Source organism: Euleptes europaea, chromosome 8 (assembly GCF_029931775.1).
Source record: "Euleptes europaea isolate rEulEur1 chromosome 8, rEulEur1.hap1, whole genome shotgun sequence".
NCBI classification, from domain to species: domain Eukaryota; kingdom Metazoa; phylum Chordata; class Lepidosauria; order Squamata; family Sphaerodactylidae; genus Euleptes; species Euleptes europaea.
In genome coordinates, this window is record NC_079319.1 from 21,800,592 (window position 1) to 21,872,680 (window position 72,089).

The 72,089-nt window shown below is 43.2% G+C and overlaps 1 protein-coding gene across 1 annotated transcript; it reads left to right on the forward strand.

The window, feature by feature from the left end:
* The first annotated feature begins 5,545 nt into the window (after positions 1-5,545).
* Positions 5,546-57,526, forward strand: LOC130481913 (nardilysin-like). Its single transcript, XM_056854699.1, has 31 exons — positions 5,546-5,748; positions 8,693-9,038; positions 10,178-10,259; positions 11,184-11,337; positions 12,184-12,257; positions 15,463-15,558; positions 17,342-17,464; positions 18,874-18,931; positions 21,147-21,220; positions 22,588-22,657; positions 24,057-24,134; positions 25,077-25,197; positions 27,027-27,085; positions 29,096-29,150; positions 30,286-30,390; positions 30,790-30,913; positions 31,302-31,388; positions 32,951-33,070; positions 36,250-36,301; positions 37,986-38,136; positions 41,439-41,566; positions 42,127-42,289; positions 42,469-42,500; positions 44,231-44,369; positions 45,963-46,010; positions 47,486-47,538; positions 49,474-49,557; positions 51,921-52,011; positions 53,708-53,824; positions 55,816-55,905; positions 57,350-57,526. Exons 1-31 carry the CDS (start codon positions 5,546-5,548, stop codon positions 57,524-57,526), a joined length of 3,354 nt encoding a protein of 1,117 aa, XP_056710677.1.
* The last annotated feature ends 14,563 nt before the right edge of the window (positions 57,527-72,089 follow it).

Sequence of the window (72,089 nt, forward strand, 5' to 3'; positions counted from 1 at the left end):
GCTTGGCTTCCTGCCCTGAAAAACCTCCAGACAAAGACAACATTCAACAATAGCCATACAGATTAGTTTTGGATTACACACATTAACAGATCACTTCAGGATACAATGGTTCCATATTAACATACCATACCCTCAGTAGCACATTATCTTGATACTTACAGGACAATACTTTTGCAGGACAATACTCAGCTCAAACCCAACCCCTTTCTGACTATATATTACTCTTCCTACACCCTTGACACTGAGAGACACTGTCCTTCAGTGTTACTACTCTGAAGATGCCTGCCACAGTTGCTGGCGAAACGTCAGGAAAGAAAATTCCAAGACCACGGTTACACAGCCCGGATAACCTACAAGAACCAATGAACTCTGACCGTGAAAGCCTTCGACAATATCAAGAAAAACAGTCTCCCATAGGAAAGGTATTCTTGCCATTTATTAAAGGAGTCACTGATAGGATGGAGAAACTTTTGAAAAAACATAACCTACAAACAGTGTTTAAACCCACCAAGAAAATACAACAAATGCTACGATCAGCAAAAGACAAAAGAGACCCCCTCACCTCTGCAGGAGTATATCGTATACCTTGCAGCTGTGGAGAAGTTTACATCGGGACCACAAAACGCAGCATACAAACAAGGATAAAAGAACATGAAAGATACTGCAGACTTGGCCAACCTGAGAAATCAGCAGTGGCTGAACATGGACTGACACAAACAGGACACAGGGTCTTATTCCAAGACACTGAAAGACTGGACAATTCTACCAACTATTTTGTCAGATTGCACAGAGAAGCCATTGAAATTCATAAACATCAGCACAACTTTAACAGAAAAGAGGAGAGTTTAAGAATGAATAAGGCTTGGCTTCCTGCCCTGAAAAACCTCCAGACAAAGACAACATTCAACAATAGCCATACAGATTAGCTTTGGATTACACACATTAACAGATCACTTCAGGATACAATGGTTCCATATTAACATACCATACCCTCATTAGCACATTATCTTGATACTTACAGGACAATACTTTTGCAGGACAATACTCAGCTCAAACCCAACCCCTTTCTGACTATATATTACTCTTCCTACACCCTTGACACTGAGAGACACTGTCCTTCAGTGTTACTACTCTGAAGATGCCTGCCACAGTTGCTGGCGAAACGTCAGGAAAGAAAATTCCAAGACCACGGTTACACAGCCCGGATAACCTACAAGAACCAATGAACTCTGACCGTGAAAGCCTTCGACAATACTTTAGAAGTCACTTTGCTCTCTCCCTGCATATTCCTCACGTTTTCTGAATGCTGTTTCTGGCACCCTGAAAATCCTGGGAAAACATGGGGAGAGAGCAAAGTGACTTCTAAAGGTCGGGAACACATGAAGCTGCCTTATACTGAATCATACCCTTGGTCCATCAAAGTCAGTATTGTCTACTAAGACCAGCAGCAGCTTTCCAGGGTCTCAGGCAGAGGTCTTTCACATCACCTACTTGCCTAGTTCCTTTAACTGGCGATGCTGGGGATTGAACCTGGGACCTTCTGCATTCCGAGCAGATGCTCTACACTGAGCCATGGCCCCTCCAAGGGAAAGACATTTATAATGAAAATGAAACATCAAAGTAATCCTGGGGGTGGGGGTGATTGCCACGGAAACAACCCATGCAAAAAAGGCCAAATTTGAATAATCTCATTGCTGTTAATATTTATGGGGAGAGCTGTACCACTGCAGAAGCACCACAACAAAGAAGGCCCTGTTCATTACTGCTACCCACGTGATGTTAGAATTTGAGGATACCCTGTCCAGAGTCTCTGATCATGACCTCAACTGAGGGGCAGGTTTGCATGGCTATGGAGGAGCACAGTTCATAATGTAGATATAGGTTTGCCAGTCAAGTGCTGACAAACAGCGAAAACATGCTGGTGGGGGGGGAGACAACAAAATTGGCATTGTGCTGACACCATGAAATCACTTCCAGCACAAGCCAGAAGTGACATCACAACAGTTGTGATATCACAGAATTGCCACCCCACCCCCATTTTGCTCCCACTGCTCCTCCAAGCAACACCAGGAGTGGTGGAGCCCAGGTGGGAGTCTCTTGTTATAGCAGGAGACCTGGCAACCCTACACAGATACCATCTCTGTGAGCCAGCAGAGAATAGTGGTTAAGAGCGGTAGACTGTAATCTGGAGAACTGGGTTTGTTTAGGTCTCCCTGTTCAGGTTCTTATTTGGTGGTTTATGGGTTTTTGTGACGCTGCCTTTGACTGAGTCAGACTCTTGTTCTGTCAATGTCAGTCTTGTCTACTTGAACTGGCAGCAGCTGTCAAGGGACTCATGTAGAGGTGTATTCTATAACCCATTACCTGATATATTTTTTTAACTGGAAAGGTTGGGCATTGAACCTGGAACCTTCTGCACATAAAGTAGATGTGCTACCATTGAGCTGTGATATTTTGCTGCTTTCAATGACTAATTCCATAAACTGTCAAAAGTAGTTAATTAATTAATCTCGCATTTCAAGACCATCCTCTTTTAGCATGCATAGCTAGGATGGACTCCTTGTGACCTTTCAGCCCATGGCAACCTTGATTTTCAGCCAGCCTGTTCCTGGCTTTCAACTGGGTCAACCCCTAGTTAGTACCCCAGGTCCTACCACTCCTGCTTCTGCTTGGTGGAGCAGTGGGAACAATATGGGGCAGAGGAAAACTGGCACTTCAATGATGTCACACCTGTTGGGATGTGCTGGAGGTGATGTCACGGTGTCAGCACAATGCCAATTTGTCTCCGTCCCACCCACCCAGCTTCTCTTTGCTGCTTGCCAGCACTTGACCAGCAACCCCATATCTACATTATGAACTGTTTTCATCCATGGCCAGGCAACCTGCCCCTCAGTTACTTGAATTCATGATCAGAGACTCAGGATGGGTACCCCCAAATTCTAATGTGATGTAAGTACAGGGCGTTCTCTGTTTTAGTGATTCTACAGTGGAAAGGCTCTCCCCATAAACAGTAACAGGTTGGAGATTGAACCTGGAACCTTCTGTGCATAAAGCCGGTGTGCTACCATTGATCTGTGTTATTTTGCTGCCTTCAGGAGCCAGCATGGCGTAGTGGTTAAGAGCGGTGGTTTGGAGCAGTGGAGTCTGATCTGGAGAACTGGGTTTGATCCCCCACTGCTCCACATGAGCAGCAGTGAAAGCATGGGGGCCGCCTAAAACTCCCGGACTGGACCTGGCAACCCGATATGCAGGCACACAACTAATGTTCCAGCCGTGCGCCCGCTCCAAACGCTACTGGATGGCCGCTGCGCGCTCCGTTGAAACTGACACAGCTGCTCCTGCGAGCTCCATGCAGCCAGCAGCTAGGAAATAGAAGCAAGGGCCACCTCCAGTGAACCTGAGAGACTCCATGTTCCTGTGCAAACTCTGTTCCAGCCGCAGCCATGTCGTGGAAAGCAGACAGTCACGTAGTCAGTGCCAACACCCCCCTTTCCCATTGCAACATCAGCAGCTTAATGGGCAATCAGCACCGATCCTGATATCAGTGAGGAGTCGTTCTTCCAGCTATGCAGCAGCGACTCCCAGGCATTAGCAGAGATAAAGATTATTGTTTCAGAATGTTAATCACTTCAGCAGAGATCTCCTGGTTCCTCCCGGGTTGCAAAAGTCATTGGAATCAGAATAGATTTCCAAATTCTCACCGTCCCCACCCCAGTAGCCACAGATTAATCCTTTTGTCACTTTTGGTCACCTGGGAACCTAGGAGGGGTAAATCCCCTCTCCCCACCCCCAGAAAAACAGTATATCTGGGGTGCCCCCAGCCCATTATGTTACCTTATGTCTTTTCTGGCATCTTTGCCGTTACTCTGTCGGTTTGGTTTTGCGCAGCCTCCCGCCTTGCTGGCCAAGTCTACAGGAACCCCTTGCCCCCACCTTTGTTATTAATTTCTTCTGTCTTAGTCTACGTGAACTTGGACAACACCTCTTCAAGAACAGTAAATATCGCCCCATCAACGATCCCTGCCACGTTGGCATCTGTGCTTGTACTACTCTCTTTGAATTTCTTAGATTTCTCTGTATGTGTGTATGCATCACTGATTTGAATGGAAAAAACAAACTCTCTTAATTCGGAATCCCCTTGTCTGTCTTGATTCTTAAGGTCACAGTTAATGGGCTCTGGTATAGTTGGTTGATCTCGCTATATAAATATTAAAGTTTGCCATCTTGCTTGCTAATTCCCCAAGTTAAAGAGCAATTTGGCTAACAGCAGAGGCTAATCTAGTGAACTGGATTTGTTTCCCCACTCGTACACACAAAGCCAGCTGGGTGACCTTGGGTAAGTTACAGTTCTGTTAGAGCTCTCACAGCCCCACCTACCTCACAGGGTGTCTGTTGTGGGGAGGGGAAGAAAAGGTGATTGTAAATCAGTTTGAGTCTCCCTTAAGTGGTAAAGAAAATCGACATATAAAAAACAACTCTTCTTCTTCTGTGACTTATTCCATAAGCTGTCAAAAGTAATTAATTAATGGGTCTCACATTTCAAAGCATGCATAGCTAGATGTTCGAATGGACTCTGTGTGACCTTATAGCTTATGGTAGCTCTGATTTTCAGCCAGCCTGTTCTGCCTTTCAGCTGTGTCAACTCCCTAGTTATGTGACACTCATATCAATCACCCAATAGACATGGCTGCACATGATCAAACAGATTCATATATACTGGCATAGCTTAGCCATGGTTACATAGCTGCTTCTTCTGGGTTGGAACTCAATGCATGATTGAAAACCTTGGATTGTCTGACTTGTAACCTTTGGGGTCTTTGCACGTTTTTCTGATGCATGATGTAATCTAACTTTTTTTTTTTATACTTCCACTATCTGTTAAATGTTATTGACCATCATGGCTGTGCTTTCATGCCATTTTATTGGAACTAAAAATAAGGGGATGCAAACAATGTAGCCAGCCAAAAGCTATAAAAAGTTTATACTGGGGGGCGGGGGAGATATTGCATTAAAATGAACTTTGGCTTGGAGCCCTGCATAAGCCGGGCTCTTATGATGAATTTTCGAAACATAAGCAAAATATAATGCGATCCATAATAGATAAATCAGGTTTTAAATTGGATTATCTTTTTCTATGGGAAGATGCATTAGTAATATAAATTACGCTGCAAACCTCAATTCCCTCATTCTAGCTTTTGCAGTTGGCTCTCCCATTGCACTATGTATTCTTTGACATAAATAGAGGTGATAATGGGATCGTAAACTTTCCCCGAGTTGTTGCCAATGTTTCTTATGGATTGCTCTTTTACTTCTACTGTTTTCTTTGTTTCTCCTTTTCTTCCCTGCCTGGAATCCTGGTTTGCTCCTTTGTTTATGTCATCAATGGAATATTCTCTCCAAAGAATCCACACAGTCAATAGCATCGCCAGCAGGGAAGCTGGTTTGGGCATGAAAGGGTGCCAACTGCCACACAGCAAGACAGGGGCTAAGCAAGAGGATCTAGAGCTGTACAGTTGGCCGGGCAAATCACCTCAGAGCCTCTACAATGTCTCGGAGGAAGTCAAGGGCCCCCGACATACCTAACTGCCCAGATATACTCAGATGGCTGGAGAGAAGGCAAGAATGTCCAGACAGAGGCCAACAAATGCAAGCAGGTGTGAAGAAAGAGGGCCAGAAGCGCCAGGCCAAGCAGAAGAATGAGGGAGATCCAAGTATTATCAAGTCTCCTAGTGATCACAAGCAATACAGGTACATGAATGGCCCGAGGGGAAATAGCTCTATCAAGAGACAAAAGGCCACTATAGCGAGCCTTATCAAGAACTGAAACGCCCCTAGGTTCTGCTCAGAATTGGGCTTAGCAAAAAACAGAACAAAACTATTTTGTTCTTAGTTCTGAAATTAAGATGGCCCAAACACCTTTCCTCACTATAAATTCCCCAAGCCTCTCAAAAATGAGATGCTTAGCCTTGAGGGTTGCTTACCTCCAGGTGGGGCCTGGATAGGGTTGCCAACCTCCAGGTAGCAGCTGGAGATCTCCTGCTATTACAACTGATCTCCAGCTGATAGAGATCAGTTCACCTGAAGAAAATGGCTGCTTTGGCATTGAAGTCCCTTTCCTCCCCAAACTCCGCCCTCCTCAGGCTCTGCCCCCAAAACCTCCCACTGGTTGTGAGCAGGGACCTGGCAACCCTGGGCCTGGAGATAAGGTTGCCTGGTCCCCTCTTGACCTAAGGTTGCCAGCTCTGGTTTGAAATATCTGGAGATTTTGGGAGGAGGAGGAGGAGGAGGAGGTGACGACGACCACTTCTTCAGTGGAGACTGAAACTGGTTTAAATGCCATCTTTTCGCTCCAGGGAGCTATGGGAATTGTAGTTCAGTGTAGGGCTGTCGATTCGGTTCCATCTGAACTGAAAAACAGCTGAATTTGCCCCGATTTGGTGGTTTCTAGTTCAGATAGAACTGAAGTCAAAAAAGGAGGGGAAACGACGAGCCGAACTCAGTGAGTTCGGGCGGACACCGGATAAATTCGTACAACTTCAGCGCCCCCGAATCAGCATTCTCCCACGGCCAATAGGTGGTCAAGCTGGGTCTTCCGGCCAATCAGTCGCAGATGAGTGCGTGAGCCTGGCCGCTATACGGCCCGGGGAGAGAAAGAAAGAGTGTGTGTGTGTGTGTGTGTGTGTGTGAGAGAGAGAGAGAGAGAGAGAGAGAGAGAGATCCCCATGGGGGGTGCGTGTGTGTGGTCCCAGGCTGCTGCGCAGCCCGGGGAGGGGGAGAGTGTGTCTGTGTGTAAGAGATCCCCATGTGGGGGGGTGCGTGTGCGTGGTCCCGGGTTGCTGTGCGGCCCGGGGAGAGAGGCCATTTATGCACAGGAGGTTTTGCCTTGGATTTGCCGCTCTCTAGATGCACATTTTCCCCATCCGAATTCTCAAAACTCAACAATAAGCTCCCATGCAGAGTTTTGAGAATCTGGACAGGGAAAATGTGCATCTACCGAGCGGCAAATCCAAGGCAAAACCTCCCGTGCATAAATGGCCAAAGAGTCTGTGTGTGTGAGTCTGTATTCCTTCCATTGCTGCTGCTCCTGTGCTGCTCCTGTGCTGATCATGAGTGATCCTGAGCTGAGGTGACCTGCTGCTGCTTGCTGGAATGAGATTGGATTACTCCTCCTGACCCCTGCTTCTGCTGGAAGAGAAGACATCCACAGTTTGACCCATTTGGGGGCTTTTCTCTATAACTTTTTCCTGTGTGTGTGCATGTGGGGGGGGGAGATTCTGTGTGTGGGGGTAAGCCAAAGAGGGGATGTTCTGCTGGGGGGGGGGTTGATTGCCTCTGCGCTAGTGTTTTTTTGCTATTTTCACTGGTTGCCACCTTCGCCTGGAGGTCAGTGTGGGTCGGTGAGTCTCTCTCTCTCTCTGGCTGCCCCGTTGTTCTCCTTCATTTGGAATTTGTGTCTTCTTGTTGCGGGGGGGGGCTGTTCTGCTTGGGGGGGGTTGATTGTCTCTGTGGGCCGCTTCCGTAGAATCCGAGCTTTTGCCTTCTTTTGCGTGATGGGGGGAGAGAATGGCATGTGGCGGGCGTGCATGTGTGTTTGCGCCAGTGGTGTCATGTGCCATACAATGCAGCATCCTGCTTATTCCCCCCCTCCCCGGCCCCCCATGGGTGTCCCTGCTCAGGAATTCTCCTTTCCCCTGACAGTGACAGCTCAGCCACGTTGTCTCCTCCCTCAACAACCCCCACCCCGGTCTTCATTGTTTTTGGGTGCCCCTGGGGCTGAGGAAATGGTGACAGGAGGAAGCGAAATATAGAGGAAAGGGCGGGCAGTCCTGATCCTCTGGCCTGCTTACTCGGAAGTAAGAGCTGCGGTGGGGCTTTGCTCCCAAGGTAAGGCAGAGTGAATTGTAAACAATACTGCCTTTTATCCGTCTGCAACAATGGGAGGTTTTGCCTTGGATTTTCTGCTCTCTAGATGCACATTTTCCCCATCCAAATTCTCAACTCTCAACAATAAGCCCCCCTGCAGAGTTTTGAGAATTTGTCTGGTGGAAATGTGCATCTAGAAAGCGGAAAATCCAAAGCAAAATCTCCCGTGCATAAATAGCCAACGAGAAACAATGGGAGGTTTTGCCTTGGATTTGCCACTCTCGAGATGTGCATTAAGGATTGCCTGCTCCCATTCATTCCAATGGGAGGACCCCTTCCAGACCCCATAACTCGGGACCCTCTGACCCAATCTTCACCAAACTTGGGGGTTCTTGCAAGTAGGGTCCCTCTAAGCTACCCTGAAAGTTTGGGACCTCTACCTCCAAAAATGCCCCCCCCCCCCGGAGCCATGGAAAGCCGCGAATATGCTTTAAATGGCTTTATTCGGCCGAATTTATTTGGGAACACCAAATTTCAAGCCGAATTCCACAGATCCGAATAGGGGGCATTTGGACTTCAGCATTTCCCAAATAAAAACGGTCCAAATTTTGCCGAATCCAAATTTTACCAATTTTTTTTTCAACAGCCCTAGTTCAGTGACAGTGTCTGTTAATCTCTAATTTTCCTCCATAAACCACAGTTCCTGTGAGTCTCTTTGGGAAGACATGACAGCTTTAAAATGCATTTTTAAAAGATATAATTTTATATTGTTGATAGGATGGCTCAGGCCACCAGAGTGATAAAAGTATTCATGCAATTATTCTTGCAGGTATATTAAGTTAAAAAATGACTTAAATGTTCTCTTAATATCTGACTTGACTGTTGATGACTGCAATTCTTCTGAGACATCTGAAGAGGAGGAGGAGGAGGCAATGTCCTCTGAAATTGATGAGGAAGAAAATTATGAAGAAGGAAAAGGCAACAGTCTTGAGGTGAAGGATGAAGGAGACTTTGCAGAAGCATATCATGGTACAGGTGAAGATGAAGGCAAAGAAGCATCTAGTGATGGTAGTGGGGATACCAGTGAAGGAGAGCAGCAGGTCAGCGACCATGAAGAGTTTGAAGAACTGGTCCAAAAAGAAGATGAAAAGAAGAGGGGGAGTGCAGAAAAGCAGGTATGGTACAAAGCAATACAGTCACTGCCTCAGTCCTCATAAAATATTTGGCCCTTCCACCTATCAGGCAAAGGCAAACCTGTAATGTACACCAATCAGGGAATGAAAGCCAGGCACAGTTTACTGTTCAGGGTACCTAGAGAATGCATATTGTTAATCTGAGTTCATGCAGCAGATTTTCAAAAATTGACTCCCCCTCAGAAAAAAAAAATCCATTCACTGGTATCTATTTTGTTCCAAGATGGGGACTCTAATGCAAGCTAACCTGGAAGCTTATGCTTTTTACTTTATTTATTTAGAATTTTTTTTACATAGCACTCTCTAGGGAAGCGACCTGAGGTGCCTTACAAAATGAAATATAATAAAAAATTGAGGTTATTAATTAAAACCCAGCATTAAAAAAAGTCACAACATTAAAAATGTAGACTACTAAGCAGCTTAAAATAGCTGTTTTCAGTAAAGGGGCTCCAAACATCAGCTAGTGGAGCAGGGAAGTAAGGAGATGCCATCAGAGCAATACCATGACATCACTTCTGGGATGAACCTGGAAGTGACATCATTGCATCAATGTGACACTCTAGGAATCACTGGAAACTCTGTAGTTTTATCATAGAGCTTCCAGTAAATCCTAAAGTGTGACATCGATGCAATGACATTACTTCTGGGTTTGACCCAAAAGGGACATTACACTGATGCTGTGACAGCAATTTTCAACACATTAAAGTAACAATTCAAAGTGGGGACCAGGTGCATCGTCTCTGGTGTCAGTATAAGTGCGTCAGTGTGGAGGCACCATGCAGCAAGCACCATCTGCCATTTCACACACTACAGCTGCTGAGATATAATTTGAACTGATGATAACCTCTTTTGAGCTAGTTAGGTTTTTCTATTATGTGTTGAAGCCCCTCGGGCTTGTAAATTGGCAGAAAGCAGGCAATTGCAGTGTAAATGAACATATAGAAGACACAGCATAAACTCCAGTAATACCTGATTATTTGTTGGGGGAAGGCCTTGGCCATTGAAGCTAGCAATGAGAAGAGGGTCTCTTACAACTATGTCCCTAGTTTCAGTTGTAAAATGTTGGCGAGATGGAGGGTATATACTAATGTGTTATTTATGTATTTCCATTTTGACTGCAGTCTGCAGCTGCCCTGGCCATTTGCATTGGCAGTTTCTGTGATCCTGAAAAGTTACCTGGACTAGCCCATTTGTTGGAACACAGTACGTAGCTCTGCAATTAACAGGCTGTATCTTTAAAAAGGGGGGAGACAGAGAAAGGTTGTATATCAATGACCCCTGATATTGGGCCCAGGGACACCATGGTGCTATCCAGAATGTTTCCTGAGCCCACAGCATGGTGTAGTGGTTAAGAGTGGTGGTTTGGACTAGCGGTGGACTCGAATCTGGAGAAGCGTGTTGGATTCCCCACTCCTCCACATGAGTGGCGGACGCTAATCTGGTGAACCGGGCTGGTTTCCGCACTCTTACATATTATGCCAGCTGGGTTACCTTGGGCTAGTCACAGCTCCCTTAGAGCTCTCTCAACCTCACCTACCTCACAGGGTGTCGGTTGTGGGGAGGGGAAGGGAAGGTGATTGTTAACTGGTTTGATTCTTCTTTAAGTGGTAGAGAAAGTTGGCATATAAAAACCAACTCTTCTTCTTCTCCTTCTTCTTCTTCTCCAAAGAGTCTCCTCTGCAAAGGAAAGGTCAATCCTGGCTTTTCTCCCACTTGTTGGAGTGGGAGGCACTTCAGAAGAGCCCAAGAGGCATCACTCACCCAATTTCTCTTCCTTACTACAGCCCTCATCCCACATGGCTTTTGACCATGTAGGTCCCATAATCCTCAGCACAGTCTTTTTTATCAGTCAAAGGGAATCCCATTTTTTTCTTTTTACCAGTAGAAAAGCTGGTTGGATCCAACCCACAAAGTAGATTCTTGGTCAAGGTACAGCATTTTCAAGGTCTGTGCAGATTTCCCCATTACAAAAAGTTTCCCCATTCATTTCCAAGGAACTGGGTTAATTCAGATGAATGGAGAAGCTCATAACACCAATGCTTCCTGCATGCATCTTAGCATAAAAGTATCCCTTAATTGGGGTTCATATATTTTAGATGACGAGCATTTATTGACCATTTATTTCAGTGGTATTTATGGGTAGTGAAAAATACCCAGAGGAAAATGGGTTTGATAGATTCTTAAAGACTCATGGCGGTTCAGACAATGCTTCGACTGGCACAGAACAAACAGTCTTCCAATTTGATATCCAGAAGAAACATTTTAAAGAAGCTCTTGACAGGTAACTTATCAACTGTTTATGATTTGATGGCTGATCTGCTTTGATTGATGTCATAAGCCTTGGTTGGACAGATTCGTTCCAGCTCTTCTGGCTGCCATTGGCTTATATGTTCTTGAGAGGGGAAAAGAAAAGAAAAAAGTCACCTCTACATAAACACAAGGAGCAGGTTCTGAAATGCACAGAAATACAGATATTAGATCCCAGTTTATTATATGCTTTTGTTCTGTACTCGCCTATAGTGCACTCTAGGGTGCTCCTTCTCTTATGTGTTGCTCTACATGAGTGGCAGACTCTAATCTGGTGAAACGGGTTGGCTTCCCAACTCCTACATATGAAGCCTACTGGGTGACCTTGGGCTAGTCACTGTTCTCTCCGAACTCTCTCAGCCCCACCTACCTCACAAGGCATGGGGAGAGGAAGGGAAAGCAATTGTAAGCTGATTTGAGTTTCCTTAAAAAGGTAGAGAAACCAACTCTCTTCTTCTACTTTTGTGTACTTAGGCATTGTGGGTATACATTTTCTGATGTAGGTAAGCTTGCCAGTGCATCTAAATGTGAACTATATGGGAATTCTATAGAAAGCATAGTAGATATCAGATGGGAATACTCTGGAATACATATTGGGTATCAGAATGGACATCAGATTTGGCTGATCCCAAAATGGTAGAACCTAAATGACCTTTCCTTGTTTGGTGGGAAGTGTAACTGGGGGCACCGTTCCTCTATTGGGCTGATGTTTGAAACAGAAAGTGATCCATCCAGATGCTTTTCAGAACAGAGCATTGTTATCCTGCCTATTCAACAGAGGATGGCAAAAAGTCTGTATTGTGATTGTTCTTTTTTATAGATGGGCACAGTTCTTCATTCACCCACTGATGATTAAGGATGCAATTCACCGGGAAATTGAAGCTGTGGACAGCGGTAAAACAAATATGCTTATCCTTTCTCTTTCTTATTTTTCTGGACATTTTAGTAGTAGAGTTGGTTGGTTTTTATACCCTACTTTTCTCACCTTAAGGATTCTCAAAGCGGATTACAATTGCAATCCCTTCCTCTCCCCACAATAGGCACCTTATGAGTTAGGTGGGGCTGAGAGAATTCTAAGAGAATTGTGACTGGCCCAAGGTCATGCAGCAGGCTTCATGTGGAGGAGTGGGGGATCAAATCCGGTTCTTCAGATTGGAGACCTCCGCTCTTAACCACTACACCACGCTGGCTCTCTAATACTCATGACAGTTGGATGACCTGTCTTTTATAAACCGTCAGGTTATTAAAGCAATATTATTTAGATATCATGGACGCAATCCAACACAGTTTGAAGCATGCTTAAGTATACTGAAATCAAGGAACGTGATTTTATTGATTCCCAGAGCCTACAAAATTAATAATTTGTAAGGTTTCAGTTTTAAGCACATCTATATGATGTAAATCCCATTAAACCCAGAGGGAGATAAACACTGAGTAAAGATGTTTAGGATCAAGCTATAAGTAATGAAATTTAGATGCTTCGCTCTCTTGGGTAAATTCTGCATACTTTGGGAGGCTGACATTGGTGGCAAGCAAAATTGAACAAAGAAAAGGATACTTCTGTTTCTAACTCTATTCTACTTCAGAATAGAATAGTAGTAGTAATTGTAATCAATTTTTCTAGGCTATGTAGTAGCCCATAACCTCCAGTACAGAGTAGTTCAAAGACTCAGTTGCTGATGGCAATTTTTAAAAATATGATTCCCCCCATTAAAGTTGAAAGACTCTGGATTTTGGCTAATGATGATGATGATAATTTTTCAACACCTGTCCACAATGCATATATGTTTTCCAGCTCCAGTCTAATGGATTAAACATTTGAGTCAAATCCTTCTTCAATTAAGATTGGTGCAAAGCACTAATTCATAGCTCCGGTTCCCCATCTATAAAAGTGATCAACCGCATAGGCTTTACAAAGATGCTAAGCATTCTGTACACTCATTCCAGTCCTAAACAGAGCTATACCTTTCTAAAGTCCATTGAAGTCAAAGCACTTAGAAGGGTGTGACTCTACTTAGGACTGCATTGTGGCAGCTCGGTCAAATGTTCTACGGTACCATGGGAAGGGTCAACCAGAACTTATGACAGCTGTCATGTAACTCTGAATGCTAGGTGCACAAGATTCTGTTTCATGTCCCCAAAATTCCATCGCTAACCAAAAGAACTCAAGATCAAACAAACCCAGATACAAGATGGATGTCTTGGTTTTCTGTTCCTGTGGTCACCATGAGGGGAGTGTACATTTAGTATCCCTGCACAATTACATCTGTGGGTCCACCTCTATACTTTCACCCACCTAATGAAAAGTTGCCATTCACTTTTGTGTGTGTGTAACGTGCCTTCAAGTCGCAGCCAACTTATGGCAACCCCTTTTGGGGTTTTCATGGCAAGAGACTGACAGAGGTGGTTTGCCAGTGCCTTCATCTGCACAGCAACCGTGGTATTCCTTGGCGGTCTCCCATCCAAATAGTAACCAGGGCTGACCTTGCTTAGCTTCTGAGATCTGACGAGATCAGGCTAGCCTGGACCATCCAGGTCAGGGCCATTCACTCTTACACACTAAGAACTACTGAACTAATGAACTACTGATAGATACTCTAGAAATCTAATCTCTACCTCTTATACCAGCTAGCATGACAGGGTTTCTACAGGGGTGCAGAAATACAATCCACCTCCTGACAAGGGCCTATGGAGTATGCAAGCCTCTTATCACACCCATCATAAGAACATACATTTTTTGGAATAAATATAACAAATATTTTGTTATTGGAGCCATGGCTTCTTCTGAATGCTAAGGCCCAATCTCTGCACCATGCATGTTTTTGTCTGTCCATCAGTTTTGTATCTGAGTCTGGTGTAGTGTTAGGCTTGCCAACTTCCAAGTAGTAGCTTGAAATCTCCTGCTATTACAACTGATCTCCAGCTGAGAGATCAGTTCACCTGGAGAAAATGGCTGCTTTGGCAATTGGACTCTATGGCATTGAAGTCCCTCCCCTCCCCAAACCCCAGCCTCCTCAGGCTCTGCCCCAAAAACCTCCTGTCTGGCAACCCTATGTAGTGTAGAGGTGTAGTGGTTAAGAGCGGTGGTTTGGAGCAGTGGACTCTAAACTGGAGAACCAGGTTTGATTCCCCACTCCTCCACATTAGCAGTGGATGCTAATCTGGTGAACTGTATTGGTTTCCCCACTCCTACACATGAAGCCAACTGGGTGACCTTGGGCTAGCCACAGCTCTCTTAGAGCTCTCTCATCCCCACCTACCTCACAGGGTGTCTGTTGTGGGGAGAGAAGGAAAGGTTATTGTAAACTGGTTTGATTCTTCCTTAAGTGGTAGGGAAAGCTGGTATGTAAAAAACCAACTCTTCTTCTTCTTTTTCATAAGTAATTTATTTTGTTTTTCAAAAATAAACAAAACAGATAGACTACACAATTACATAGTCAACATAACAAAACACACTACAAAAACATAAAATCTAAATTATAAGGAAAAATGATCTCATTCTGTACCGAGGTAAAACAGTATCTTGCCATAATTGTACTATTCTGACTTTTGTCATTGAATATTCAACTTATTGTTTATTTATCCATTCTCTAAAATTGCAAGCTCATCATGGGCTTGTCTACTAAATTCTCCTCTAAATAAACCTTACTGTTAACACAGTGATAATCAATACTTTCTATTGGTTACTTTTTTAAACCAATTTCCATACTAGAGCTCATACAGCATCCAGACCCTGCTATTAATGCCATTGCAATAGCACAAGTTCTTCTATTAGGAATTTGGGAGTCTTCTTTTCAGTTGTGTTGCTGCCTGTATCATTCTTCTTGTGATGCTGCCTGTACTACTGTTGTTATACAGACAGTTCTGCTGTGTCCCCTAAAGGAGCAGGTCTTCCCAAACTCACCCCAACAGTTTTACAAAACACCGTAATGTCTTTGTCTCCATCATTTCCATTTTTAGTACTAGTAAGTGAGGTACTAAACATATTTCACTGCTGCTTCATGTACGTTTGTACTACTCTATCTCTTTTAACAGTGACTTATTTTAGAAATGGTACTCTAAATTCTGTTATTTAATGTGTTTTTTTTTAAACGAATAGAATATCAACTGGCAAAGCCTTCTGATGAGAATAGAAGGGAGATGTTGCTTGGAAGCCTTTCAAAACCAGGACATCCTATGAGAAAATTCTTTTGGGGTAAGTATTATATCCTGAGATTCACTTAATATGCTTGGGTTACAGATTTAGCAAAGTTTGAGGAATGGGCAATTCTTGGGGCATTGTACCCAATACTTCAAATGTTCAGAATCTGCAAAAATCTTTCATTTTGGATATTGCTACAAATCTTAACAATATGAGGAGGGGGTTTATTTTAAAAGAAAATTGCTTTTTAACCCTGCATTGACTATGTAATCTATGACCTGGTTGACACAGAAGATGAGCAGGTAAAACTGCTTCTGGACTATCCCATTTCATTCGCTATGTAGGAGCTAACATGGTGAAATGCTTCCCAACTGAAACAAATGACATTCACATGATCTTTTTCACACATTCAATATGGGTAGAATGAACATACATGAAGTAGGATCATGGCAGGAAGCCTCTGATCCTGGTGTGCTCATTGTCCTGTATGAACCTATGCGGCAGCTCTGCCCAGTACAACAGTGCCTTTTCAACACCTGTCAAAATAGGAGTGTCCATTTGAGGGAGGTTTTAAAGTAGTCACTCAGATGCAGTGGATCAGTTTCCCAGAGGAAGAGCCACATGATGCCCTTTCTGCAGTTTCAGAGGGGATGCAAGAAGGACTTTTGGTTCAAGTGTTGCTTGGATCCTATTTTGAATGCATTAGTGTTTTCTGATATATTTGTTTTGTTATTTTTATTGTTATTGCTTTATTGATTGTTTATTTGATTTTTACCCCACCCTTTCCCGACCGGAGTCTGGCTCAGTGTGGCTACCTGCCTTAGATCCCAGTTTTATGGGAGAAAATTATAAATGGCTGATTTATACATACATATAGAAGCCTTGCATGCACATGGATCTTCACACTCTAAAGAATGATCAAGTGATGTCTACAGGAGTATGCGACTGCAATGCTCCTCCCCCCTGCACACATGTGTTCATTTTACCCACAATGAACATCTGAACGAGGCTTACAAAGCTAGCATATCAGAGAGAAGCCTAGGCTACATCTCATCTCCATGATTTATAGCTTCTACTGAGAGAGCAATTCAAGGACAGAGTGCCTTGTTGCTGTCTGAAGTGCAGGTCAGGTCAGGAACAGTTTTACCCCCTCATTTGCTGATTGTGTAAAATATGCTTCAGTCCTATGAACTTCTGTGGAACATAAATACTTGCAACTTATGGTACCTACTCTTGAGTACATAATGTGTGGATTCATTAAACATGGCAAGATAATGGGGGCAGGTAATTATAGAGAATCCTTGAATGAAAGAAAAATCTAGAGTAAAATAAACAATCTTTCTGCTCTTCAGTTGCCATCTTGACATCACTTCTAAGATTATCCTTGATTGGCTAACTTGGTGCTAGTTCATTGAGTTTATTGAATAGAGGTTCTATTTGGATACATTACAGCGGACAGAGTACATAAATGTTTTGCAATAAGTTGATATTCATTACTGGACTTTTCTTTTTTGTCGTTAAGTCATGGCCAACTTATGGTGACCCTGTGAGGTTTTCAAGGCAAGAGACTTTTAGAGGTGGTTTGTCATTGTCTGCCTCTGCATCACAACCCTAGATTTCCTTGGTGGTCTCCCATGTAAATACTAACCAGGGCTGACCCTGCTTAGCTTCCAAGGTCTGACAAGACTGGGACAGCCTGGGCTATCCAGGTTAGGGCATTGGTATGCTTTAAAAATGGTTGGTCCTCAAGAAACATTCTAGAAACTGTCTATTTCTAGAATCTTTTTTTTTTCCTAAGGACCTTGGCAATTTTTTAAAAGCAAACCTTAAATTATAGGTAATGCAGAGACCCTGAAACACCAGCCAATGAAGAATAAGATAGATACTTATGCAAGGCTGAAGGAATTCCACAAGCGCCACTACTCTGCACACTACATGAACCTAGTTGTCCAGTCTAGAGGTATAAATCCACCTTTTGCTTTAATACAAGTCATAATAACAATGTATTGTGTTAAATTTCAGGAATTGGGTAATTGTTGGCAAATGTCTTAATTTAGGGGTGCAATGTGATGGTTCCCCATGCAGCTCCATTATTGTGGTTGAAAACTGTGGGTCCTACCATTAGGCAGAGGTTAGTGTATGCCTGCACTGAGCCACAGGAATGAACAATTGCCCAACAGGGCCAGTTAAGAGATGGTTGGCTATGCCGCTGACTCAGTGGAATTATGAAGGAAGAGCTGGGGAAATGATGGGGATTTTACATACAAGCCAGCCTTCTGTTGATCTTGAGGTCTTTGCGTAATGAATGTACATGTGTGAACTCATGCAGAGTATGGCCACACATGTGTCTTCCTTCTGGATTGATGCACACATCTGAAAGCCTGTTCCTATTTCCAGATGTGCATTGGGTCAGAGAAGTTACGGCATGCCATTTTCACATTACGAAATATACAGAGGGTTGAATCCAGACTAAATTGGCCATTTACAACCATTCCCTCTTCCTGCTGCAGACTTCCCTCATGTCATTCCTCAGGGTCCTCTATCTCCAAGGAGCAGCATTTTGTGGTGATCAGTGGACTGCAGTGGGAGGAGAGAGGAAGGACAGTTCTGCTCTGCTATTGGAAAGTTTAGTCTGGATCCAACCCATCCCTTTATCTGTAAATTTATTTGCATGTATGAAAACAGATCAAATGTATCCATATATCACTGTAATATTAAATTAAAGGATTGAGCCCAGTACAAATGGCAAGGCAAAGTGCAGGGTTGGATCTAGCAATGGGTGAACAGAAAGGAAAACACATTTACAGTTTGAGCAAGCAGAAATGCAAAAGCTGCATCAACACATAACACTTTGATATTTTTAATGAAATAACAATCAGCATCTGGAATGTAATAAACACATGGTTTCACAAACACATGGTTTCACAAACACATGGTTTCCTTTAATCTAGTTTTGAGATCGAATCAGAAGAAATACCTAGTGCTACGTTTTGTGCGAGCAGAAAAGATAGTGGGGATACAACCGCTTAGCATAAGCAGATAGGAAAGTGATTTTAGTGCTTCAGCTTCGGTGAAGCCTGTTGTGAGCATAGAACTCTTCTCTGGAATTCAGCCCATTGAGTGCAAAGCCTGCAGTGAAATTTGACCGAATAGTTCACTGTGGGTATTGACGCACACATCAAAAATAGGAAACGTGCATATAAAAAAACAGGAGATCTAGCAAAAAATGTCACTATTGCTTTTGAAAAATATATCTAGTATCTCCAAATGATTTAGGAATGCTACTTCCAGATTACCACCTTAACTCTGTCTTTGCGAGAGTGTCTCTCTTTCTAGCTTTCTGGTTTGTTTTTTCATCTTCCATTTTAGAAACCCTTGATTCCTTGGAAAAATGGGTGACAGAAATCTTCTCACAGATCCCCAATAAGTGAGCTGGTTTATTTTTTTCTGGAAGATATAAAACTGTGATGTGAGCTTGCAAACTTTCATACATATGCCATATGTTCCATTAGAAATATGAATGAGAAAGAATGTTTTCAATTACAATGCTTTCAGAAGGTATCATTGTAAGACAGAGTTTATATGTTGCTGTGGCTTTTAACTAATCTTATCCTTTTAATAATGGGACACGTCTTTTCCGTGTCCTATTTTGGGGAGTTTTGCAGAGCCAAGGAATAAAATCTAAGGAAGATAATATAGGGGTGAAAACATTAGATGTTCAAGATATCAGGGGAAGCACTGATGGAAACTGCAGATGTTGGGCTTTCTTTTAATTAAAAATGTTATAGAATTACAGCTAGACTAATATCATTTGTTCCATTCTATATTTGTTCCATAGTTTTGCAGCCCCAAGTATTCGGTTCACATCCTTCCAGTGAGCCATTGGGAATTTCTATGAACTCTGTTTGTTTGAATGTGCACATGATGCACGTTTCAATGTGTATGTTATATATGTTTCATGTGCATTTGCTACATGTTGCAATCTGTGTTTCCATAGTATTTTCCATAATGATAATGTGTACCCAACACATGCCGTATACTGAATCAGACCATTGGTAGGGGAGGGAACAGACCATCAAGGTTAGTATTGCTACTAAGAGCGACAGCAGTTCTCCAGTGTGTCCAGTTTGCTAGACTGGATGGACCACAGGGGAGGGGCTGTGGCTCAGTGGTAGAGCATCTGCTTGGCATGCAGAAGGTTCCAGGTTCAATCCAGTTAAAGGGACTAGGCAAGTAGGTGATGTGAAAGAAGTCGGCCTGGAGACCCCGGAGAGCCGCTGCCAGTCTGAGTAAATACTAACTTTGATGGACCACTGGTCTGATTCAGTATAAGGCAGCTTCATGTGTTCATGGTCTGATCCAACAGGACAACTCTTACACACTGTATGATTGGGAATGTTGTTGGTGGAAAAGTGCCATCAAGCTACAGCCAATCTATGGCGACCCCATACAATTTTAAAGGCGAGAGACAATCAGAGGTGGTTTGCCATTGCCTGTAGGGCTGTTGAAAAAAAATTCGGTAAAGTTCGGCTTCGGCAAAATTCAGCCCTTTTAAATTCAGGCCATGCCGAAGTCCGAACTCCCCCGCTTCGGATCCCCGAAATTCGGGCGAGATCCGGAGTTCGGGGGGAAATTCGCTCCCCCCCACGGGCCTTCACGGGGGTTCCATGAAGGCGTGCGTGGGGGGGGCTTTAAACAGATCTGCGCCTAACAGCTGTTAGACGCAGATCTGTTTCCCCCCCGCCCGCCCGGCTTCAGGGGGCTTCCCTGAAGCTGGGCGGGGGGCCCTTTAAACAAATCTGCGCCTCTCGGCCGGGAGGCACAAATCTGTTTAAAGAGCCCCTCGCCCAGCTTCAAGGGGCTTCCCTGAAGCCAGGTGGGGGGCCCTTTAAACAGATCTGAGCCTCCCGGCTGGGAGGCACAGATCTGTTCCCCCCCCCGCCGCCCGGCTTCAAGGGGCTTCCCTGAAGCCGGGCGGGGGGCCCTTTAAACAGATTTGAGACTCCCGGCCGGGAGGCTCAGATCTGTTTAAAGGGCCCCCCGCCCAGCTTCAGGGAAGTCCCCTGCTTCAGGGAAACCCCCTGAAGGCTCGCGGGGGGGAGACGAACCCTGAATTTGCCGAATTTATTTCCCGAACACCCCGAAGTCAGGGAATTCGGCTCCCCCCATTTCCCACCTATTTTGAATTTGGTTCTTCCTGAACCGGAAACCGCCGAATTGGGGGAAATTCAGCAGTTTTTCGGTTCGGGACGAACCAAATCGACAGCCCTAATTGCCTGCCTCTGTTTAGTGTCTACGCTCAGTTCAACAAATGTAACTCATGATTCCAGGAGCTTTAATCGGGCCAGGGCTGATATATATCATTTTGAGCCCCAAGCTGTAACCCTAAGAATATTTTCCTCAGAATAAGACCTATTGAATACTATGGGACTGCTCATCTGCTCAGGATTGCCCCCTAAAAAACCAAATTGACCAGTCATAGGAAAGAGCCTTGATTGTACTACAAGTGGATTCTGGTTTTCTCACAGACCTACCTACCTGTGCACAATAGGACTGTGAGCAGCCTATCTGTTTTGCTTCGCTATTTATGATTTTATGCTATAAAGCCCTGAACATAAAACTATGCACATATATTTTTTAAGTGATTTGCCCAAGCCAACCTTCAATCATCTGCAGAACCCTTTTGACACACCTGAATTTCACAAGCTTTACAGAGGTAAGCATATTTGATCATGTTTTCAGTGTTGTTTCGAAAAACCTGAAGGAATATTTCATATCAAACTGTAATCTCAGATCTTTTTTATGAATGTTGTATGATGACTAAAAGAACAAGCAGGAAGATCCTAGTTCAAATGTTACTTCAGCCATAAACTCATTGACTGTGTTCAGACATCATGTGAAATCATCATTTAATTAAACTGATGGTTAATATAATTGTCTGAATGCCGACCTCTCCTCTGACTAGGGCTCTTTCACACATGCTGAATGATGCACTTTCAATGCGCTTTCCACGTACTTTGCAACTGGATTTTACTGTGTAAAAGGGCAAGATCCACTTGCAAACCATCGCAAATGTGCATTGAAAGTGTGCATTATTCAGTGTATGAGAGAGCGATTTAGAGTCCAGCAAACCCTGGTTTCTTGTGATGTCTGAATACAGACATTCTGACCTGTTTCTTGGCACCACCTTTAGTAATGCAGAATAGGCCAGGGAACAGTTGGGTTGGTATGGGGTGGGGGAGAGCAAAGGGAATAACACTACATCTACTGAGGCAAACCAGGATGTAAATCTGAGCCAAATGCTGGTTTTACAAGTTAAAATAAGCCATATTTTCACAGTGTCTGAACCAAATGACTGTGTTATTTATGTAAAACTCTCTGAGTTTCCCTGCCTGCCATTGGAGAATAATTATATTGCCTCACCTCATAGGGATGCTGAAAAGATTCCTTTAATTTAATTATAGAGTGCTTGAGACTACAGTGTTGTGTAGTGGCAAGAGTGTCTGACCAGGATCTGGGAGACCCAGGTTCAAATCCCGACTCTGCCATGACAGTTTGCTGACTGATCTTGGAACAGTCACACTCTCTCAGCATACCGACTTCACAGGGTTGTTGTAAGGGTAAAATGGAGAAGAGAATGTTAATAGGGTAGCCAACCTCCAGGTGGTGGCTGGAGATCTCCCGCTTTTATAACAGAGATCAGTTCCCCTGGAGAAAATGGCCGCTTTGGCAATTGGGTTCTATGGCATTGAAGTCCCTCCCCTCTCTAAACCCTCTAAACTCTAAATCCTCGGGCTCCACCCCCAAAATCTCCACGTATTTCCCAACCTGGAGCTGGCAACCCTTAGATGCTAACCTCCTTTGAGTCCCCATTGTGAAGAAAAGTGGAGTATAAATAAAGTAAATAAATTACAGCACGCAGGAAAGGTGTTATTATTTGACAAAATATTTAGCATCAATATATGCATATTTACCTCACACTGTTGTCTCTTCTTTTCCTTCTGGCCCTTATCATTCTTACTATCATTGCAAACATGTATATATTTATGAATAACTGCAACTGACACATTGCTTCCTGTTCAGTTATTCCAGTCAAAGAAATCCATTCTTTGAGCATCACTTGGGGTCTTCCCCCACAAGCAAAGCATTACAGGTAAGGAACCATATTAAAGCAAAGTTCCCTTGAAGTGGTGATGTAAGCAGATATCAGAATCCATCCAATGGGCTGCAGTCTTAAGGATGATTTCCTGGGAATAAGCCCCATTGAATTACATGGTCCTTACTACTGAGCAGACCTGCTAAGGCCCCATATTCTGTAGGTTTGCCCAACTTTGTCTCTGGTCACTCCAGTCCTGTGACTTGCTGCTGAAACCTCAAAGCAACTAAGGTCAAGGGTCTTTAAGTTGTAAGTCATTATATTGTACCAGTAGGGTTGCCAGCCTCCAGGTACTTCTTTAAATATATTAACTAGGCAACATCCAACAATCACAATACCAAGTAACGTTCAACAATCACAATAGAAACATGAAACAAGAAACAAAACCATGCTAACAACATGAAGGAACAATCAGGTAAGTTCATCCCAAATCACTGAGCCCATAAACATATATTCAAAAAGAGCAATGCCTTTTCTTCTGAGGGCAGTAGAGCCCACCCAGGCTCCAACAGCTAGAGAATTCCTGCTGGGCTACCAGGCTGGCCCAGGTGCTCCTGGCTGCATTTGCAGTCATCCAAGGCTTTGTGAACCTTTGAAATTTGCCCCATCCCTCGCTACCTTCCTGAGAACTTTTAACTGGAGATAGCAAGGATTTAACTGGAGATCTCCTACATGGCAAGTATATGCCTTACCACTGAGCCACAAGCCCTCTTCCCAATATGGTTACGGCAGGGTTTAACTCCCCTCACTAGGGTTGCTAGGTCCCTCTTTGCCACCGGCAGGAGGTTTTTGGGGTGGAGCCTGAGGACGGCGGGGCTTGGGGAGGGGAGGGACTTCTGTGCCATAGAGCCCAATGGCGAAAGCAGCCATTTTCTTCAGGTGAACTGATTTCTATCGGCCGGAGGTCAGTTGTAATAGCAGGAGATATCCAGTTAGTACCTGGAGGTTGGCAACCCTACCCCTCACCCATATACTAGGTTTTCTGCAAAAAAATTAAAAGACCTCCCTTTCCCCAACAGTTCAACTGGTAGACACATAATGCACTTTCACGCATGCTGAATGATGCACTTTCAATTCACTTTCAATGTACTTTAGTGATCATTTGCGAGTGGACTTTGCCATTTCACACAGTAAAATAGAACTGCAAAGTGCATTGAAAGTGCATTAGTCAGCATGAGTGAAAGAGCTAATAATAAATATAAGGGGATCATCGTCTTGTTCCATTTGGCCCAGGCTGTGCATTTATTGCCAGAATTCCCCACTGGGAACAATCTCTTATAACCATTTCTGCAAAGCACACATTTTGGAGAGGAAATCGGACCCGGCTTATTTGACCTGTTACTTCTGGATCTACATGGCAGATTTTTTTAAAAAAAAAATATTTTGTTTTTTTTAGGGTGAAGCCACTTCATTACATCTCTTGGCTGATAGGACATGAAGGCAAAGGCAGTGTCCTTTCTCTTCTCCGGAAAAAGTACGTCAAGCGGCACGTGGCATTAAAGGGTGAAATGGGAAGCCATTGAGGAACCTGATGTTTGGATCGATTAATGTCCTGTTTTATTGCAGCTCAAAGCAATTCAGAATGAAATTTAAAGCTATCACCATAAAAAAACAATAAAATAATCACAGAAACAACCCAAAGATAAAGCCAGTGACCTGTATCCTACCACTCTGCTTGACAAAGTTTGAGGCCTTTCTCCTAAGGAGCGTTCCTCTGTGCAAAGAGCTCATTCTCCAGTGGAAGAAGACTCCTTAGGATGGAGAAAGCCTTCCAACTTTGCTGAGCAGTGAGGCAGAATACACATCACTAACAATAAGATTTGAAATGGCAGTCTTAGATCTTTACAGAATGGGACCAGCATCCCTAAACATTGGTCAGAGCAAAGTGCAAAGCAATGCAACAACCACAGTCAAAAGCTAAACATGAGAAGCATGTTTTCGTCAGGCACCTCAATGCCATCAGGGGAGGTCCAGGTAGGCACACCAAAGCAATTGTCAAGTTCATTTTCTGAGCATGAACCCCTATGGTCTGAAGTGTTCAATGGCTTATTAAAATTTGAGGGGAAGCGTATTTCTCTTACCTGTTTTTTTAAAAACCATATTTGTATGGTTGGTTTTTTTGTCATCTGTTTCCCTCTTTTGGCTTACTTGTTATTGTTGGGTTAATGCATTCTGGGGTTTTGCTGATGCACATGTAATGCTGAAGTTAAGGTTCTCTTGGCTGCTTTTTTACTGCTAGTTATGACTATGTTTTTGTTTTGCTGTTTTTTATTTCACTGTTTTAATTGTTCTTCACCCATTTGGATTTTATTCATGCAAACCACCTTGTGTGTTATGTTATAAGCAAAAAGTGGGATATACATTTTCTAAAACGAAACAAGGAAACTAAAATGTGTTTTGTTTTGTTTTCTAATAGTTTTTTGGCTGTTTCACTATATGGAGGAAATAATGAGATGGGATTTGAACAGAACTCAACATATTCCATCTTCAGCATTTCTGTCACTTTGACAGACAAAGGTTTTGAGCATTTCTATGAGGTAATAATCTGACACTGAAGTATAAAGAAAAACCAAACATGTTTGCATTACTGGCATACATGGAAACACACACAAAATACAGATTTCTAAACATTTCCCTAGCATTATTAGTTCAAATCCAACCATACCAAAGAATGATTCAGTAACAAAATGATTCAGTAATCATTTCCTTCAGTATATACTGCAGGCACCACCATTAGTCTCCTGAGATCTCATAAGGATCAAGTCCTGAGAGGTACTTTGGAATAAGTTTAATTATATACATCTGTTCCCCTACGTTAATGAGCCATGCAGTTTTGGATGAAGCTCTGAGCTTTCCCTTCTGGCGCATATCTTCCTTGCAGCTACCAGTAAATTTAGTGTTATCTCTTGTAAACCATGCTGCTATTATGGGTTGGATCCTCCAAACTGTGAACAGAAAGATTCCATGGAACAGATCTCTCCTCTCTGCTACACCGTCCCAAAATGCTGCTCCAAAAACAAAGGGAAACATGAGGTGATTATTTGCTCCATTTCTGGAAGAGCTTGCACGAGAAGGGAACCGGTGATTTCTCTCAATTTCCCCTCAAGCTCATCTCTGTGCTGTGTTCCAATCTGTTAGTTTAGGGTCCCCCAATTCCTATTAACGGCTTTTGGGGGGATACAGGAGGCTGCAGGGCAACGGAGAAGGGGAAGAGTTTCTCTCCATTAACTCCTTCTGTGTATGGCTTGCAATATTCAGTCCTATGTAGTTTTAAAAAGTTAAAAGAGGTGTGTTTGGATTATAAAGCTCCACCTCAGTCCTGAACTCTGTCACATGTCCATCACCTTCTAATGAAGTCTGCCTTGCCTAGATATAGGGTTAGATTCAACCAGCTTTTCCACTGTAACAAAAAGAGGCAGGGTCCCAGCTGACCACCAGAATAGCTATGCTGAGGACCATGGGACAAAAATCAAGTGGACTGAAGACTGTAGACAGGAGGTGAGATTAGGTGAAAAGACCAGCTGGATTCAACCCATTGTTTATAAAGTTGTGATACTTTCCATAGGCAGTCAGGGAATGCACTCAGTGCATATGTGCCCTAGAAGTATGCCTGTGAGTAAGTGGTCCATTTCAGGCCAAATTCACGTGGGGAGCTGAGCAAAAGGAAGAAACCTGCTATTGCCTTTCATTCCAATGCTAAAGGAGATGCTGGTTTGGATTTTTGTATTCAGCTTGACAGAATGCACTCAATGTGAGCAATGACCCATGCAAATGTCAACAAAGGGATCATGGCAAAGTGATGCCAGTTATGCCAAATTTTTGAAAGAAGTATTGAGAAACTTGGATAGAGTGAAATCAGAAATACGTTAATTAAGACAAATGGCTAGCAAAATCTCAAGCAATCAAAATGATATCAAGCAGACACTAAACCCATATCAACATTGCAATACCCACAATAAGAAATAATGGTACAGATAACCACACACATGTGTGAACGGCATTAATATGATCTTGGCATTAATATGGAAGGGGAAAGGCAAAATGGAGGCCTGATTGTGAAATGGGATGGTGTCTAGAGCGTTAGACTAGGATCTGAGAGCTCACCCGGGTTCGATGCCCCACTCTGCCATGGAAGGCTGCTGGGTTATTTTCTCTCAGCCTAACCTACCTGACACGGTTGTTGTTGTGAGGTTTGGGTGGAGGGGGTGGAGAAGCTGCCTCAGGTCCTCATTGAGGAGGAAAGTGAGGCATAAATCAATGAATAAATAAAAGGTGCATTCTGCAACAAGGTGAATCTTTAGAAGCTTTTTCCCCTCAGCTGTCAAGGGTTAAAAGGAATGAACAGATTTATTTCTTCTATCATCAGGTTGCTCATCTTGTTTTCCAATATTTGAAGATGCTACAAAAACAGGGACCTGACAAAAGGTGATTTTCATTGGCGTTTTCCTCTTTCTATCGTCAAACATTTTCATTTCCCCTGTAATGTACTGAAATATAAGTAAGAAGTAATAAATGTGTATATCACCCCCACACACACACACCATTTCATTTAAACCATGTAAAAAAGGTACTGGTCCACCAGGACAACAATATTGTCAAGAATGAGATGCTCATTGCCCTTATGATCAGTCTAAACATACAAGCTTACCTTCTGATGGTAGACTGAACGGATGACTTCCACATATGAACAAGCTGTTGCAAATCAAACACTGTAGACAGAACTTTGATAAGAGCTGAGAGCCAATACTTTTTCATAGGTTCTGTTTGCACAGCTGTCTGTTAGTTGACTAACCAATGCTTGCTGTTCTTTTCATTTGCACAAGTGCGGGTTGGCTTCTATGCTTTCAATTACATTAACCCTAGATTGTCTAGACCGAGCAGTGTTGGCCGCATACACACCCTCTCTCTGGAGGCACGTTAGAGTGGATAGATTGGCCCAGTTCTAATTTTTTGTATCGTATCATTCCTCTCAACAAGTTTTGAATCCTTCCCTCTGTCTAAGTAGTTTTCCTCCAACTTGTGGCTTTTCTTCTGGTAGAAAAGCCACTTAAATTAGAAGAAGGCTCCTTCTTGGAGGAAGGGTTCAGAATTTGCTGAGTGAAGTGGTAGGATACAGGCCAAGAATAATTTGTATAGGTCTCATTTTCATTATCAGTGGGTCTTAGCTGCCTGAAATCAGCAAGATAATTAGCATTGGGTATTGCCCATGTATGAAGCCCTGTGGCGCAGAGTGGTAAGCTGCTGTACTGCAGTCCAAGCTCTGCTCACGACCTGAGTTCGATCCCGACGGAAGTCAGTATGAGGTTGACTCAGCCTTCCATCCTTCCGAGGTCGGTAAAATGAGTACCCAGCTTGATGGGGGAAAAGGGAAGATGACTGGGGAAGGCAATGGCAAACCACCCCATAAACAAAGTCTGCCTAGTAAACGTCGGGATGTGATGTCACCCCATGGGTCAGGAATGACTCGATGCTTGCACAGGGAACCTTTACCTTTACTTTTATTGCCGCTGTTCCTCAGGCTAAACTAGATCACAGGTTAAACTAGGACACAGCATCATTAAATATTTATTCTGTAACACAAGGGTCTATTTATATCGCCCTACTAAATGTGGGCTAAGTTATGTTTTGGTGAGGCTTGGGACTTGCTTTCTCCTACAGCCTTGCATGCTCAGGCCACACTCCACCATGCCTCAAGCTTTAACACAGTAGCAATCACTGTTCCTTGCTTTTCATTGCCAGCACATTTCAAGGAGCGCTGAGCAGCACCCACATCCTTCCAGGTCAGGAGTAGGGTTGCCAGCTCCGGGTTGGAAAATAGCTGGATAGTTTGGGGGTGGAGCCTGAGGAGGGTGGGGTTTGAAGAGGGGAGAGTCTTCAATGCCATAGCGTCCAATGGCCAAAGCAGCCATTTTCTCCAGGGGAACTGATCTCCGTTGCCTGGAGATCAATTGTAATAGGAGATCTCCTTCCACCAACTGGAGTTTAGAAAAAGAAGGGGAGATGGCCATTTCCGATTCTTCATCAGTCCCTCTTCCAATCAATATATGGTTGTATAATGTATCCTCTCAATTTAATAATGGAACCACTTATAGTATTATTGCATTTTTCCTCATTCCTTCCTTAGGATAGTAAGCCAGGCATGAACCTGAGCCCTTCCCCACAAGCCACAAGGCTCAGGAAGTTCCACCCTGCAATCCTCATGCATGTTTTTCTAGAGCCAGGGCAAAACCATTCCCGCATGCAGGCACTGGTGGAGACTGAGCCTCTTTGTAGAGTTTGCCACCATTGCATGATTTCCTGTTCCTTCTTTGTTCAAAAAAATGTGAATAGTTACTGCAGGGAAACTAGCTGTTGATGTGCTACCTTTTCAATTTGGTTGTTTTCTTGAGAAGGAAGGCATGCATAGAAGCCTTGTGATTTTCTTTTTCCTCAAAGAATATGGGAAGAGATCCAAAAGATTGAAGGCATTGGATTTTGCTTCCAAGAACAGGTATTGTGTTCACTCTCCCTATGTTCTCTCTTGTGTCCAGATGTAAATATTTAAGTTTTCAATGTCTGGCTTGGTTGAGATATCTATCTATCTATCTATCTATCTATCTATCTATCTATCTATCTATCTATCTATCTATCTACCTATCTATCCATCCATCTATCCATCTATCCATCCATCCATCCATCCATCCATCCATCCATCCAGTTGGAACATGGAAACACCACCTTCTGGTAGGGTTGCCAGGTCCCTCTTCACCACCAGTGGGAGGTTTTTGGGGCAGAGCCTGGGGAGGCGTGGTTTGGTGAGGGAAGGGACTTCACTGCCATAGAGTCCAATTGCCAAAGTGGCCATTTTCTTCAGATGAACTGATCTCTATTGGCTGGAGATCCGTTGTAATAGCAGCAGATCTCCAGCTAGTACCTGGAAGTTGGCAACCCTACCTTCTGGCAATATTGCCCCCCCCCCAGAGGCAACTTATAATACTATAAAAATCTTAAAAGAATTACAATTTTAAAAAATGAGCTCATTCTACTCTTAATCTTTTCAGCACAGACGGAGCATCTTGGGGGCAAAGTTGGCCCAAGTCCTTATCCAGGTCCTCAGGTGATCAAAGTGCCATAGAGGGTCTTTCTAGAGGGATAGGGGCCATAGTCTATTTATTCATTTCAGGTGGCTTACAATATCAAAATTCATACAGAAAAAGTTAAGAACAGATAGCGGCTGTTAAAAATTAACAAGCCCTGGGAACAGATTTAACTTAAAAAGGCCTTCCAGAAGAAAATGCTGGAAGGCCTCTATAGAAGGAACTATCTGAACTAGGGATGATTCTTCACTTGGTCTGCAAACCTCCATTTTGTCCTTCCCCAGCTGTTCCCAAGCATCCACCAACCTCTGGAGGCAGGATTTCAGGGTTGCAATGCAAGGCGGAAAGTCAGAAAGTTCCCTTCTGCAAGCACAGCTGTGCTTATTTATTTTGCTTACTTCACTTATTCCACACTTTTCTCCCCAATGGGACCCAAAGTGGCTCCATTTTATGTAGCATGTGATCCACAGTGTTAACTAAACACCCCAAGCCCACCAAGTGCTTCAAGTCTTTTTGATGATGACTGCACTGTGTTTTCCTTGCCTTCAGACTGGCCCAATTGAATACGTAGAAAGTGTTTGTGAAAATATGCATCTATTTCGGAAGGAGGACTTGTTGATAGGAGATCAGCTGTTAACCGAATACAATCCAGAAGTAAGTAGGAACCATCTGTGTTTGGGAAGAAAAAGTTACATGCAAATATCGCCCTAGTATTCTAACAAAACAAAAAAATCAGTCTTGGTTAACTTGTACATATCTAGATTTTTAAAATTAATTTTCCATACAGAAAGCCACCACTCAAACAAACAATAACAAACCTTTTTAAAAACAAACATAGAAACAATATAATAAAAAATACATAAAGATGAATCAGATATCTGGATCTTTTCAGAGCTAGAAATGGGTCTCAACCTTTGTCTTTTGCTCTTTTAGGACATGTCCACATCCTCTCAGTTTCCTGTCTTATTTCATACCCAGAAATGCAGTAAGGCCATAGGTCAATGTAAAGGTGCATGGTTCGCATGTGATCTAGTATTTGGTATCTCCCCATAGGTAATTTCTGATGCTGTTAACCACCTCACCCCCCAAAAAGCCAACCTTTTCCTGTTATCTCCTGCCCATGAGGGAAAGTGTCCCTTGAAGGAAAAATGGTTTGGGGCCCAATACTCTGTATCAGGTAAAACAATTTTGCCTTGAAGTCTTTATAGAGTTATGCTAGCTTCTGCAGTCATTAAAAGCAGTGAGGGATTCAGTGATACTGTAGTGAGGGCAGATTCTTAGTTCAATTCAAAATGCGGAAGGATTGGAGAAATGTGCTGCTCCATAGCTACCTCCCACACATATTAGAAGAGAGTCACAGTAATTCTTCTGCTTTGGAAGTTATATGGGATGGAGATGGGAAATATAGCTGTGCACCTCTCCCATCCAGCTAGGGTTTCAGCCAGGCTTGTTTCAATGTCAAGTGGTAGCTTCTGAGTCATCTTTAATTCTTGACATAGATCACCCTATGCTAAATAACTCATTGAGTGATGGCCAGCTAAGTCCATATTCTTTTGTGTCCACAGATATTGATGAATCTTGGAGCAACCTCTGGGACACTGACTTCCCATTAAATCCAGATTTACACCTGCCTGAAGAAAACAAATATATAGGTTGGTGCTATGGAAAGAATATTCTGTCTTACTAGTTGAGCCATTGTGGGTACATTGACAGAACTGAAGCTGGGAGACCCATTCAGACTCAGCTCTACCATTAACCAATATGATGGTCTTGGATTAATCATTTCATACGTTGTTACTCCCCACCCCCAAATCCACATAACTGTGACATAAAGTTTTTAATGTACGTGATGTTCTAAAAATACCATAGATCAATGGCCAAGTTTACACATGTATCAAGTGATGACTGCAGCATCCTAAGCCTACCACGCATGTACAAGGGTATTTGTGCACACATACCTCACTCCACCTCTCCAGCTGGCCAGTTTGATGCCTCCAGATGCTGCAGGGCTTCTGACAGCTAGCGCTGATAGCTATTTTGCCTTGAGCCTAATGAGGCTTCTGGGCTGCTGGCCCACTTGTCTGTCTGCCATGTAGGACAGCTCTATGTGTCAGGGAGACATGTAAGGGCACCACCAGGCATGGCGGCTCTCACCACAGCACTCCCAAGGGTATGAGATTTTGTCACTGTGGTTTCCTCTAGGTAGGTGACATGGCAGAGCAATAAGCTCAGTTAACCAACACATTTGGTTCATGGGCACCACCCATTCTTGTCATCAATATTTAACACAATTCTATCTTTAGGTGCATTTAGCTCATATACATGCTCCATGTTTCCCACTATGTTCCATGTTTCCCTCCGTTGAAGATGTAGAAGATGGTTAAACTTAACAAGGCTTTTTCAGTGGCGGCACCAAGGTTGAATTCTCCTTCTGGAGAGGTCCATCCTTTACTCTAAACCTTTATGGTGGTGGAAAGTGTCATCAAGTTGCAGTCGACGTATGGTGATGCCATGCGGTTTTCATGGCAGGAGACATTCAGAGGTGGTTTGCTATTGCCTGCCCCTGTGTTGCAACCCTGGATTTCCTTGGTGGTCTCCCATCCAAGTTCTAACCAGGGCTGACCTTGCTTAGCTTCTGAGATCTGATGAGATTGGGCTAGGTTGTGCTATCCATGTCAGGGCAAACTTTATACATTAGTTTTTGCTGGTTGATCTAACCGTATGTATTTTTCTGGCAAGGCCATAATAAAGTTGTTTGTTTTGTTTGTTTTTATACATTAGTTTTTCACCTGCCATTAACTGAGGCAAGGCTTTTTTTTCCCCTGAGGAATGGTGTCCTGGTCAAATGCTCCACCTTCTTCAATTTCTGTTGTTATATTTTTCCTGTTTTATGTAAATATTGTATGGATTTTAGTTTTATTTAAGCTGTTTTATGGATCAGAGACATAAAAAACAGATATTTTAAACAGGGAAAAAAGAATTTGGTTTGTATTGCTTTATAATAAACACTTGCTTTATAATAACTGGTATACAGGAGAAAGACACCTATTTTGCAGATTAGGAGCAGTTATTTGCAACTCTGCATTTCTTCAAAGAAGCAGGAATTAGTTGCTTCCCTTTACTTAGTAATACAAGATGCTTTCTTGACATTCAAGGGCATGGATGAGCACAGGTGTCAAATTTAGCAACACTTCTATCTTTATCCATATATTAGCCACAGATTTCTCTATGAAGAAATCAACTGATCGTAGCACCAACTACCCACGCAAGATATTGGATACACCCCGGGGCTGCCTGTGGTACAAAAAGGACAATAAATTTACCATCCCCAAAGGTAAAAGTCAGTTGCTTGTGTATTCATGCATACGTGTAACAAATGCTTGCATCTGCAAGTGTAGTAGAAGTTGCTGTTTTCCATATCAGCTTAAAAGGGCAGCAGAGCCTTTTGTTTGCCACTGAAGCAATCAGCACTCTGGAGAGCTCTTACTGATACAAACGGACCTTAGCAGGAACTGACAAAAGGGGAGTTAGAACGTAAGAGTTCCAGATGACACACAGAGAAATCAAAAGGAGTGCTGAGCAGGAAGCTAAAAGAAAAGGGACTCCACCTGGAGCTTGGCACTGGGAGAGAGGACTGCATAGGCTCTCTGTCTTCTCCATGGGTATCTGATGAGGTTCATAGAATCATAGAGTTGGAAGGGACCACCAGGATCATCTAGTCCAACCCTCTGCCCAATGCAGGAAATTAACAACTACCTCCCCCCACATCCCCAGTGACCCCAACCCTCCCCCCGCCATGCAGGATCCCACAATCAAAGCACTCCCGACAGATGGCCATCTAGCCTCTGCTTAAAGACCTCCAAAGACGGGGACTCCACCACCCTCCGAGGCAGCACATTCCACCATCGAACAGCCCTCATCGTCAGGAAGTTCTTCCTAATGTTTAAGTGGAATCCCTTTTCTATTAGTTTAAATCCATTACTCCGTGTCCTAGTCTCTGGAGCAACAGAGAACAAGCTAGTTCCCTCATCAACATAACATCCCTTCAAATATTTAAACATGGCTATCATGACTCCCCTCAACCTTCTCTTCTCCAAACTAAACAAACCCAACTCCCTAAGTCTCTCCTCATAGGACATGGATTCCAGACCTTTGACCATTCTGGTCGCCCTCCTCTGGACAGTCCAACTTGTAAACATCCTTCTTAAATTGTGGAGCCCAAAACTGGACACAGTATTTTAAGTGAGGTCTGACTAATGCAGAATACAGTGGTAGTATTACTTCCCTTGATCTAGACACAATACTCCTATTGTTGCAGCCCAGAATTGCATTGGCCATCTTAGCCGCCATATCACACTATTGACTCATGTTCAGTTTGTGGTCCACTAAGACTCCCAGATCTCTTTCACATGTACTGTTGTCAAGCCAACTCTCTCCCATCCTGTACCTGTGCCTTATGTTGTTTCTGCCTAGGTGAAGTACCTTACACTTCTCCCTATTGAAATCCATTTTATTACTTATGGCCCAGGTTAAAGTGGTCTATTACACTGTGCTGGCTTTAACATGTATTTACAGTTGGCCACTTGTTAGTCAACCTAGAGTCAGCATTCCTGCTATCTGGAGTGGAATGGGTGTCAGCATAGCCAAAGATGCTCCCACAGCACTCTACACAATAGGTATAAATTGTGCCCTCATGGTCAGAGCTATCCTGTCCTTGGGGGATGTGCCTTTGGTATGCTGTGTAATCATGTGATCTGCCACAAGCTTGATACCCCCATTTTGTAGCCACTTCCTGTAGTGCAATCCCATACCTTCTATTCCTCGGCTCCCCCATCAACCAAAAGAGGGACTGCAGCCAAGAAATCAGAAGGAGATTGAGACTGGGAAGGGCAGCCATGAAGGAGCTAGAAAATATGTTGAAGTGTAAGGATGTGTCACTGACCACCAAGACTAGATTAATTCATGCCATTGTATTCCCTATTGCTATGTATGGGTGTGAAAGCTGGACAGTGAAGAAAGCTGATAGGAAGAATATAGATTCCTTTGAAATGTGGTGTTGGAGGAGAGTGTTACGGATTCCGTGGACTGCCAAAAAAACAAATCAGTGGGTTCTAGATCAAATCAAGCCTGAACTGACCCTAGAAGCTAAAATGACTAAACTGAGGCTATCATATTTTGGTCACGTCATGAGACGACAAGAGTCACTGGAAAAGACAGTCATGCTAAGAAAAGTTGAGGGCAGCAGGAAAAGAGGAAGACCCAACAAGAGATGGATTGACTCAATAAAGGAAGCCACAGCCTTCAATTTGCAAGATCTGAGCAAGGCTGTCAAAGATAGGACATTTTGGAGGACTTTCATTCATGGGGTCGCCATGAGTCAGAAGTGACTTGACGGCACTTAACACACACATGCACAATCCCATACCACTGTGGAGTGTGTGCAAATGGCACAGCTAAATAGGAAAGGAGGGTCCCGCCCTCTTAACTGACACCCTGCCACAAGGAAGAAGAAGAGCTGAAGAAGAAGAGCTGGTTTTTATACCCCGCTTTTCTCTGCCTTTAAGGAGTCTCAAAGCAGCTTACAATCACCTTCCCTTCCCCGCCCCACAACAGACATCTTGGGAGGTAGGTGAGGCTGGGAGAGCTTGTAGAGAACTGTGACTAGCGCAAGGTCGCCCAGCTGGCTTCATGAGTAGGAGTAGGGAAACCAACTCGGTTCACCAGATTAGAGTCTGCTGCACACATGGAGGAGTGGGGAATCAAGCCCAGTCCTCCAGATTAAAGTCCACTGCTCTTAACCACTACACCATGCTAGATGTCAGTTGCATGAAAGGGCTCACCTGTTTCCATGGGTTGCTTTACTCACATAAACTCCACAGAGAATAACATCCAACTAGGGTATATGAAGTTGAAAGTACTAAAGAGTGCACTTTTAGGCCACTTTCAATGCATTTTAGCAGTCATTTGCAAGTGGATTTTCCCATTTCACACAGTAAAACACAGTTGTAGTATGAAACGGGAAAATCCACTTACAAAAGATTGCTAAAGTGCATTGAAAGTGGCCTGAAAGTGCATTATTCAGCATGTGTGAAAGGCCCCTTGGATTGCAACAGAAGACTAAAAAAACGGAGTAGAGTAGATGTTTCCACACAGAACCCAGAATCTCCCAATTGCTTTTGGATCAGGCAAAGCACTTTCCTTTATAAAAGAGCTGTATTTTGAGTGGATCTTTATATATTTTAGACTTAATGTCATCTATGTTATCTATGGTGTTTTGAGGAGGAATTCAAAGGAAGTATGAAAGCAGGTTCAACCACCTGGGTGCTCTGGTAGGAGCCATGGACATAAGGGCCAACAAGAGCAAATGATAAAAAATTGTGTAAAGGAAGATAAATATGTATCATCATAGCAAAAAAACTATATAGATGCAAGAAGCCACAGGCCATCAGGAGCAAGCTGGGTGTGCAGTTATGATTCTTCTGTTCTTTTCCATTCCATTTCTTTTCCCTTCAGCTTTCGTCTGTTTCCACCTTGTCTCTCCACTGATACGGAACTCTGCAACACAGTAAGCATTGCTTTCCCCCTTTTTTACACCATTGTAAATGTTTGGAAAAATTGCAAACACTGTTGTCTGAATCAGAAATGTGAGGTTGATAAAACGTAGTCAACATCCCAAATGATTTTGGAGAGTGGGGAAAATAGTTTAAAATACATATAACGTTTGGGCAGGTCTGGATGAACTATTTTGTTCAATAAAGTATTGGGCCCCCAAAAAAGATTGTGGCTAGTGCCATAGAGAAACCCCTTAGGAAACTGGCACTATTCCATCTGAATCTATAATACTAGCTACCACTAGGTCTTTTCATACTTAGGGCCTGATCTCCCATCATATGACAGAGGAAAATTTGTTGCATTCACACAAAAACATCTTAATGTATATCTTCTCTTGCCCCAAAATGTTTGTGCACTATACTGGCCCAGAGGACAGTCTGAAAGTACACTACGGTTCTAGTGCTAAAGCTAAGTAGGTCTAATTTTATAAAATGCATGGATGAGAGATTGCCTGGGAACTCTATTTAAGCAGTTCTGGCCTCTTTAGGATAAAAGCAGCATATCAGTGGAATGAATGAACAAATGAATAAACAAATGGATGGACAAATGCTAGCAGAGAAAAGAATGTGGCTAATAAGCCAGGATCAAATATGGCCATGCAATTATGAGTCACCAGAGGATCCCCATATCCTTCAATGTGGTCCCGCCTTTGGTGACTATCAGTTGTGACTATCTTAAAAAGCAAAAACTATACACTAGAACCGAATATCAAAGAATTTGGTCACTAACAGTTTCCACATTAAAACTAAAAGCTTTTTTTTAAACTAACCCAACCCTAATGCTTTCCCTGTTGTACAAATCTGACTCCCCTAAAAATCTACCTGTTCAAGCAATTATAAAGAATTATGAAGATGAGTCCCATGTTGCAGATTATGGCTTGGTCTGAAAAGACTGGTAACTACTGCTGTAGTAGAAAACAACAACAAAAGGGGGGGGAACCAAATGGAACTCAACCAAAATGCTGATTCCAAACCGAAGAGGTTGAGCTGAAAGTGCTAAAATTACAAATATATAAATTTTAATAAGGTGCACAATCAAGTTAAAAACATAAGGCCTCTCGCATAGGCAAGACTTTCACATTCAATCTATACAAACATAAACACCTGCGATGTACAATCTTACATTGACCAAAGTAGGATCCGAAAAGGACCAAACGCGTTTCGGCCTGAGAAGGCCTTCCTCAGTGGTCAGTCATAGAGTTATAATGTAGCACACAGCCTAATGATATAATTGTGTCATACTGAACAGTAAAAAATTTATAGAAGCCCTTCTGGTATAGTGAAGCTCCCTGTAAGTTTATTTATTCCTTATCTACTAGAACATGGCTTCCATGTCTCACCTTCTTTTACATGCCGGGCTCTTGAGGATGGGTATACATCAAGCAGTGCATTAGGTCAAAATACCAAATAATAGAACCAAAAATACCAAATAATAGAATAATCCTAAAACGTTGACTCTTCCTTTTTGATATTATAGGTAGCAGGGGTAGCTATAAACAGACTTTCGCACTGTTTGAAGTGCTGTCTGTGCAATGAACTGGCATTATACGGTTGACCATGTCTATATTTGTCTTCTAATCCATCAACGTTCTTTGGCCTCTTTTGTTATGCCATCAGTCACCTTTTTTCTGTTTCCAGTATGGCGCTTTTTGATACTTTTGAAAGTATCCTTACTCACAATCTTGCCGAACTTGCATATGAAGCAGATCTTGCTCAACTGGAATACAAAATTGAAGCCAAAGAACATGGCCTGGTCATTCGAGTGCAAGGCTTTAACCACAAACTACCAGTAAGTACTTTGTGAATCCCTCTTAATTCCAGTGAATGGCACTGTAAGCATCATGTAGGAGAAGGAATAAGACACAGAGCATATTCTTGTGAAATTGCCAGTTCCCTTGCTTTAGATGGATGATATCATATATGAATGTATGAAACTGTTCTCTTCCCATGTGATTGAACCACTCTGCAGGGCCGCCCATCCACTAGGTAGACCTCTGCTTTTTGCTTGGCTAGATTGAATGCTAACCCTTCTATGGTAATGCAGGGCAGAATTCTGAATATACCATAGACAGGATCTGCCCTTGCTCTTCTGGCTCTATTGACTCTATTGACTCTGGCTCTATTGACTTTTGGAATGCCGCTTTTATGAGGAACTTCAATCGCACTATATTTCCCCCCTTTTAATATACAAATCCAATGCCTCTGTGATTGACATAATGCCTTTTTTACTAAGCAACAGGGACCCAAGGCTACATTGTCAGTGGCAAGATTTGTTTCAGTCCTTATATCCCTCCAACACTAGATATATGCTGCTCAAGATCAATTGATCAAGGAGCTTCTAAGGGATAAAAGGAAAGGTAGACCTCTGCAATCACAGAGCGCAGGAGGCAAGGGGTAAGGAGAGTGGGCAGTTTTCTGCCTCTCTATGGCACAGAGGGGTGAGGATGGTGGGCAGCACCTTCCTCATGGTGCAAGGGGGTAGTTTGGTGGCCCTAACCTAGGCCAGTCCTGTTACTCTGGCCAGTAGTTGCACTCCAATGAAAGATCCTTCCAAGCCATTAGGGCTGTTGAATTAAAAAAAATTCGGTATCGTTCAGATTTGGCTGAATTCGGCCCGTTTAGATTCGGGATATGCCGAAGTCCGAACTCCCCCGCTTCGGGTCCGTGCAATTCGGCGGGAATTCAAAGTTCGGGGAAAAAATTCGGCCGAATAAAGCCATTAAAAACACAACCGCGCCTTTCCGCGGCTCTGGGGGGGCATTTTTGGGGGTAGAGGTCCCAAACTTTCAGCAGAGCTTCAAAGGACGTTTATTGAAAGACCCCCCAAGTTTTATAACGATTGGGACAGGGGGGGCTGAGATATGGGCCCCGAAAGGGGTCCCCCCCACCCTTAATGTGCATCTCTGAGCAGAGCTTGCCGCCCACGCACAAAGCTCCCAGCCCCGACAAACAGCTGAGAAGTTTGCAAAGCATTGCAACACAACTGCAAAGCAACACGACAGCAACACCTTTGCAACTGTGCAAAGCAACACCTGACACCTGGGAGTTTGCAAACCATGGAAAGGGACAGAGGCAGCTAGCTATGCATAATGAGCAGGAGGGGTGGAATTTCCCCTTTTGCATGGGACTCCAAATGCATTCTTTAAGTCACCATTTGAAAACTAGTTTTGAGCAAGCATCCAAATAGACCTAACCGCTCTTATGAATGAGGGAAAACCTGAAGACACACAACTGAAACCCCCCCTCAAACCAGGGAGAGAGAGACTCGAGGGGGAACACACACCCCAGGCAGAACCGGCAAAAGAAGGAACTGTGCAAGACACCATGGCCTGCTTCATCCATTTTCTAACTGCCACATACCCTGTTTGGTTTCTGAGACATTTATAGATACTGTCTGGAATGTTTCTATTTGCAATTCTACTTGTGTTTTTACATATCTGACAGCCCATTCCTGAGCTGAGGCGTATGGGGACAGTGGGGAAGAGGTGCAGTGGCGCCTCTTCCTAAGCCGCTCCCCATATGCCGTTAAACCAAAAAAAAAAAAAAGCCGTTTTGCAGCTTTTTCCTTTTTTTTTAAACTGGGGCCTTCTGCCCCATAGGGAATAGCGAGGCTGTGCCTGCTAAAAAGTAGGTGCAGAACCGCCATTCCCGGAGCCAGCGCAAGTGGCCCCAGCCCCACCCCCAGAATGCCCCCTTGCACCAGCATGGCCTCTCCATGCCATTGCTGGCACTACAGAGAGGCCGTGCCAGCGGAGGGGGGTGGCGTGGTCCCGTGGTGCTTGGCCGCCACCAGGACTGGCCTCGCGGCCGGCATGAATGCATGTAAACGTGTGATTACATGCATTTACGCTGGTGGCGAGGTCACGCCACCTCTAACAACTTTCGGCCCCATTCTCAGGAACGGGCTGTAAATGTGTCAGCAAGTCATGTTAACAATTACCAGCAATTCTTAACATTTTTAGATAAGAGTGGGTTATTTCAGGAAACAACATGTGCTTACGGTTAATCTTGGTGTTAGTAATTTACCACTGAGTATTAATATTTCTGAAGACATGCTCATAGATATCCAGACAAAGCTTAATTAAACAATCATTTCACACATTTCAGATGTTTCTTTGATAAGTGCCCAACATCCATCCTCACTTCTATCACTGGCCTGTAAACATTGACTTGTATCAAGAAATATTGGCACATATCCAAAACCAGATTAATAGCAAAATCATTGTGGACATGTACTGGCCACATGCAAGGATTTCAAAGACAAATGACAAACCTATTCTGTTATTCCAACACTTTCCAACAAATATATACAAATGTAACTGCAGAAGATAAAGAGCTGAACTATACAAATTTGAACTATTGGCCACAATGTATTGGAAAAAAAACCAGGACACAGTATATTTGCAGTTAAGGACAAAAGAGTCAGCTTTATTATTGAGGTGATGCAAAGTAGGTTCCCCCAAACAACAGTCCACAAACCACTTCAGCTGCACGATACCTTGGCTACCAAAACCAGCAGTCCTACTTGTAAGTCCTGCTCCTATCCTATGAGTGTCCTTCCGTTCCCCCATTTCACTGAGATGTACCCCAGACTCTACCCTTATTCCGTATAATTCCACATTCATACTGGCCCTTCTACCATACAAAGATGCAGTTTAGCTTGACCAGGCTCTTTTCTTGACCCTCAAATCCATTCCACTGACTCCTTCACACATGTTCCTCAAATAAATATTGTAACCATGGGGCTGTGGCTCAGGTTTACTGATACCCCCCCATTCTTTTTTTGTTAATCTCTAAGATGCTCCTGGACTGGAGTCTAGCTGTTCTACTGAAGATCAACACAGCTATGGTCTGAAATTATCTTTAAGGTTTTCTTCCTTGCTAAACATTATTACTAAATATATCAGTATTCACTATGTTTCTGTAGTTTACCACAGCACACATCATATGACTCCTCTGCATTTGAGGGCTCTTCTACTTCTGCTTATTCCTATGAATTTTAGAGTACCTGGGAGGAGATGTGTGTTAGTCCTTTATTGGACAAAAACGATCTCATTAATGATAGCATTATTTCCCTTTCCCCCCTCCCAGCTGCTCTTTCAGTTGATTATTGACCACATATCTGACTTCAGTGTCCCGCCAGCAGCCTTCCAGATGATAACTGACCAACTGAAAAAGACATATTTTAACTTTCTCATCAGCACAGAAACACTGGCAAAGTGAGTACCTTTTGGGAGATAAGGAGAAAAGTCATACAGTGTTAAGAATTCAGTGATATACATTTGTCTCTCCACAGAATATATGCAGGAAGAGCCACACTGGATCACATCAAAAGGCCATCTAGTCCAGCATCCTTTCCCCAATAATTGCTAACCTGATGCCCCAGGGAAGACAACAGGCAGGGCATGAAGGCAATCGCCATCCCTTACTGCTTCGGGGAAGACCCATGTTGGCCTAATAATACTTACTGCAGTAGACCATCTCTTCTGACCATGCTGGAGCAATTTTGCCAGTTCCTCTCACTACAGGCTGTCTTTGCCCTCCATTGTGCTGGAGAGATTCCTTGGTATCCATAAGCAGAATACCATGGGGCACAATGAGAGAGGGGAGTGGGAAAGTTCTATTCCATGGGCTGTGCTCTGTGATCTCCATTTTGGGTCCAACCCACTATCTTCCTGGTACTTTCTGTTCTTCGGTATGATGATAGTACTTAGAGCTCAGGGTGACATTTTATAAATGTTCATGCCTTTACTGATGTGTCTTTTCCCTGGGCTTACAGAGATCTACGGCTGTCAATACTGGAGCATGGCAGGTGGTCTTTGATAGACAAATATGAGGTTTTAAATAATGGTCTTCCCATAGACGCTCTGCTAGAATTTGTGAATGCTTTCAAATCTCGCTTGTGGGTTGAGGGACTTATCCAAGGAAATTTCACACGCAATGTAAGTACAGAATTTGGGTTCTATTTTCATTGAAAGCAAACACTTAGCATTTGTGTGGCTCATTATATTTTCATTATACCACAAAAGACCATTATTGACCCCTTTCCGTTATTTTGTGTGGCTGCATGGAAGAAAAGTCCCTTTCACCTAAATAAAACTCTTTACCATTTATCTCCTAGGAAGCAAAGGAGTTTCTGGACTATATTGTCGAGTGAGTATTTGTGGATGACTCTTTCAATTTGAGGTAATGCAAGACAGTCCTGAGGGGAGAAAAATACCATGGTGCATTTTTTGAATCTTTTTGGAAAGTCCATCCCTTTTTAACTTTTAATAAATGGCACTCATGGGAACTTGAAATATGTAAGTAAAAAATAATAAAAGACTGTTATAAACAATCTAATATTGCACATTAAATTTTATCAACATCAGAGGAAAATGGAGCCTCTGTGTTTGTAGCTTAAGTACATTACAAGTATTATGAAAGATTTTTTTAAAAATTGAAATCATCTTCAGAATTGCACAATAAATCATTGATCAGCTTTCGGACATAAGGTAGGCAAACATAAGAAATGAAGTCACATTGCCTTTAATGACTGAGAATTAATCCCATGTTTAGAAGTATGGGATTAATTTTTACCGCTGAATCTAATAGGACTCCGAAAAGTATAACTTGTGTTGTGAAAATTCTTTTTTTTCTTTCAAAAATGAATGTAAGGGCCTTAATTTAGCAAAAAATAGGCAATTTTACATTCCATTGATTTCAGTTAAGACAAAGAGATAGATAACTCTCCCATTTAAATCAACAGTATTTAAAGGTACTTAATTTGGCCTAGATCATGTTCAAACTACTTTTCTCCTTCAGCATTAAATACTGTTGTATGTGATACTGATCATGTCAATAACCTGTCCCCAAAGACACAGCGACAGCAATGAGGGATTGTCACATATCTCAATGTAGTCCTCTTTCTTTTCCTCTCCCTTTGTCAGCATATATATTTAAACAATTCAACAGGTCTCCAGGATCAGAGGAGCATGCATATTATATGAGGTGCTGTGGAACACAGGCAGGACAATGCTGCTGTACTCATCTTGTTTGTGGGCTTCCTAGAGGCACATGGTTGGCCATTGTGTGAACAGACTTCTGGACTTGATGGACCCTGGTCTGATCCAGAATGGCCTTTCTTATGTTCTTAACAGACAGTGGGCACCTTGTTTCATCTTCTGTCTTCCTGTAGAGCCCTCACCTCCATTGTGCAAGTTATTTATGCTTGAAGCTCAACCCATCATAATTTTTAGCCAAATGAGAGGAAGGGCTGTATGGAAGGCATGAGTATACCTCTCAATCCCAGTATAATAGTTGGGTGTGCCCACGCTGAGTAGGTAGGGCCAATCAAGGCAATATGGCAATTCCTCCATGAATGGTGCTGTGTCCAGAGTCAGTTAGACCATGTGATTTTAGTTTAGGAAAGAAATTTTCCATTGTTCTGGAAGAGCCTGGATAGTTATTGAGTCCTATTGCTGAATCTCTTCCACCCAAACACCCTGAATGAGAACAATACATCCTATGAGCAAATTGCACTGTAGCCATGCTACAAAAGCAGCCTAATGTACATATTTAACAGCTCGTTCAAGTCATGTAATCCTCATCCTGATCTCTGATTATCCACTTGTGGTTATAAACAGGCTATGGGACTTGAAGGCATGTATGCAGCAACCTTGCTGAAGCTCAGCAAATGTGGGTCTGGTCCATGTTTGCTTGAGAGATCTTCTGAGAACCTTTAGTTCCATGAAGTCTTGCGTTCATCGAAGAAAGAAAAGCGGGGGGGGGGGGACATGAAATAAATAAGCACCAGTGTGAACAGTGAGACTGGAAAAAGTCTATTTGGCTTTGAAGAACTGGTGGTGGTGGTTCATCCCTATGCTTTTTATTATTCTCTTCAGAAAACTGAAGTTCGTTCCACTTGAACACCCGTGTCCAGTACAGTTCCGGGTGATAGACCTCCCAGTTAGTCACTACCTGTGTAAAGTGAAATCCCTTCACAAAGGTGATGCAAACTCCTTGGTCACTGTCTACTACCAGGTAATGTGTTGCTGATCTGGGTCTATTAATCTTGGCGGTGTGTTTGTCGAGTCAATGGTACTTAGAGACTAAAATACATTTTGGAGAGTTTAGAAACTCCCAGTTTGTTCCTCTATGAAGCCATTCTGAGCCCGACTGTTGTTAGGAAAGAGCAGGATAAAAACTGAATCAATAATAATATTACAAGTTTGGGCAAACTCTACTCCAAAATTTGACTGATACCTGCCTGCTCCAACCTTCTCTGCCACCAGTTTCCTTCTTTCCCTTCTTTACCCATACCTTGAGAAAGTGAGGTGAACTATTGGCAAGGAAGGTTGGGGAGGGAAGGTGCCAAAGCAGGTGCTCTCTGGAGAGGCAGCACATAATTTTATAAAAATAAAGTAGGCTAATTATAGCAAAGGGCCCATCTCTAACTCTCCAGCATTTGTGGTGATAAAGCATCCAAGGATGCTAAGAAGCCTCCATTGCTTCTGGCAATGCTGAGCTCTTCTTGGCTCAGTTAGTAAAGCCACTAAGCCAGTGTGGTGTAGTGGTTAAAGTGTTGGACTAGAATCTGGGAAAGCTAGGTTTGAATCCACGCTCCGCCATGAAAGCTTGCTGGGTGACTTTGGGCCAGTCACACCCTCTCAGCCTAACCTACCTCACAGGGTTGTTGGGAGGAGAGGAGAATGATGTAAACCACTTTACGTCCCAATTTGGGAGCAATATGGGATATAAATAAAATAAAAATCAACACTAAAGGCCTTTCCAGAAGAAATGGAGGCTTAGCAACATCCTCCAAGGCCTATTTTTGATCACCACAATCTATGAGATGTTCAAAATGGACCCCATTGCCCTCTCTGGCTTTTCTGGCACTCAGTTCTTCTTCTCCTGCCCTTGAAAAGTAAGTTTGGGAAAGGAGGAGAGGAGGAATACTGGTGAGAGTGGATAGTTAGCAGGGAAGCACTCTTGGAGTTTTAGAGAACCCTCAGGAAAAAAGCTCAAGAATCCTCTGGAAGAACTTGGAAAAATGGAGCATATTTAAGTAGAGTTAGGGAGGTTGACCATCTCCAGAAGTGGGATTCTTGTTCAAGTTTATATTCACTGCCCCCCTCCTCAGCTGTATAAAATGTTCTCGAATTCCTGGAATCATAATGCACCTCCTGGAGTAAGTATGCAAAGTATATTCTAGACCACACATTGGCAGTTTGCGTGGGACAAAAGAGATACCCCACATTTTTTACTGCCCTCTCAATGGAACTGACAGCATGACCTAGAATGTAAGAGTTCCTCAGAGAATGTCTCAGAGTGGAAGCAATTCCCTGAAGGGCAGGTAGTTTGAAAAACATAGCCCTTGGGCTGTTCACATGTTACAAACTCCTCATGTGCCTGAGAGTCCTGTTGATGAGATGTGCTCATTCCCTGCTCGGAATTCCCAGGTGTGCAGGGTCCAATTCAGATCAGAACCACAGTGCACATGGAAGGGGGCTTGTGCCTCTCTCCTGAAACCGCTTTCCTGGATTGATTATTGCAGCAGCTAGAAAACTGGAATGAAACTCTATGCTTAATAGAAAAATCACTAACCTACTCTCACCTCTCTCTCTTTTATTTTAGACTGGTGCTAGGAGTTTAAAAGAATGTACGCTCATGGAATTGCTTGTGGTATGTTTTGATGCTCTCCTTAATGTGCACCTTCAGAATTTGAGTATTCAGTGTTTACATCTCATCTCATTTGGGATCATAGCCATTCGGGAGCAATGACTAGCTCTTGCTAACTGTTGAGCACACGCTTAGTCTTTGCCTGCGTGAAGATACAATGCCAAGATTACTCAGGTGAACAGCTTGACCTTGGGCTCTTTCCATAAAACATGCAAGATTATACGTTTGAAAGGCCAGTTATTAATATGGGAAAGTGCTGTGAAGTCACAGCTGACCTATGGGCTGTAGGGTTATCAAGGTAATAAACAAACGGAGGTGTTTTGCCATTGCCTGCCTTTGTGTAGCAACCCTGGACTTCCTTGGTGGTCTCCCATCCAAGTATTAACCAGGATCAGTCCTGCTTAACTTCCTAGGTCTGATGAGATTGGGCTAGCCTGAGACTTCCAGTTCATTATGAATATGTGTGTGTTAAGTGCCGTCAAGTCACTTCCGACTCATGGCGACCCTATGAATCATTGTCCTCCAAACTGTCCTATCTTTGACAGCCTTGCTCAGATCTTGCAAATTGAGGGCTGTGGCTTCCTTTATTGAGTCAATCCATATCTTATGAATGTGTGTGTGTTAAGTGCCGTCAAGTCGCTTCCGACTCATGGCGACCCAATGAATGAAAGTCCTCCAAAATGTCCTATCTTTGACAGCCTTGCTCAGATCTTGCAAATTGAAGGCTGTGGCTTCCTTTATTGAGTCAATCCATCTCTTGTTGGGTCTTCCTCTTTTCCTGCTGCCCTCAACTTTTCCTAGCATGACTGTCTTTTCCAGTGACTCTTGTCGTCTCATGACGTGACCAAAATACGATAGCCTCAGTTTAGTCATTTTAGCTTCTAGGGTCAGTTCAGGCTTGATTTGATCTAGAACCCACTGATTTGTTTTTTTGGGCAGTCCACGGAATCCGTAACACTCTCCTCCAACACCACATTTCAAAGGAATCTATTTTCTTCCTATCAGCTTTCTTCACTGTCCAGCTTTCACACCCATACATAGTAATAGGGAATACGATGGCATGCATTAATCTAGTCTTGGTGGCCAGTGACACATCCTTACATTTAAGAATCTTTTCTAGCTCCTTCATGGCTGCCCTTCCCAGTCTTAATCTCCTTCTGATTTCTTGGCTGCAGTCTCCCTTTTGGTTGATGGTGGAGCCAAGGAATAGAAAGTGTTGAACTATTTGAATTTCCTCATTGTCAACCTTAAAGTTGTGTAATTCTCCTGTAGTTATTACTTTTGTTTTCTTGATGTTCAGCTGTAGTCCTGCTTTGGCACTTTCTCTTTTAACTTTCAGCAGTAGTCGTTTCAATGAATATAGATTGCTTTAATTGTTTTAATGAAAATAGACGTGGTGCTTTGAATTTTATTGTTGCCATGGTGTGTGTTGTTTGGATCAAGCTAAATGTTCACATAGAAATCATATGGCATTTCAGATGTACATGGAGGAGCCGTGTTTTGATTACCTGAGAACCAAGCAAACCCTGGGGTGAGTTTGCTGCTTGCAGAAAGCCTTGAAGTTAACATGAGGATCGCTGGGTACTTAATTGGTGTGAGCACTCCTTATCATTTAGTAATGGATATATATGAAGCCACATTTCAAATTGAGAATACCAGCTTCTCATAGGTCACTTTATTCTCCAGATACCAGTTTATGCAGCTTAGAACAATCCAAACCTTATAGATTATTGGGCTCTACAATAAAGATAAGAGCCCCATGGCGCAGAGTGGTAAGCTGCAGTACTGCAGTCAAAAGCTCTGCTCACGACCTGAGTTCGATCCCGACGGAAGTTGGTTTCAGGTAGCCGGCTCAAGGTTGACTCAGCCTTCCATCCTTCCGAGGTCAGTAAAATGAGTACCCAGCTTGCTGGGGGTAAAGTGTAGATGACTGGGGAAGGCAATGGCAAACTACCCCGTAAACATAGTCTGCCTAATAAATGTCAGGATGTGACGTCACCCCTTGGGTCAGTAATGATCCGGTGCTTGCAGAGGGAACTACCTTTACCTTTTCGATAAAGGTATCATCAAATAGGAAGAGCTTCAGGTATATGGAGCACTTGAGATTGGATTGGTCATTGATTGAAGAGAAGACTGACTGACAAATGTGTTTCCTGAAAGAAGCAGATTTTGGTTCTTTGAGTATCCAGAATGCATAGGAAGTAGCTATACAATAACGATTATGAAGCATAGTCATTGGCTTAAATCCAGGACAGTGCTTCCAGGGGTGGAAGGACGTCTGCCTGTGGAACACAGCTTTCTTGCCTCCTCCCTCCCACTGTGGCCCAAATAGGCCCCTGACATGCTGCTCCTGCAGAAGGGGTTAGGGAATGAGACAATTGTGTGCCATGGGCAGAAATCCTTCCACCCAAAGAAATGCTGCATGGATCCATGGATTGGATCCATGGTATGGGTTCTCTTCCTTACCATCACCCCAGAGACTTATGAATTGTCCTTTATTGTTTTTCTGTCCCACACCTAAGATTATGAGGAATCCACCAGAAACTATTTATATAAGGGAGAATATGGCACAAGAGAGGCTTCATGAAATTAAAACTCAAAACGGTTTTATTTTTCTCTTTTGAGGAAAATGGTAAAGTCAGGTTGGCAGGTAACACAAGAGGAAGGAGGAAACTTAGGATAGTTATAAACAATAGATATTTTGTAATCAGAATGAGATAGAGAACACTTGGCTGTCACTGCTTAGTTGAACAGGCATAAGCTTCTTGGAAACAATATTTCTAATGTTGGTGGAGTTAGGAATAAAACACAATTTCTCAGTTTTCTTCCTTAAAACTGGTTAGAGATCACCCCCTTTTCTTTGAAGCTATCTCCTTAGGGAAGGACACTCAATTCACTTCCCACACACAGGATCCTTCTTGATCCTATACAACTGTGTTCCTCTCACTCCAGCTGGCAACCTCTAACAGTCAGCTTTTAACTGTCATTCTCCAGCTACAACCTGTAGAGTTCTCTGGGTTGTTGTTTTTTAACCTCCCATCACTCAAGGTTCCATTAAAAGGACAATACACTAGCATTCAGCGGTCCATCACAGTTATCTATCCAGCAGATTGGACATTTGAACTATTGTCTCCTAGGTCCAGGTCTGACACTCTAACCACTTTAGAACATTGTTTGAATGGAATGAAGAGCTCAATGGCATTTGGTCCTGACCAGATTGATAAAAGTGTTAAACCTTCTCTCTCCCCTTTAGGCTGCTGTCAGGTATAATGGCTATAATGACATTGTTTAAGCAATAATTTTAATGGTACTATCCAGAAGTCTACTAAGCCTGGCTTTCATATTTGTTAAATATGCATGAGGGGAAACAGATTTTGATGGATAGCTCCCACATAGTAATTAGTACTTACAGTCAAAATAGAATGACTTGTGCTAGTGGAATGTTATTCTTCTCCCTTGGTTTAAGCTACCATGTCTACCCTGCCACAAGAAACACGTCTGGGATCCTGGGTTTTTCTGTTACTGTAGCAACACAGGCAACCAAATATAAGTAAGTCTCCTATTAATTGTTTTAAAGAGCACAAACTTTAATGTTATTATTTCCACCCATGAGCTCTATGAATACTGATGCTTTTCACTGCTAAGACCAACATTTTTCTCAACTATGACACGCTCAACATATAAGATGTCAGGTTCCCCATAATTCTCTATAACTTAATGTTTCTGCTGCTGTCTTCCAATGTGCTAGAGAGACAAAAGGGAATGTGCCTTTACTGTGATATATTTCTACATACCACATGTGTGGCTACAATCCATATAAAGTTAGTTGTAACTAAGTCCCACTGAAATCAATTGAAGAAGTTAGTTGCAACTAAATTAAGTCCAAGAGCTTTCAATAGACTAATGACTAATTAAAATGACTAATTTTACTGGAACCCTGCTTTAAAACACTACTATGGAAGTGGACTTTGGAATACATAGCTCATACAATGCTCCACTTGGTAAGTTGGTAACAGTAGAAAGTGCCATCAAATCACAGCCAATCTAGGATGACCCCATTGGGTTTTCAAGGCCAGAGACATTCAGAGATGGCTTGCCATTGCCTGCCTCTGCATAGCAACCCTGGACTTCCTTGGTGGTTTCCTTTTCCTACTAACCAGGGCTGACCCTACTTAGCTTCAGATATTTTATGAGATCAGGCTAGCCTGGGCCATCTGTTTAAAATGTGCAAACTGGGAGTTCATAAAATATAACTGGGGAAGGGTAATTAATTGCTGGGAAGTCTTCTCCAACCACATCTCCTACTCTTAAGCTTGTAAGTCTTGTTTCACCCCTTTCCCCTTCTTTAACTGAATCTCAGCATTCCATGCTTCTCAACTTTCCTGGGAATGTTCAGTCCTTATCATGCCAGTCTGATGGTCCCCCACCCTTTTGACTTATTTACAAAGTCCTTTTTTCCTATTTACTCAGTAACTCCTCCATGTTTGCAGAAACCCAAAGATGTCTGCATGCCATCCATTTGCTGCCTTCATAATAGGCAGGCAGGCAGTCATTAAATTTATTATTAGAGGGAGTAAATTAGAGAGAGTAAATAGAGGGGATAAATTAGAGGTACTAGCTGGAGATCTCCTTGTATTACAACTGATCTCCAGCCGATAGAGATCAGTTCACCTGGAGAAAATGGCCACTTTGGCAATTGGACTCTATAGTACTGAAGTCCCTCCCCTCCCCGCCCTCTTCAGACTCCACCACAAAAACCTCCCGCAGGTGGCGAAGAGGGATCTGGAAACCCTGCACCTACTGCAGTATACTAGGATTGAGTGGCCAGTGCCGACAGGCATGGGTTTCCTGTACAATTGGGTACGTGATTCTCCCTCTACAGAAAAATTGGGGTAAACATCCTGTGGCAATGATAAGGGGTGATCTTCTTCTGTAACATACGAAGTGACACTCAGACCCAAATCAAAGTCTTTTACATCTGCATCTTGGCTTTGAAACAGCCTCAGCTGAGAAAGGGCCTGTTCCTATTCATGCAACACACCTGAAAAAACAAAGTTCTGGATAAAGCATCTTTTCATCTGTTTTTGTTAATCTTCTGGAAGACACCAAAAACTCAATTTCAGACACGTACAGCAGTCACTTACAGAATTTAAAACACCTGCTTCCTCTGTGGGTTCTTACAGCTTGAACTGAGTAGCTTTTGTAATTAATTAACTGAAAAAGACCAGTAGTATAGGTTCTTGCCTCTGGAAATGTGTTCAGCAGTGGGAGTCTAAAAAATCTGAGTGTCTTTATAGTCAGGCGATACAGTTAAGATGCATTTTCAAGTGATGCGTTTTTTTGAATGAAAGCTGGAATTTGAGGAGGGGGCATAAACATATTTCTGAGGGGGCATTGCCCCCACATGCCACCTGTAGTTATGTGCCTGCCTTAACCCCTTCCTACCACTGCTGCAGCTCCAAACCAAAATTTCCCTCCACAGTTGCTTTGTAACATTCAAAAATAGATTGGGAGGTCCAATTCAGCCTCATCCCCCCCAACCCAAGGTTTCTTGACATGAACTTCATATGCACAAATTTGATGTGACAACATGCTGAAATCTGTCACACCATACCCACACAAATACCTTGCACATGAAGTTCTGCTCAGGTGAGTTTCAGTACAGTGAGCCTGTGACTCCAGTCTGAAACAAAACAACAGTAAAAATCAACTTTGTTCATTTCCAGGGACTAACGTAGCATTTTATCAATTCATCTTTATTGCTGTATAATTTTTTACTGGTCTGACTGACAGTATTAATACATTTTGATATCAATTCATCGGTTAAAAGCAAGGAAGCTAATCAAATACAGGAATCTTTGTTTATAGCCGTAATAATTACTGATCTTAATGATTGAACCTTAATTCGTTTAGCACTGAATTAGTCGATAGAAAAATAGAGGATTTCTTTGTCCGCTTTGAAGAAAAACTCCAAAATTTATCCGATGAGCAATTTACAGCTCAGGTAAGATCCTCAGTTTCTTGATATTCTGTGTTGCTCACTTGAGGCTGATTTAGTTAGTAGCTGACTTACAAGTTTTTACATATCGAACAACTGGAAGTCATATTGAGGGCAGGTAAGGTTGCGTTTGCATGTCTCAAGCTGCCCCATTTTGAAAGAGGTCAAATGCTCCCAGTAAAATATAAGATGGGTGTCCATTTGCCATTGGTCTGTCCATTTGCCATGGGCTGGCTTGTATTCTACCATACTGCTCAGCATGTATGGAGCCCCATGGCTCAGAGTGGTAAGCTTCAGTACTGCAGTCAAAACTCTGCCCACGACCTGAGTTCGATCCCAACGGAAGTTGGTTTCAGGTAGCCAGCTCAAGGTTGACTCAGCTCTCCATCCTTCCAAGGTGGGTAAAATGAGAACTCAGCTTGCTGGGAGTAAAGTGTAGACGACTGAGGAAGGCAATGGCAAACCACCCCATAAACATAGTCTGCCTAGTAAATGTCATGATGTGACGTCACCCCATGGGTCATGACTCGGTGCTTGCACAGGGGACTACCTTTACCTTTTTTACCTATGGAGACCAATATGCATTCCTCCAAGGAGGCTACTCCACATCAATTTCTTGCAAGGGAGGCTCTGCACCCTGGGGTCCATCACTTCTCAGCCCGTCCACAAGTCTGTCCCTCTGCTTCTCCATCTTTCAAGCAGTTGTTTTAGTGCATAGGTTGGACACAGCTAGCTTCTTCACTCAAAATCACTTCACCCACCTCACTACAGTCCCCACCCTACATGGCTTTGTTCCCACATATCCTATGATCCCCAGCATAGCCTCTTTGCAAGTTGAAGGGGAACCTCACCCTCCTCTTCATCAGTAGAAAAGCACCATATCGCTTTCTTTCTGTACTGTATCATTGTACAGTGTTGAATCTCGGTGAGATGTTTTGCTGGCATACCATAATTTTGTTATGCTGGTGCTCTGTTCCTAATCTGTTACTGCACAGGTGCTCCTGCCTATGCGTGCGTAAAGTGCCATCAAGTCGCAGCCGACTTATGGCAACCCCATAGGGTTTTCAAGGCAAGAGACTAACGAAGGTGGTGTGCCATTGCCTTCCTCTGCATGTCGACCCTGATATTCCTTGGTGGGCTCCCGTCCAAGTACTAACCAGGGCTGCCCCTGCTTATCTTTTGAGATCTGACGAGATCAAGCTATCCTGGGCCATCCAGGTCAGGTCTCCTGCTTATGAGGCACAGCTTTTGCCCGCCAACATGGGCAATTGCACTATAACAAAGTACCAGCATTCTAGTTCCATCTATGTTTGAAAGAAATGTAGAAATGTAGTGGGGTGGGTGGGCTGTGGTTCAGTGGTAGAGCATTTGCTTGGCATGCAGAAGGTCCCAGGTTCAATCCCCGGCATCTCCAGTTAAAGAGACTAGGCACATAAGTGATGTGAAAGACCTCTGCCTGAGACCCTGGAGAGCTACTGCCGGTCTGAGTAGACAATACTGACTCTGATGGACCAAGGGTCTGATTCAGTATAAGGCAGCTTCATGTGTTCATGTGTAGACTCAAGCAGTCATGGAGAAGACATTGAGCCACAAGTGACAGAGTTGTTTGTTATGAGATATACTGCGTTTTGAAACCTTTTGAAATTAGAATGTTTTTGCTTTCTTGTAGACAGAAGCTTAACATGATATATATTTTTAATAGGTCTCAGCTCTAATAAAGCTGAAACAAGCTGACGATGCTCATCTTGGCGAAGAGGTGGAAAGGAACTGGATTGAAGTAATCAGTCAACAATATGTGTTTGACAGATATGTCCGAGAGGTAGTAAATTAAAAACACAACTATTTGTTTGTTTGTTGGTTGGTTGGTTGGTTTTCTGGGTAACAGTCTGTAACATCTGATGTATAGGGGTTTTCTTTTCTTTTCACGATTAAACTTTAGCTATTGAATGGGTTTGGGTCTGGCTCACAAACCAGCTGAGACGGAAAACAGGAATTTAATCCATGGTGTCGTCTCAATGTAACTCCATGGAACTGAATCAACTGGAACCTAAGTGCTCCACCATAACCAATTTGTTCCACAGTGACAACACTGTAAAAAGGAAAGAACCGAGCTTAGTGAATCATGTTATTACAGAAAAAAATACAGACTCCGGCCACTTTTCACAAGTGTACCTCCACTCTCCCACACAAGGATTATCTCTGGGTAGAAGCAACATGTGTGAGGAGTTGTGAGGGAGGTCTTCAAATGAAACTGTAGTTACTACAAAAAAAATGAATCTCTTGCGATCACATTTTCTCTTCCATGGGGACTGTGGGAATAATAAGAATCTAATCTGTCCTCCTTTTGCAGCCCAAAACTGGGGAGACGGTTTTGGCAAGTCTGGTGCCTCTCCCCGTTCTGTTCTGTTCTTTTGTTATTTATCAAAGCTGTAATCAGTGAGAGCTCCACGTCAAAACCATAAATGTGTTTATTGAGGCTTGTTTATACATAGCATTATCTAGTAGGGAAGGGGAGCAAAAGCATAGAAATGGTTGCTTTGAGTCCATGAAATAAAAACATATTTAAGTGAAGAGGACCCATAAGTAGTGATGGGTAAATAGCCCCACCACTCAAATCACACTTTTGCTGGTAAATTATTAGCTTCTTCAGTGGATGATTGAAAAGTAATCTTGGAACAAAAGTAATGGAGGAAAATGTTGTCCAGTCAGCCCATGGGGGGGGGGATTGTTGAGGTCTCTTGACCTTTCTTGACATTTGGATGTTTTATGGGCTGTCAAGTCACTTCCAATTTATGGTGAGCCTATGAATTAATGCCCTCCAAAATGTCCTATCATTAACAGCCTTGCTCATGGTTTGCAAACTGAAGGTCAAGGTTTCCTTTACTGAGTCGATCCACCTCATCTTGGGCCTTCCTCTTTTCCTACTTCCTTCAGTTTTTTCATAGCATTATTGTATTTTCCAGTAAGTCTTGTCTTCTCATGATGTGATCAAAATACAATGGCCTCAGTTTAGTCACTTTAGCTTCTAGGGAGAATTCAGGCTTTATTTGGTTTAGAACCCACTTCTTTGTCTTTTTGGCAGTCTGCAAAACTCTCCTCCAACACCCCATTTCAAATGGAGATGGATCACGATGGGTAGCCATGTTAGTCCGTCTGTAGCGGTAGAAAAGAGCAAGAATCCAGTAGCACCTTAAAGGTTAACAAAATTTCTGACAGGGTATGAGCTTTCGTGAGTCACAGCTCCCTTCTTCAGATACCTTCAGAAGTGAGCTGTAATTCACGAAAGCTAATATACCCTGAAAGAAATTTTTAGTCTTTAAGGTGCTACTGCTACTTTTCTACCACATTTCTAATGAATCAATTTTCTTCCAGGCTACAGTGAGTTCTAGCATTCATAGGCCATGTGACTGGTACCAGTTATCATTTGACTTCAACATGGTGGCAGGCTAAAAGCCAACCTGCACTGATTTCAGCAAGAGTGATGGCTGAGCTCTATCTGCAGTCCAACAATCTAATCATCAAAGTAGTGTCATGGAGTTGCTGAAGGCATATGCTGCTGCCTGTCCATCCCATACTACAAGTGACACTATGATTCAGGGGTTTTATCAACCACAGAACCGGTTTATAATGTAATGGAACGAAATGGTTTGTATGGAGTGGGGATGGATGCACCCATTACTTAATATGAGTCCTAAATAGGGTCCTAAATTTTTTAAAAAAAGTAAATTAGTGTGTGTTTGTGAAGGCTAAAGCTTACGTATTGGACCTTGGAATTATTTGCAACTTCTGTTTTATTTCTCTGGTTGGTAGATTGTTGCGCTGAAGAGCCTTTCCAAAGAGGATCTGGTTGACTGGTTCCTGTGGCATAGGACCAAGAACAGAAAGGTGTTGAGCACCCATGTGAGTATGTCTGAAATTAGGACTCTTTCTCTCTATAGCAGGGGTGCCAAACATAAGGCCCTTGGGCCAGATCAGTCCCATTGAGAGCTCTTACCTGGCCCACGAGCCAGCCGAGGCAGTCACCTTCCCATTCTCAATCTGGGCTGGCGAGGCACAGCAAGGCCCAACCAAGTGACATTTATCTCATATCCAGCCCTCGTAACAATTGAGTTTGATGCCCCTGCTCTATATATTGTATGTATAAACAACATTCACTCTTGTTGATGGCATAGCCTGCAGTTTCAGGACATAAAACCACCTACCTTTTTAATCCTGAGTGTGGTTTCCTAGTGGCTGCATCAGGGAGGCTCGTGGCTCAGTGGTACAGCATCTGTCAGCCCTCCTCATTCTTCTGCAAGTGAAGAATACTCCACAAAGCTCATGCAAGAGCAAGTAGGGACAGTTTCTGACATTTTCCTGAGTGTCCCCTGACTTTCAGAAACAGATTTTGGAGGGAATGCAGTAGGGAGTAGGTTGCTGCTGCAAGAGGAAAGTTGAGGGGGAACTTGTTCCATTTATTAAGGATTCAGTTTAACCCTGTTCCTTCATAGTGTTCAAAGTGGAACAGCTTATGTATATTCCTGACAGGAGCTTTGCTCATGGATGAAAAGAACACACACCACACTACTGGGGTGGAAGTAGAGAGACTGGCAGTTTTAAACATTAAAAAAACAAGAGTGAAGAACAGGAAATGCAATCTGTTCACCAAAATTCGTTACTAAACCTCACCATGTACAAACATCCCTCCCGCACCAAAAAAAAAGCACGTTTGAAATCAGAACTGGCAAAGTAGATTGTTAGTTTCCCTCTAAGGAGTCCTATGAGAGATGTCCATATTTAAGATTCCCCCCTTCTTGTCATGGCCATTTGACAAATGTGTTTAAAGTACAGACCTGTGAAAACCTCTTTAATCTGAAACCCATACAAAAAAAAGTTTTGAAAATTTTGCTGAAGAAAGCATGCAGTATACTAGAAGTAAATGTTAAAACACAGAAGTGGAAGACAGCCTACATTTAAAGATCTTTTTTCACAAAAAAGGTTGAGGTCAGATAAGTACAACACAGGTGCTTGAAGTAGTGAAGGCTGGATGGATTCAATCACACCAGCAAACAGCTTTGCAGTGCAAAAAAAGGAGGCTAACCGGCTTCCCCGTTTGCAAGCGTGTTCTGTTATTGTTAAATGTGTCCAATGTAGGGCAACCTGACTGTTTGGAGCTGGCTTGTGATTTGCGAATGTCTACTTGAAGTACTCTCTTGAGGTGTCTTCCGCTTATGGGAAGTTAAGCAGAAAAGTCATAATTAAAGTAATGTGAGGATCTTGTTTGAAGGAAATAAAGCTTTGTCAAAATGTTTAGAATCCGGACTTTTGCTGACTTGGTAACCGCTTGACCTTTTGAATTTTTCAGGTGGTTGGATACGGTCAACAGGAAGGAGACTCCAAAGTTAAACTTCCCGCCACTGTTCAGGCACCTGAACTAATATTTTTACCATCTTCTCCTCTCTTGAATTGCCCTGCTATTATGGACATCCGAGCTTTCACCTTACCTCTGAATTTTAATCCTTATCACAAGATTATAAAATAAACCTTCACCAATTGTACCTTCAAGCTTGCTTACATTACATGTTTTTATGGGATTTTATCCATAATGTCTTTTCTAGTACCTTCCATTTAGGGCTGCCAGCTCTGGGATGGAGGAATTCCTACAGATTTGGAAATGGAACCTGGGAAGGGTAGGGTTTGGGGAGGGAAGAGACCTCGGTGAGGTATAATACCATACAGTCCACCCTCCAAAGCAGCCGTTTTCTTCAGGGTAACTGATCTTTGTCATCTGGAGACCAGTTGTAATTCCAAGAGATCTACAGGCCCCCTGGAGGTTGGCAAGCCTACTTCCAGGAGCCCCAAACAATCCATCAGTGAAGCAGGTATAAAGATGTATTTTGTGTGGGGACACAGGAAGAAAGTCAAGATAGTCTTGACTTAAGAAAATACCAGCCAGCTTATCAGAGCGAGCCTCTGAGAATATCATAATATTCCAACTATTTCCATGTTATATTAGAGTGTCTGTTAAAAACTGATCTGTGCCAGCTGGGTTGGTTGTCTCACTTGGGGCTCTGTGTGGATTCCCCTACCTGGCTTTGTATGGCCAGGGAAAACCCAAGAAAATCCAAATGAATGACACCTCCAATTGTCCAATGGGTAAGGTAAAAGGTAAAGGTCACCTGTGCAAGCACCGGGTCATTCCTGACCCATCCCGACGTTTCCAAGGCAGAGTTTGTTTACGGGGTGGTTTGCCAGTGCCTTCCCCAGTCATCTTCCCTTTATCCCCAGCAAGCTGGGTACTCATTTTACTGACCTCGGAAGGATGGAAGGCTGAGGCAACCTTGAGCCGGCTACTTGAAACCAACTTCCGTTGGGATCGAACTCAGGTCATGAGCAGAGCTTGGACTGCAGTACTGCAGCTTACCACTCTGTGCCACGGGACCTGCCTTTATAATCTTTATAATGGGTACCTGTCTTTATCATCTTAATGTGTGTACACTGTACATGTTAGAAGGTGTGTGTGTGCTTGTCCTTCTATATTGAGAACAGGAATGACATTCTCAAAATGAATGAAGAGCGGAACCAGGAAAATATTTGTGCAGACCAGCAGGTTTGGAAAGGAGACCTATCTAGCCACAGATACTGGGAAGGAACTGCAATACTGTGACAGCCACTGTTGTGTGTAGTGGTTAGAGTGTTGGACTAGAATGTGGGAGGCCCAGGTTCAAACCTCTACTCTGCCATGGAAGCTTGTTGAGTGACCTTAGGCCAGTCACACATTCTCAGCTTAACCTACCTCACAGGGTTGTTGTGATGTTACACCAAACTGGACCCAGAGTACGGGAAATTAGCTTTAAAAGGGTTCAAGAAAGGAATAACACAGGACCTTGTAGTCTGTGTATACCAGGGTGGATCTCAGTGGGGATACCCCAAATAAAATTATGAAGAAAGAGAGTGAAAGTATAGTTGTAAACACAAACAGATTACTTTATGGTATACAAAATACATTATGAAGAAATACAAATACGAAGAACTTACACTAAGCACCTAAGAACTGATTCCCTAAGCAATCACACAGGCACATACACACACCAATAAAAGAGCACATTTATAAAAGGGGATGAAATTGGAAAGCTTTAAGGACAGGACATATGACCTTAAAATCGAGGCTGGAGGTCCTGGGGTAGATGTAATGGAGATCCAAGGAGCTGAGCAAGGAGGCAGAAAAAGGGAAAAGTAAAAGGGGGGCCTGCAGAGGACAGCAGGGGTTCTCAGAAGGAAACCAGAGTTCTGACCTGCACAGATCTGGGCCAGGGATCTGAGGAACAATTTACTGGGTCGGGGGGGGGGGAGGTCATTCTTTTATGGAGAGAAAGACTGCAGGATAGATGGGAGTATGACCATTCCAACTTTGGATTGGGTCAAGGTAAAAAAGTTTAAATCTCACTGGCTGGTTTAAAGGCAATTGCTGCCAGGAGAAATTGGCAAGAAAAATTGGGGGAAATGCCTTGATTAGGCTGTTGTGAGTAGGGTTTCCAGGTCCCTCTTTGCCACCGGCAGGAGGTTTTTTAGGGAGAGCCTGAGGAGGGTGTGGTTTGGGGAGTGGAGGGACTTCAATGCCATAGACTCCAATTACCAAAGTGGCCATTTTCTCCAGGGGAACTGATATCTATCAGCTGGAGATCAGTTGTAATAGGAGATCTCCAGCTAAGCAACCCTATTTAAGAGAGGAGTGGGCATGTTCATGGAGGAGAGGGCTATTCATTGCTGCTGGTAAAAATTGATACTAGTGATGATGCATACCTATTCTCTCCAGGATCAGAGGAGCATGCCTATTATGTTAGGTGCTTTGAGACTCAGGCAGGATGGTGCTGCTGCAGTCATCTTGATGTGGGCTTCCTAGAGGCACCTGGTTGGCCACTGTGTGAACAGATTGCTGGACTCGATGTACCTTGGTCTGATCCAGCATGGCCTTTCTTATGTTCTTACCTGTGGCTTGATATACTTCTGGGGGTGGGGATTTCTATCTGGAAAATGAAAGAGAGGTTAGTGTTAAGAACCTGGCAGGCCTTATATGATTGGCTGGCTATATTAAGAATGGTCCCAAGATTTACAGGCTGGAGTTAGGAACTTCTTTGAGAAGGATTGCAAGGGGCCCTCATGCATTCTCTTGTTCCCTGGGGCTTTTCCTTGCTGATTGGGTTCTGCAGTGGGAAACTTAGGACCACAGCTGCTTTGAGATCACACTGTTCTAAACCAGTTTGCAATTAAGCTGTGGAAGACTTTACTTCCCCACTTTTCTACACTAAGCACATACAGAACACAGATGTCAACAACAGCAATCAACTTTAGAGAAGTCTGCGAAGAAATGTCAACATATGATATGCTTTTGTTCTGGTGCTATCAGCCGTGTTTCAGAAAGAACAATTAGTTGTGCCAAATGCTCTCGGTGCAATGCACCCATGTAAGACTGTAATTTAAAACATGGAAAGGGGGTTTGGGTGGGTTCCGTTCCCCCCCCCAATGTAATACTAGTACTTTGTATAAAAAGGGGTGATAAGAATATTAGATATTTCCATTCCAACTTAATTCTTTTCTCACATAGTATAAAAACAATGATGTCACCTAGCCTTCTCAGCTAACAGTAAATCATACTGTTGGTGTGGCATGGTACAATGGGGAAGCAAAACCCCATTCCCTCAAAATGTAGTTTTCTTTTGAATAACAAGCTCTATGGAAGCAGACTCTTTTTATGAAGTGGAAAGAGAGAGAGAAACGTCTTGTTGTATTTTCGTTCTTGTTACATTACTGAACAAACTATCCTACAACTATTGTAAGGAGACAAACCACTGAAAAAGGAGGGGGACAACATGGATAGGTGGATAACCACGAGGGAAGGGAGGGAGGGAAGAGAAGAACAGGAAAACAGGATGCAATCCCTAGTAACTGTGCACGGTTTTTTATCCCTTGAGCTCTGTGAAGGAAGATTGGGATAAACTTAGGGTTGCCAGGTCCCGCTTCACCACCGGCGGGAGATTTTTGGGGTGGAGCCTGAAGAGGGCGGGGTTTGGGGAGGGAAGGGGCTTCAATGCCATAGAGTTCAATGGCCAAAGTGGCCATTTTTCTCCAGGTGATCTGATCTCTATCGGCTGGAGATCAGTTGAATTAGCAGGAGATCTCCTGCTACTACCTGGCAGTTGGCAACTCTAGATAAACTCCAAATGAATATTATCTCGCTCCGTGCAGCAGAGTCTTCAGCTTGAAAGCTTGCCCACTGTTTTGTGTCATAAGTCTGACCTGCAAGCTCTTCCCCTCACTCTGGATGCACGAGGGTTGGCGAAGGTTCAGTAGTTGCAGGGAGTACTGTTGCCAATCTCCAGGTGGTGGCTAGAGATCTCACGCTACTATAACTGGTCTCCAGGTGACAGAGATCATTTCACTGGGAGGAAATGGCCGCTTTGAAACATGGGCTCACTGGCATTATGCCCCACTGAAGTCCCTTCCCTTGCCAAATCCTGCTCTCCTCAGGCTCCACCCCCAAAATCTCCATGTGTTTCCCAACCCGGAGTTGGCAACTCTAGCAGGGAGAGACAACCCTATATGCTCAGAGGTACTCTGGTTAGTAAAATTGATATATTTGTAGTTATATTTTTATTATTGCTTCAGAGAGTAGCTATGTTGGTCTGCAGTAGAACAGCTAGATTCAAGTCTGGAAGAAGAAGAGTTGGTTTTTATATGCCAACTTTATCACTTAAGGGACACTCAAACCAGCTTACAATCACCTTCCCTTCCCCTCCCCACAACAGACACCTGTGAGGTAGGTGGGGCTAAGAGAATGTGACTTGCCCAAGGTAACCCAGCTGTCTTCATGTGTAGGAGTGGGGAAACAAATCCAGTTCACCAGATTAGCCTCCGCCGCTCATGTGGAGGAGTGGGGAATCAAACCCGGTTCTCCAGATCAGACTCCGCCACTCCAAACCACTGCTCTTAACCACACCGTGCTGGCTCTAAGACTAGTAGCACCTTACAGACCAACAAGAGGAAGGGAACTTTGACTCTCAAAAGCTTATACCGCCCGCTGCCATCTTGTTGGTCTCTAAGGTGCTACTAGACTTAAATCTAGCTAAACATTTATTATTGTTTGTGTGAGTCAGGTGGGACACAATAGCCCAATGGCTTTTTTGGTTGGCAGGAACTGCAAACCCTTGGCACACCATGTAGGAATGCTGCAGATTTCTCCATGAGCATGTTTGATGGTCAAATGTACAGTGTTTGAAGGTGTTGGTCAGATGTCAGCAGATGCTATTCGTTCAGTTCATGCTGAATGGTTGCCAAACAGGTTTTCATTGGGTTTTTGCAAAGCTGTGCATGGACAAAGATGCTATCAATTCAAACCAATATACAGACATCAGCATCGGTAGGGATTACTTAGGCAAAATCGAAGGGTAGGGTTTTATTAAAATGCAGCATTTAATGATGACTGCATAGTCAGGAAGGAGAAACATGCCCAACTCTCATGAACAGGTCAATGAATAGTCAAACCAGTCCTTGAAAAATTAACTCCCCGTTCTCAACTGGCAAACAGTACATGAGCCAAACTGGTTGGTATTCAGGCATCCCCATTTCTGCGATCCACTATGCATACCACTGAAGTAGAATTATTTGCCCTGGGAGGTGGCATGTCCAAACAAGGATTCACACAGAAATACAGGATAATGGTTGCCTCTGAGGCCAGGCAGTCTTTAGTATTGCACACATGCAAAATTCTTGTACATCCCTACTGGGGATGGAAGCTACAGCGATGGGGAAGGGTGGGCAAAATCTTGTTCCCTGTGCCGTTTCCCTAATCAAAGCCAGGCGTAATCGCTCCAGTAAGTAAAAATACAGGAAACAAAATAATGTTTGCCCTTCCCCCCTCCTTTCTTAGGCTAACGATAGGCCAGAATAATTCATTTTGATCCTCAACACTATAGGAAATGGTAACCAGCCCTCTTTGCCCAAAACCTTATTGCCCCACCTGCTTTGTCAAGTTAAATTACATTTGGGAGAATCTAATCTTGGGGACACACACACACACACACACACACACACACATGTAGTATACTGATTAGAATATCAGATATACATTTTGGGGTATAAAAGTAAAGTGTGGGTCCAAGAGGATAGGGATCTAGCTGTACCATCTTAAGCAGAGTTTTACCCTTCTAAATCCACTGAAGTCAAAGGGTTAAAAGAGTGTAACTGTGTTTTGGGTGGCACTGTTAATCAGGCAATTATGAGAGGGGATTGGGCATTGAATTAGGCTAATGTTTCTGCTAGTTTGATTTATATGGATTTAACGCCATAAGTTGACTGCGACTTGACACCACTTTACACACACACAATGGGAACTTAGGCCAAGATGGTATCAATCGTATCTTACACTACATCGATTATCTAAAATACAAGCTCTTTGGATTCATGCTGGAGATGTCCTACCTTTTGGAACTGCCCTCAGACTCAACCTTTTTGGCATATGATTGTAGGATCAATTAATGATGAAGTGATATAGCCCCCCAAATAATTGTACTCTGTTATGTAAGAGTTGGTTGAGGAATGTGATAAACTGGAAGATGTCAAATTCAGCCTCAAATGGTATCCCAAAGTTTTGAAAAAAATGTATTAGTGGTGAAATTGATTTATTATGTATAATTTAAGAATGTACCCACACCTTTCCTGGCAGAAGCTGGGCTCAGGGCGACTTATAGCAAACAATATAACAATCAAAAGCCAATAGTGAAAACAAAAGTTAAAACCATTCCATCAATCTAATAAAATGTATAAGTATCTTAATACAATATTAGTAATCAAATGAACTGGTTTATAAAGAAGTGAGCTGTGTTTGTCATGTTCTGGAATAGTCAGTTCCAGGACCGTTCCAGTGTATGTGTGTGCGTGCGCCATCAAGTCACAGCAGATTTATGGTGACCCCGTAGGGTTTTCAGGAGAGTGGACAGGGAGACGTTTTTCTCCCTCTCCCATAATACTAGAACACGGGGTCATCTGCTAAAGCTGGAGGGTGAGAGATTCAAAACAGTTAAAAGGAAGTATTTTTTCACACAACGCATAGTTAAACTGTGGAACTCCCTGCCCCAGGATGTGGTGATGTCTGCCAGCTTGGAGGGCTTTAAGAGGGGAGTGGACATATTCATGGAGGAGAGGGGTATTCATGGCTGTTAGTTAGAATGGATACTAGTCATGCTGCATACTTATTATCTCTAGTATCAGAGGAGCATGCCTATTATTTTGGGTGCGGTGGAACACAGGCAGGATGGTGCTGCTACACTCTTGTTAGTGGCTTCCTAGTGGCACTTGGTTGGCCACTGTGTGAACAGACTGCTGGACTTGATGGGCCTTGGTCTGATCCAGCAGGGCCTTTCTTATGTTCTTAAGGCAAGAGACATGGTTTGCTATTGTCTGCCTCTGCATGGGCTGAGAGAATTGAGACTGGCCCAAGGTCAGTCTCTGGCCCAGCTGCCCTGGCCCAGCAGGCTTCGTGTGGAGGAGTGGGGAATCCAACCCCACTTTCCAGATTAGAGTCTGCCGCGCTTAACCACTACACCATGCTGGCCCTCACCAGGACACATAGATGTGTCTTTTGAAAGGATTTGAACATTTTTTGGGTAATATTTATTTATTTACTCTTAATAATTACAAACTCATTTTTTGCTTTAAAAAGTGCCTCTGAATGTAATTCAATGGGAAAACATCATAACTTCAGGAAATGCCGTTCCAAGGGAAGGGCTGACTCCAGCATTTTATGAAGCAGGTCAAATGCAGCTGGTGCAAAGGAGTGTTTAAACCAAGCTGAGAAATCTATGCTATAGCAAATAATATTTCCTTGCTTGAGCCATGACCTAGAGATGTGTATATTTGGTTACGCTCATGCTTTGGAAGAAATCTGCCTGAAGCCATTTTTCTAGTCCTTATTTTCTAAGTCAACCAAGTTAAATAAAGAAAAATATATCGACACAGTCTCTCTCTCTTTTTTTTCCTCTCTCTGTCCTGCTCCCCCAAAGGGTAAAATGTCAGTTTTATGTAACCCCACTAATAAATCTTTCCCATCGTTGTGGGGAAGAAATTATTTGCACTAGGCCGTTCCTCACCCAATGGTCTGAGCAGCTAATGCTTTGCTTGTAACACAAGCTATCACATTAGCACCACATTCCTCCAGGTTTGTGAAGCATTCCACTGCAGACTTAGCACTCTCTTGATCTGATTAGTTCCCATCTCTTTCAGCTAGAAGGTTTAGCTGTTTTAGCTGACAGAAGGGCTACGTCTTCCATTAAAAGGTGAGCCCTTGTTTTCTTTAGCCCTCTCATAAGCCTTGATTTCCACGCATACCTACAGAAGCTAAATCCTGGGCCTGTCCCTTCATTCTTATCTGTCTTACACACATCAGCATAACCACTACAGTCAAGCTCTCCAATGTCTTCATCTTGCTTTACTCAGGCTCAAAATTCCCTTCCTTCTCAGGTTCCCTTTTCCAGGTGAAGAGAACTCAGTTGTGGTTAGAGATTTATAGAGTTCTATGCTTACCTCTCAGAAACTTGGGGCAAGTCTGTTGACTGGCACAATCTGTATGCACACACATGCACAACACATGTTGTGATGGAACCAGAGTAAGGATCAATGGCACCCTCCTGGATTGCAGTCTGGTGCATACACACCACAGAGCACGACGGATTACTTGCAGCAGGAGGCTGCCTCCCATATATCCATTCAGCTATCTGTTTCCTCCTCAGGGCCAAAAAAAATAATATATGCCAGGACTCTAAGCATAGAGAGGGAAAGCTGCTTGAATATCCTTTTTTTCCTTTTATCCCTTAGAAGCTCCTTGATCAATTGATCTTGAGCAGCATATATCTAGTGTTGGAGGGATATAAGGACTGAAACAAATCTTGCCACTGACAATGTAGCCTTGGGGTCCCTATCGCTTAGTAAAAAAGGCATTATGTCAGTCACAGAGGCATTGGATTTGTATGTTAAAAGGGGGAAATATAGTGCAATCGAAGTTCCTCGTAAAAGCGGCATTCCAAAAGGGCATGAGCTAATGAGTCAATAGAGCCAGAAGAGCAAGGGCAGATCCTGTATGAGTATGGTATATTCAGAATTCTGCCCTGCATTACCATAGAAGAATTAGCATTCAATCTAGCCAAGCAAAAAGCTCTACAAAGACGAGGAGTTGTGAGATAATATGTATAAGCAGGCAGACCACGTAGAGGGGGTATTCCGAAGAACTGGGATGAACAGACACGACGAGCACGAAAAGTAGTGCTGTTATAATTGAGCTTTTTAATGCGCTTTTAAATTTTGGTAAAAGCTTCAGTTTTCCCAAGATCTAATAACATATCCTGCAAGAAGCCCAACAACGACAGTTTCTCATCTAAGATTTTTTGCCATGAGGATTTAAAAGGGTCATGCTTCAGAGAAGCTAGGAACCCCTCAGTGCTAAAGCACAGTTTAAGGTGTAGTTTAAAGGCGGCCAACCACGCCCTAGCTTCAAGTGACATTTGGCCAAACTCAGAACGAAGAGTAACGCCAGCAACACAATGAGGGGCATTCAGGAGTTTTCGTAAGAACTGAAGCAGTGGACGATCTATAGATTCATTGATGACTGTTATCCAGATGGCAACACCAAAGAGGATAATTGGGGTAATTTTCAGATTAAAAACCTGAATAGTCCCTGGAATATATTTGCCACCTTTGGAGTGAAAAAAGTTGACAATAGCACCATCCCCAGGTTTAATTTTGTTGGACATGCTTTTTGATGGCCATTCCAATTTAGGTTATGGGAAAAAAGAATGCCAAGGTAAACAAACTCCTTGACTTGGTCAACCTCAAAGTCATCTAATACCCAGCAAAAAAGAGGCCTTTTTCTCCTCTTAGTGAAGATCATAATCTTAGATTTATGATGGTTTATTTTAAGACCTTCCCTAGAGCAGTTCTCAGAAAAAGTTTGCGAAGACCAAATATCCTGGTGTCATGTCGCAGCAATACCAGTGAGCATCTTGGAAGGCAAGAAAGGTCCACTCCAATAAGTGCATTTGCACCTATGGAGGGCATCATTCCCTTCCTACAAATATGGGGTTGGATCCTACGACCTTTTCCATCTGACCTTACCTAGTTCCCATCCTCACTGTTTCCCCATCCTATGTGACTTTTGTCCATGGGGCCGCCATGATCCCTAGCACAACTTTTTCATTGATAAAAGGGGGCTGCTTTTTCACCAACAGAAAAGCTGGTAGGATCCAGTCCATGGAACATGTTGCATACAGTCTTATGAAGCATAGCCTGACATTTTGCATGGTTTCTTCAGCCCCTTTGTGGTTTTGCCTTTTCACCTATTGCATATGACTGGAACTTTCCATTTTCTTCCCTCTGCATTTTTCAGCACATCTTAGCCTCCTTCGTCACATTCATTACAGAGCAATCCTAGGCAGAGTATAATCTTCAAAGTCTATTGAATTAATGGGCTACGGATGTAACTCTGTTTAGGATTGAATCGTTAATAATTTGTCATTGTCTCCCTCTCTATTGTTATGTATATAGCACCATCAATGTGCACACTGCTTTACAGGAAGACCAGCGCCTGGCCCAGATAGCTGATTTGTCTACTGAATGAACATGTGTGTTGGTGTCAATTCATTACTATGTAATTGCATACAAAGTGTGTTCTCAAGGTAGGGTTGGCAACCAGTGGTGGACCTACATTTTTGGGACCCTGACGCTTGAACTGTTATGGGGGCCCCTTCACAACCAGCAACAATAGGGCAACATCCAACAAGGTCCAAAGGGCCTTGCTGCCCTTGCAAGGACCTCGAGGCTCAAATGGCGGAGAACAGGGTGGTGGGGTGGAGTCCTTGAAAATGGGCCATTCAATGAGCCCTTCCCACCAGCAACGAGGTCTGAGTAACCACTGTTATCTTCTTCAGTGGGGGTTTTCCATGGCAGATCACCACAAAAATTTTAAAAATTTAACCACTACATCTCAGATTTTGATTAAAATTGCTGTACTAGTTATCTCACATGTCAGTCACTGGTGTGAATAAAAATTTCCTAGGCTATGCCTTACAGTTTTTGAGTTATGGGGGGATGAAAATTAGGGAAACATTATATACATGCATGATGCATCATAGAATGAGGAAATAAAACATAGCAACGACCACAGTTAATATAATCTTTTATTTTAGACACCAATGAGAATACATATTACATGAAGCACATTTCACAAAATGCACTTTTTCTGTTTTTTCTAGCAACATATTCACATACAGGGTAAAGAAGTGAAAATCCAATTTTTGGTGTTAAAATGCACAAGAGAGACAAGAGCAGCCTGAATTGAGAATTCAGATGTCTTTTTATGGTTCCCATTAGCTCTAGGCTACCTAAGGGCTGAGCTACAGAACTATTAAGCCATGCACCAACGAATGATTCGAGGATCCAGCTGCCAAAATGTAGGCTATGAATAGATTCTGGTGAGCTCAGTGAGCCCATGCAGATGGATTTTCGGGCGCTGCAAGCCCCCGAGAAAATTTTGAAATTTGACCAATTACAGGGGCATTTTGAGGCCATATGAAATGGGCATTAGAGCATATTCTAAGGTCAATTTGAAGTACTTCAACCCGTTGGCTAAAGTAGCCTTATTTTAATAACAAACACTTTAAAAAACTCCATTGATTTTGTTGAAAAATTCACTCGTTAAAAAAAAAAAGTTGCTTCAGGCCCCCTCTGGGTTTAGGGGCCCTGAAGCTTAAGCTTCATTCGTTTCATAGTAGATCCGCCACTGTTGCCAACCTCCAGGTACTAGCTGGAGATCTCCTATTACAACTGATCCCCAGCCGACAGAGATTGGTTCACCTGGAGAAAATGGCCACTTTGGCAATTGGACTCTATGGCATTGAAGTCCCTCCCCTCCACAAATCCCATCCTCCTCAGGCTCTGCCCCAAAAACCTCCTGCCAGTGGTGAAGAGGGACCTGGCAACCCTATCTCATGGCAATCACTGATATATCTACTCATGGGAAAACAAAGTAAACACAGATGTCCCCTTGTAATCTCTTCATTTACCTCTGAGAGAAGATTCCACGAATGGAAGGAAAGCTTACGAAGCCCTGTTGTCTTGCCAGGGATGGCATTTCCCCCCTCATCAACAGACTCTTGCGTTGTGTTTGTTTTACAACATCCGTATTCTGAAATATTTACCTTGAAACACAAAAGGATTTTTGGGGTCAGTTCTTAAAATATCAAGTCAGGATTCGCAGATCTTTTCAGCTGGAAAAAAAGCCATTGATCAGAAAACAATGACCGGCTTGCTGGATAGGACCAAGGGTCCCTCCAGGCCCGGCCCCAAAATGGCTGCTTCAGTATCCCTGGGAAGATGACAGGCATCCTGTTACAGAGATAATCATCTCCCCTGTTGTTTGTCCCCAGCATCTGGTAATCAGAGAGATACTGGCTCTGAAGATGGAAACTGTATTTTAGTTCTGGTGGCTATTAGCCTTTGGCAGACCTGACTTCCATGAGTTTGTCTAATCTTTTAAAAGCTATATAAACTAGTGGCTGTCACCCCATCTTATGACAATGAATTCCATACATATGATAATGTTGCACACATAAACACTTTCTTCTTACATGTTCTGTTTTCAATCTGCTGCAAATACATTCGGAGGGGCTGTGGCTCAGCGGTAGAGCATCTGCTTGGCATGCAGGAGGGCCCAGGTTCAATCCTCTGCATCTCCAGTTAAAAGAATCAGGTAATAGGTGATGTAAAAAAACCTCTATGAGAGGCAGCATGGTGCAGTGATTAAGACTGGCGGGCTCTGATCTGGAGAACCAGGTGTGATTCTTCACTCCTCCACATGAAGCCCGCTGGTGACCTTGGGCTAGTCACCGTTCTCTCAGAACTCTCTCAGCCCATGCATAGGCAGGCAATGGCAAACCACCTCTGAACATCTCTTGCCTTAAAAACCCTATGGGGTCGCCATAAGTCAGCTGTGACTTGACGGCACTTTCCACCACCACACATGCACACACACACACACACACAAAAACTCTGCCTGAGACCCTGAAGAGCCACTGTCAGTCACAAGAACATAAGAAAAGCCATGCTGGATCAGTCCAAGACCCATCAAGTCCAGCAGTCTGCTTACACAGTGGCCAACCAGGATCCTCTAGGACAGGGGTCGGCAAACTCATTAGTCAAAAGAGCCAAATATCAACAGTACAACAATTGAGATTTCTTTTGAGAGCCAAATTTCTTAAACTTAAACTATATAGGTAGGTACACTGTTTATTAACTTAATAAACTTTAATTAAAGTTTTAAGTCTTAATTAAACTATAGGTACACTGAATAAAACTTGATATCATACTTAATAGTGATCTTATTTATTGATAAAAATTAAATTGTAAGTCCCTGCCATTTCCCCCTCCCCGTCCGGAGTCCTCGTCTGGAGGCCTGGTCTACCGCCATAAAAGCCTATTGGTAGACCTGGCCTCCGGCTGAGTCCCATTGGGAGACCAGGTCTACCCATTGGCTTTCTTGGCAGTAGACCTGGCCTCCGGAGGCCCATAGAAGCCAATTGGTAGACCTGGCCTCTGAAGGGGGACTTTTTCCCCTCCTCGGAGTCCAGGTCTACCGCCAAGAAAGCCAGTGGGTAGACATGGCCTCCCAATGGGACTCAGCCGGAGGCCAGGTCTACCAAAGGAAGCCCGCCCCACCCAACAGCTGATAGGAGGGGGGGCCCAGGAACCGCCGAGCCACCCGCCCAGCAATCGCGCTGCTAGAGGGGAGGGGAGGCTTTAGCCTCTCAACCATTGAGGGCAAGGAAAAGGGGGACCCGGCCATTCTCCACGGCGGGGGGTGGGGGGTGGAGAGAGACAGCTCGCCCACTCTCTCTCTCAGGCGCACCGGCTCTGCAGCCCGGCTGCCGGCGCGAGCGGGCGCAAGAGCAGGGGCTCCGAACCAAGTTCGGAGAGCCGCACTCAACGGGCCAAAGAGCCGCATGCGGCTCTGGAGCCGCAGTTTTGAGACCCCTGCTCTAGGAAGCCCACAAACAAGATGATTGCAGCAGCATTATCCTGCCTGTGTTCCACAGCACCTAATATAATAGGCATGCTCCTCTGATACTAGAGAAAAGGTATGCATCATGACTAGTATTCATTTTGACTAGTAGCCATGGATAGCCCTGTTGTCTAAGTAGAGAATACTGTCCTTGATGGACAAATGGTCTGATTCAATGTAAGGCAGCTTCATGTGTTCATGTCTGTTCATTTCTTTGGAAGATCTCTTATTCTACTATTTAAAGAAAGCAAATCATCTCTCTGTGGCAATCACCACTATTGGGCTTCTTTTTCTGAATTACAATTCTGTTAACGCTGGAAGCTGGGAAGGCACTAGTTAAAATCTACAATATGGATATAACAAATTGAGATCTTCTGTATGGGATTTTTGTACAGATTACTGAGGTGATACATGCAAAGTAACTGGAGCATTGAAAAGGCACTATATAGACCCTATAACCAATTATGTTACTCTTGCTACAATTATCATTGTACTTCTGGTTTACCCCCTTCCTGCTTACTGTCAGCATCTATGTCCTGAGAATTTTGGCATCTAATTTTCAAAACTCATAATGTTTAGAACTTTAACATTTTAAGGAAGTAGAATCAGTGCATTGAATTCTAACAGAAACTATAAGCTGTGAAAGAGTTTTTTTTTTTCTTCAGGTCTTCAGAATTCATATGTCAATCTATCACAGGAATTCTGAAGTAAACTAAAGTGTTGCAAAGCCATATGTATACAAACCAATCTAACCTGAAGAGGTCATTTTGACTTGAAGTGAGGTATTTGAACAGAATTTGTTCCAACTCACGCCTTCCCTGAAAGTTCTTCTTCTTCTAAAGAACAGGGTCTAAGACTGGCTTTTGCCAAAAATGATTAACAATTCAAATGTAATTTTAGTTATCAAACATCTGGAATTGATCAAAGTGACTGCACTTAAAAGAATGTGTACAATCAAACCCAGATGTTTTAATGCGGCATTGCCCCCCTAGGCCCGCTGCAC

Bases quoted from the DNA above. Each gene is read 5' to 3' on its own strand.
- LOC130481913 (XM_056854699.1), top strand. From the start codon at position 5,546: ATGTCTCGGAGGAAGTCAAGGGCCCCCGACATACCTAACTGCCCAGAT. The intron at 25,198-27,026 runs GTAATAATCTGA...TTCTATCATCAG, and splicing joins GTTTTGAGCATTTCTATGAG to GTTGCTCATCTTGTTTTCCA. The intron at 44,370-45,962 runs GTAATGTGTTGC...CTTTTATTTTAG, and splicing joins TGGTCACTGTCTACTACCAG to ACTGGTGCTAGGAGTTTAAA.